The 60,948-nt window shown below is 43.7% G+C and overlaps 1 long non-coding RNA gene across 1 annotated transcript; it reads left to right on the top strand.

Moving 5' to 3' along the window:
- The first annotated feature begins 5,102 nt into the window (after positions 1-5,102).
- LOC134551424 (uncharacterized) lies at positions 5,103-14,081 on the top strand. Its single transcript, XR_010080569.1, has 3 exons — positions 5,103-8,820; positions 11,341-11,630; positions 12,349-14,081. It is a non-coding gene; the product is annotated as an uncharacterized LOC134551424 (long non-coding RNA).
- The last annotated feature ends 46,867 nt before the right edge of the window (positions 14,082-60,948 follow it).

The raw sequence follows: 60,948 nt of genomic DNA, 5'->3' as shown, positions 1-60,948 counted from the left end.
GCTAACACGAGTGAATGATGGCAACTTTTCCACCAGGTGGCAACAAGGAGAGTAATAGGAAAGCAGCTGAGGGGCACTGGAAAGATTAGAGAGGAGCTGGGTAGCAGCACTGTGGCTTCCCGAGGGACTCCAATACATTAAGAAAGCCCCCAGCTTGAATGTGGTCCCATCCATCAAAGCCCAGAAAAAGCTCATGACAGACACAACAGGGGGAAAAACTGAGAGGTCTTACCCTTGGTTGTTGAAACCTGATAAAGTAACTCTTATCTTCCCCATCCCACGAGCATCAGCAGCAATCTGAGGAACAGAAAGAAAAAAAAAAAAAAAAAAAAAAAAAAAAAAAAAAAAAAAAAAAAAAAAAGAGAGATTGGGGAATTGGGGAGCCTTTTCAAGCATAAGAAGTATCTTGGAATGAGAAAGGTGCAGAAGAAGCATTGGATACCCAGCTTAGCAACAGCATTTTTCAGCTTTAATCTTTCTTCCAAATGTTTTGCTTTTATTCCAACTAATTGAACAAATGTCTTAAAATTCACAACACAAACTGAATTTGATTAAATCTAGCTTGGTTCATATGATAAAGCACTGCAGTTAGAATGCAGCTAGAAAAATACATTATGCTACGACAAATAAGTACGGTTAACTTCAATAAGAGCTGAGGTAAATTGCTTTTTGCATGAGATGTGCAATTTTACCTCAGTAGAGCTTTAATCAAAGTAAAATATTATAGGACAAGGGAAAAAAAAAACAAACCTTACAATGTAATGCTTTGTCTACCAACCACTCAGTAACATTTTAGTTTAAGTTGCTAAATAAAGCCTAGGCTACACATTATCTGTCCCCAGATAATGGAATGTAAACAATTAAGGCAATATCTGAATCATGAAATAATTTATATAATTTATATTTATAACAGATCAAAAAAACCCACAGAGATGTGTATGCAAATTGTCCATCAGAAGCCTGTCTGCCACCAAAAATTTCACTGAAAGGGGAAGAATGAAAATAAATACAGTATTTAAATGGAGTTTGCAATTCACAATTATTATCACAAATATTGCGAGTATTTTTGCAGCCACATGAAAAAGAATGTAAATTAAGCATAGAAAATAAATTGGATAAAAAGTATTAACCTTGCATTTGTGGGAAGGAATGTTGCAGTTTTCTCCTCAGTCCTCCACAGCTGATGTTGTGTTATCCATAGTTATTATGTGGATATTTTGTGGATGTAATGTGTCTGTTTCAAATTCCCTCTTATAGCACATTGCTGCCTACCTGTCCCCTGGGGAGGAGCTGCCCTTTCTGAGGGGCTAACAGGGGTGTGCTGCTGCCATTCCCTGCTCTGCCTGGAGGGATGCCTGCTTGTGGCAGAGCAGGATCACCGGCCACCCCTTTCTACAGGGCCGTGGCTGGGGTTGTTCCTCCAGTTAGGACACAGCAGAAAGCTGGGCTAGCACAGTCCAGATGCTGGGAAAACCTTGATTTTTGATTCCACCTGGGACTACAGCCTCTGTGGCCACGATGGGAAGACACTGACAAGTGGCTTCCAACAGAAGCTCAAAAGGGTTTCACTCTCCCGTGTTTCTGCGTGCCACAGGAGTATCTTGCCTAGCATGCAGTGTACATGGGAGACACACTCCCGAAGGGGACGCCTGATTCTATTAAATGACACACCAGTCACAGCCTTCTCTGTTCACTGCAAGGCTCCTTTGGCTCTCACACCCTCTCTCTGCAGGTTTCCCCTCAGCTTGCCAGCTGGGCAGCAAGTGTTACTGTAGAGCAGGAGCAGCACTGGAGGGTAGGAGTCATCAAAGCTTGTGCTGGTGAATCATCAAGCTGCAGGCTTCTGAGACAAAAAAAACCCCCACCTACACATCTGTCTGCCATGGAGAAAATGTAGGGAAGTTTTCTGACAGTTCATGACGGGTATTGTGCTGCCCATAAGCTTCATGACTGCATGGAGAGAACTGAACTCACTGCAAACCTGAGCAGTGGCTGTGCAAGGATGGGAGGGGCCTGCTGCCTTTGTCAGGGTGGTCAGAGTAACCCCTTGGCCCCCATCCTGTAATCCAGCTGGGGAAGAGCATGGAAGTTGTGTTTAAGCCACCAGTTCTGAGAAGATCTGCATGGAGGATGATTTATCAGCCTGGAGAGCCACCAGGAATGCCTCAAGAGAAGTAGTAAGGCAGTTCTCACCACCCTGTCAGCTGAAGTATGAGTAGACTAAAGCAAATGTATAAAGCCTTGATTATAGTCAAATGTTTGGTAGGGGCAAGATAAGGGTTCATTAGATAGCAGGCAATCTGGGCAGTCTAGCACAAAGGACCGCATACAGTTGTTTCTCAGAGAGAAAGGATTTGTTGTCTCACCATTCAACATGCTTTTTCACTGAGTATCCCACCAAAATCATCTTCATTTGAATTTTATGTGGGAATCTTATTTTCTGGGAGGCAAGAAAAAGGAGAGACATGACACCCTCAAGTGTCTGCAAGTACAAAACTGTTGTGCAGAGGAGCTAATTCTGGGATGATGGAAAGGTGCTGTATGCCCTCAGGCATCCTTTGCACTCAGTGCAGAGCTCAAGGGAGACCTGTGCACGGCACCCTAACTTTGGGCACCACGCTTTGACCCTGAGGTGTAAGGCTGCTTTGGCTGTGGGACAGGGGAGCAGAGAAGAGAGACAGGCACGTCCTTCCAGGGGTGCCCCACAGCAGACAGGTCAGGGTCCTGTGTTGGGACACTTGGCCAGGCAGAAATTCCAGCTTGGGAATCAGGCATTCTCCTGGTCAAGTAGAAGACATGGAGGTGTGATCAAGCTGGTTCCTCTCAGTGCACACAGAGGTCCTCATGAGCTAATTTAAACCTGGGTTTGCACCCTTGCCAACAGACTACTGAATCTCCTCTATGACTGGCCCTGGAAAGAAAAGGGGAAGGGAAAAGTGACCAACCAGCCCCTTTGCAGAGGTCAGTGAACAGTTCCAGTTGCCTTTTACTGTCCTCCATAGCTGTGGGAACCCTAGAAGCCAAACCCTCCAGGGGTAGCCTGAGATGAGAGTGTAGCCCCTCTGAGAAGGTAGGGGAGCACCAAAGGAAAATACAGACAATTCCTGCTTTGGAAGAGGCTCTCTCCTTCCTTTGGGATGGTCCTAGTGCCTCTTGCTATCACCACATGCTTCCTAATTTCACAGGGAGCCCTGGATCAGTTCTCAGGAGGAAAAAGTAAAGGCTTGGCAAAGGCTGAGACACAACTAGTTTTTCCTGCCTTCCTTCCCTGTGTCCTCACTGCTGGCACATTGCAAAGCACAGCCCCTGCCTCCTTGTGCCAGAAGCCCAGTACAGAGGGGCTACAGCAGCTGCAGGAAAAGCAGGGTCTTCTGCTGCTCCCAGGACAAGCTGAGCACTTCTGACTGATCCATGGGCATGGTCTCCACTACCCTAACCTGGCCTTATCCTGAGGTAGAAATGCCAAGGGAAGTGTTTTCACACAAGGACTGGGACTCATGCTTTAACAACCCACCTTGCTTCTACTATTTTTGGAGACTATCGAAAGGAGTGAAGCATGTGCATCTGACTCCAGCTGGAATTCAGCAATTTTCACTTCTTCAGGAAATTTATCTTTGCAACTACAGGACAATTTTGGATCCACTACATCCAATGACCCATATTCTGCTCATGTCAAGACCAGGAGGACTTGAGGACAGACATGAATTCCCTTCTAAGTAGCATCTCCTCTTTCTCCTCAGCTGCCTTCCTTCAACAAAGGATCTACCACCTCGGTCTTATGGGTATCCACCAAACTTTTCTGCTCCATGTTTTCATCTGTGATTTATTCACATCCTTCCTGTTAGACCCAGAGAGAATGTTTTGCTCTTTCCAGCCCCTCGGTTTTGTTAGTGCACAGATGTGTTTGCTGCGCAGAGGCCTGCACGTGACGGGATTTATCCGGGAGCATTTCACCCGGCCAGATCAGAATCTACCTCCTCTCCACTGCACACATATCACTGCCTCAAAATGCAGCACTTCATGTAATTTTGATTCTGACAGTAAAGGCTGCACTGAAATCTCATCTGGGCTTGTTAGTGATATATTGACTTAAAATACCCTGCTTTAGAGAAGGCTAGGAAAGCAAAGCAAGAAAAACTCAGATCTCCCACTGAAAGCCAGTCCTTTCAAGGGAGAATGAGCAGTTTGTGGAATAGAAGCATTTTCAGTCGAAGGGAAACAGATACTGTGTATTTCAACAAAGCCAAAATATTTCTGGGTTATGTAGCCTTAATAGTTCATGTTTTAGTAAGTGTAGCTAGTGCCACAGTCTGAAGCCACATTGGTATAAACCCCTCACTCACCTCATGCTGTCTATTACCAGGTCCTTGCTGCAGCCTCCAAACAGTTTAAGCTATGCTGACTGTAAAACAACTTAGAAAATTTCCCCAGTGCAGGCAGGCTTGAAGAAGAAACCAGTTTGTTGCAATTCATGTAAGTGAAAAATACATGACATTAAGTTGCTTCCCAGAGGCATTGCTAAATGAATAATGGATAAACAATGTCAGTGACCTCCCTGTCACTGAGGCACAAAACCGAGGCACGAAAAAAAGAGCAGCAGTGGCTGAAGGTTTCATTCAGCCTGGTGGGAAACTTCCCAATAGACAGAGTCGCAGACAGAAAGAGGTATCTGCCACTGCTTTATATGGAGATTACTTTCCCCATGACCACTCACTTTGCTATAAATTTCTTCTGCTCTGTGGATTTACCACTAAAAATATGTAATAGGGAAGGAATATAAACTCTCTCTTTGTGGTATCACTGGCTGGCATATTGCAGCTCAGCAGTCATGGACAGCATCCAGCATTAACACTCAAAGGGATCTGCCATATTTATGACTTCTCCAGCCTCACAAAAGCAAGAAAGGCTGGCAGAGAGTGATTGAAGCACAGCTGAATTAAATGTATAGAATAAAGAGGGCAAAAATAAAATATTTTTAGAGTCTGAATTCCAAGAGAAAGGAGATCTATGCAATGCAACTTGTCTGGGCAAGGATGTGTGTGGCGGATTGCTCTTTCCACAAACCCCACACCATAGTTGGATTCTGCTCAGCTGCTGCCAACGACTTTTAAGAGGAGAATGTCAGCAGTCTTGGAGGCAATTCAGTTTGTCCATCGTGGATGGAAACAGATGCTTATGCCTAATAAGCTTATGCTTAGTAGCCGTATGGAAAGGCTAATAAACTCACCATCATTTGGCATCAGACTACAAAAAGAGAGTAAAGGGTTTTGAAACTGCACACACCTATTCTGTAGCCCACAAAACTTCCCCTCCATGGCTTAAACTGGCTGAAAAATACCTCAGTATGTGTTTCAAATGCATTTTCCAGCTTCTCCAGGAAAAAAAAAAATTAATGTGCAGGTTGCCTGGGAAGAGGTGGCTACAGGAGCAGAGTCTTATTCTTCTGCCACCTTCTGTTTTCTCTAAAACCATCTGCAGATGCAGATGCTCCTCTGTGGGGCAAGGCTGCCATCACCCATCCCGGGCTTTGCTGAGGGCATAGTATGTGCTGCTTCTTGTGAATTACACCAGTGCACTCGCAATGTGGAGAGGGTCCTTGAATTTATAGTATCTGTTCAGGCTTCTGGATAAGCAGAGAAGGTGAAGATCATCATATCTACCAGCTGGGAAAAGAGCATTGGGAAGGTTTCCCAAGCTGTGTTCTGCCACACAATGAATGATTTTTTTTAATTTCAGAAACATAACTAGCAAAATTTGGTTTGAGGAAGAGAGAGAAGTTCAGTCAGACATTGTTTTGCAAGATCAACAATTTCATATATATCCAAATGGAACTGCTTCCATTAAGAAGATCCCCAAATATACTGATTTCCACAGTAGGCAAGGAAATCCTAATAGTGAATGCAATGACATCAAAGACAGCCTATTACTTGTGTTTATAATTAATGTGATCTTGGTGAAGCAGTGATGAGTGGATATTTACTGCCTCTTATTCCAAACAACAGTGGTACCTAGGTTTTTGATCCCACATCCATAACACATTGGAAGGGAGGGAAAATTGCAAAATAGTGGCTAGTATAAAATGCCTCCATCCAAACAAGGCTGTGAACATACGGTCTGATGTTCAGAGGTGAAAAAGCACCAACAGTTTCCATTTCATCACTTTTAAAATCAGATCACTTGCTCAGATACTGCTGTGATTGATAATTCTAGTGTTTGCTTCACAAATGTTCAGGCTCTCACCTCTGTGAAGAATATCCAGGACTAGGAAAGAAGGTTCGGCCTACACTGCATCTGAATGAAGTGGAGCTCACACTGTGGCACTGATTATTTCAGGTCTGTGGAATTGAAGAGAGCTCTCTCTCGCCACACGCGGTATCAGCTTTCACTCAAAACCCTCCCAAATGGTAAAAACTTTTGACTTGATTGCAGCCGCTAGAACAGGATTAAATGGATAACCGGGGTATGAACTGAGATCCCTTTGACTCTGAAGAGACCCTCGAGCAATGATTCAAAACTACATGAACTTTCAACTTCAGTTCACTCAGGGCCATGGGGTCTTCAGTTGTAAGCTGTGTTTTTCCAAGCTTTTTTTTCTTTCTTTCCTTCTTTTTCTTTTGCTACAAGGTTCATTATTTTGCAGAGGATGGGTCTTTCTGCCCTGCAGGGATCTATCTATCACTGCTGACTCTCTGCATCTTCTCCACATGGAAGAAGTAATTGGATTGTATTTTCTGCACACGACCAAGACAGCAGGGAAACCCAGAGCTGTAAGCCAGAGAACCAAGCTGCATAGAGGGCAAGGAAGTACCTGATGCTCAAGAAATCTGAATGCCTGGGTCTAACTACAAAATCTTTCCTTTCTTTGCATGAAGGAGCTGAGCCATGCTGAACTATATTCACCAGACTGCTCAGGAAAGTGAACTCTTCAAGGACCAGTGAAAAACGTAAACACCCAAATAATCCTTCAAAAATGCAGCCCAGGGTCATTAAATCCTGTGACTATACAAAACAATAAGTATGCTGTGGGATGCTAACCATACAGGAGATTTCTTAAAGTTACAGTGCAATTACTGCAAAATCCAGTGGCTTTTTTACACTGCCAGGGCCTCCATGTGCTACCACATGGCTGATGTATATGGTTATTCAGGAGCAACAGCAACACCTCAGCGAAGACAAAAAGGCAAAAAAAAGCGCCCTTATTTAATTATTTTTCCAGCTAGCATTTTATTTGTTATTATAATGCTCCAAAATGCTATTTTGTACTCTTAAACACTGTGCTGTTTTTTTTCTAACACCACCAAAATCCTGACATTATTATATTTGTGGAAAGCGATGGGATTGCCAAGGCTTTATGCTGTTAGTCTTTAAGAGTTTAGTAGATGTATTACTTTCCTTCAAATGAATGCCTGCTTGTCATTGTCAGTCGTCTGCTGTTTGTCCCTCCCCCCACCTCCTTAGATCCAAGCCTAAAAAAAGAATCTCTTTGGAGCTTGATGTGTTGCTTGTAGCAATGTTAGAGAAACTGTACTATTCTGGGAACACTCAGGCTCCTCCAAACAGCTCTTCCAGCAGTAACACCATGGTTTTCATCTCTGCCTTAGTCTCCTATTAAGCCCCACCAGCCAAATTCCAGGTGCCACAGGGAAGGAACTGCACTACACCAGAATGTCACCCCCAAACTTGACTCATCATCATCATCATCATCATCATCAGGTTTCCCATGCAGGCTGATTTGTGCATTTCTCTTCAAGAAATATTTTATCAACCTTGACTGGAATAAAAGCACTGACACGGAGAGAAGACAGTCTGCTATTATTTTCCACTTATAAAGAACACAAATCTGCATGATGAGCCAAATGCTCCTATTGCAAAGATTATTTGTCACATGAAATAGATAAAACAGCAGAAAGAACCCATTCCTGGAATTTATGAGGAAAAAATTTTTCTTTAGAGCAGAAAAACACCACCATTGTCCCACTCAGCATATTAACACTCACAGTAGTGATGGCAGTTGAAAAAATGTGGGGGAGGATATGATTAAATAAGTATTTCTTAAATAGTTTTGGAGTGTGCAAGCTGATATTTTGGAACAATAACAGAGAACGTACAATGTTCTGAGCTGTCAGAGTTTCTGAGGGGGCAGATTCAAAGGTCTTGCGTCACTGAATGCCTCGCAATCTCCAGATTAATGGAAGGGGAGCAATGGGACAGGGTGTTGTACTTGCAAGCTGGATGAGTTATGATTTGTTTTCTTTTTTTGTTTTTTGAAGAACATAAATAATTTAAATGCTGCTGTCATGCAAAACTAAAATTACACAGTACCATACACAGATTTCTTACGAATAATATGAGCTGGTGCATGTATACATGCAGGTATTTGTGTTGTAATTTAAAACATAATATCACCTCAAGCTAAATAAGTTTAGAAAACTTCTCTGAGAGAAATTCTTTACCTCAGGAAGAGGATCTATGTTCATGAAAATCAATGTGGCAGACAGAAATAGCATTTAAACCTTTACTAGCAAGATATGACACATCAAAGGAGTTAAATTGATCTTCCAGCCTTCTGTCCCAAATATTGCTGCAGCAAGATGAGCCTCCTTTTCTTTGTGCTGACAGCTACACAATGTTCCTGTTCCTCTCAGCGTAGATTGCATGCTGTCTTTGCCACCACCCTCTCTCCATCGCCAGACATCTGAGCCACAGTTGAAGATTTGGGTAAAAGGAGCAGTTTTGCATGGACAGTGAAGCTGTGAAACCAGTGAAACCCAAGAAATGTGGACCCTAAGCTTGTGAGCAGCCACAGACACTGGGATTTCGGTAAGCAGCATGACTGAGGCTAAACTTGGTATCATAACAAAGCGTGGGTCTAAAGAAAAGCTGCCTTAAACTCCCTGGAGATTTGCTGCTTCTACATGAGGACTTGTCAGAGAGTAGCTCTCCTACAGGAACAGCCATACCAAATATAGCATGCTGGAGTAAATGCAAGAGGCAAAACTGAAAGAACACCAAAACTGTTTTGCTTTCTTTTTTTTTTTTTTTCCCATGGATGCTGTATCTTAAGGCACTTGTGTACACTTTGCCCCTCTAGCTCTGTAATTCCCTCAGTTACTGATACAACACAGCCATTTTCAGAAGCTCCAGGTTTTTCTAAAGGCCACGTTTTGGGTTGAGAGACTCTGTCGTGTGCCAGCCCCAGAGAAGCAGGTGAGAAGGTTGCTCTCTCAGATGACTGTCAGCCACCAGGAGACCTGACTGTGTCACCTGTTCTGCTGGTCTGCTGCTGGTCAGTTGCTTAGTTAGCTTTGATTTAGCTGTGTATTCACACAGGCACCGAGGTGCAGCTGGGACAGGAAGCAGCCAGACACAATAACGCAGACATTTGCCCACTCCACCACAATGGTGTCTTTTTATAGAATGGTAGAATGGCTTGGGTTGGGAGGGACCTTAAACATTATCTGATTCCAACACTCAGGGACATCATCTGGTTCCGTGGGTGGGACACCTTCCACTACACCATTTTCTGGCAGTTTCCCTGCTGCCCCTTCCCTCCTGCCCTGTTCAGGGTGGCGTGTGTTCCTCGTGCAGCTGCTGTGACCTGCAGGGAATTTGCAAGCATGTCAAGCTGCAGGACCTGTAAAGACAGCAAACTAGTGACCTTACCTGGAGCCTCAGAACTGAAGGCAAAGCTCTCCTGGTTCACAGAATCCTGGATTTTCACCTCTGGGTTTCAAAGCACAGCAGGCAGTAGCACTTACGGGAAGTTTCATTCTTTGGGCCTTTTTATTCCACACAGTCTTCCTCTTCTGCATCTCCTTTTTCAATTTTTTTTTTTCTTTTTTTTTTTTTTTTTTTTTCCAGTTTGGAGTTGCTCAAACTTCAACACACAAAGCAGAGCATAGTGAACCCCTTGTATGTCAGTACAAAACCCTTGGTGGAAATGGTTTTGATTGAAGCCCGGCCAGGTCTCACCTGCCCCAGTCCAACACTCTTTCAGCTCCCCTGAGGTTTCCCTTGCTGGAAAACTCTGCAAGCAGCCAAGTCTGCTGCAGCTCCATGGCAAGCCAGAAAAAAACATAGCCACCCTCCTGAATTCCCCTCTGGGCTGTGAGAGGGATAAGATGTCCCAGCACTTTTGTGTTCATGCAGAGTACATTTCCACACTGCAAAGTGTGGGTCTTGCTTGCTATGGGGAGGGACAGCAACTGAGCGATACCTTCCCTAATGATTCGTGCTATAACACACCCCTGTGGGTGCCAGAGGGAGGTGAGCCTAAATAAAAACAAGGCTTTGGACTGCTACAAAATAGGACATGTCCTAGGAGAGTGTGCATGCCTCTGAATGACAGCTGAGCCATCTGTGGCCACCAGCGCAGCGGAGATCACCTGACACTTCAAACATTGTCAGCAATCTCATCTATAAGCCCACACCTTTTCATTTTAAAATTAAAGTAATTTTCTGAGTAATAGGAGTACACTCATGCTTGGAAACAGTAGAACACATAGAATCTTTTCTATTTCAGTGCTAGAAAAAAGAAGGGGACAAAGCACCAGGAATAATTGTTTCTTAGCTGAACTCTTGTACACTGAGTTTTGGTCCAGAGTGGGAGTTTTTGTGTGAGCCAGTGGTAAATTTCTGAACAAAGAACCTTATGCTACAGAGACAAATCTTGTAAGAAGCTTTTAACTCTAGATGTGCTGGAGGTCATTTTGAAAACTTCTGGTATCTTTTCTTCTCACAGCAGTGCTTGCAAATGGATTGAAATCTTCCTCGGGGATTTCTGTAACAAACTGGGTAAAAACTTAAGTGCTTTGTAATCTCTATGGGAAGAGATAGTATCAGGTAGAGTAGATAATTTGAATTACTTAGAGCAATGATGCTTTTGAAAGCCTTGCTTCACTCTTGTGAAAACTAGTTGGTAGCAAAATTACATTCCAAAAGCTTCTCAGCATACTCCCCTAATGAACTTCTGATTTACGTGCAGTTTGTAGATATGAGTTCTTTCTCCTAATGTCATTTTCTTCCTTTTATTCAAGGCAGATTTCTGTTTTCGGGGGAAATATCATGTAGTGTGCATAGCCGCTGTGGAGGAATTATTGCAAATACCTCATTTGTAATCCTTTTGTTCTTCCACTCTGAAACCCCACGTCTCACTTCTCCATGGAGGAGAGGATATTGTGTTTGACTTATTGCAAAGCCTAAAGCATTATTAGGATTAACTGCAGCTAATCACTAAAAATATGCCTTCTCACTTTGGAAGTGTTGTGACTCTTCAACCTGGGAAAAGTGTTTCCTACTTCAAAATCTATTTTACTTCTAATTTTCGTTTCCCTCCCAAAGGCTGGGCCTGGGCCTCACCAGCATGCCTAATGATGTCATCAGGACGAAGGACGTGGGGAGAATGAGCTGTCCCACACCCAGAAGTGAAACCATGCCAGTACAAAGATCAAAACCAAAAGTGACTGCACCTCAGACAAAGAAGGAGAGGGGAAGTTGTTGAGGTCTCCACACAGATGTCTGATTACAGTTCCACCAAGGTGTATTTGGAACTGTGTCACAGCTCTGCTTCTTCTCCCCAGTGCCTGTGGAGGCAGCTTCCAGCATGACACATCCCATCTTTGACTCATCAGGTGAGGCTGGGATATCAGTATGAAAATTGGGCAAATATTGATTTCTTTTGCTATACACTAACTTTGTTGTACCTATGATACAATATATTTATGTAATGTTTTCAGCTTACACATGAGTATGGGCTGGAATTGGTAGTTTTTTGAAGGATAATGCTGAAGAAAGGGATGTCAGATACTGTGCTGGGGTTTAGAAAACTGACTGCTAATCTAGTGTTTTCCAATACACCACCCTGATTTGCAGCACAGAATAAAAGTTGTCTCAAAAAGTAAGTGAAATAAACTTGTGCTTCAAGGCATAAACAAGCTTCTTGAAAGGTTGGGATAGAAACAATATCCCCTTCTGACACATTACTTTATAACTTCAGAATGTGAAACTGCTTGCATCATTCTCTGAAGGGTCTAGTCCTGGCACTTTTAGATACTAGGTAAATAATTTTCAAAATTTATAGATTCTCCAACTTCTTTAAATGGAAATGTAGGTTTTTAAGGATATTTTACACAAGTAAATTGCTATGTAGAGACTGAGAACTTCATTTCCTCAATCACATTTCATGATTGCATTAGAGGGAGTTCACAGATGCCCAGGGACTGATGAACCTCAGGAGGAAAATCACAAGACAGCTCAGACCAGGAATTGGATTCTGTCTGACAGTTTTCTAACACCTGATGTGTCTAAATCAATGCTTGATTTTTTTTTTTATTTTTTTGTTAATTGCAGAAGACATGCTTCAATTCAGCTAGAAAACAAGAACTTAAGGAAAGCTTGAAAATCTGTGGCAAGCCTATAAGGACTGATGTATGACATGACTGTAAAGTTTAATTCTAGACTGAAAATCAATGATTAGACAAAGATTCATATTTCTGGGAAAACAAAGACATAAATCTACAGCCATTTTGATGAACGATGTGCAGATTTCTCCTGGGGAACACGCAAAGAAGGCCCACACCTACGGAAAGGCTGTCCCAAGATTATGTCACCTACATGTATCATGAAGGAATTTTCTTCTTGGCTGCTCAGAGGAGGATTTTTAACATTTGCCTCCCATTTACTCCACAACATTTCATTGCTGAGTAACTTGTACTACTTCACACCATTTTAATTTGATGGCATGTACGAGTAATGCAGAGACCTTTCTTTCCTCAGGGAAATTAAGAAAATAATTCATTCTTTCACCCAGTAACTCAACTGAATTCAATTTGGGTTCATTCTTTCAGGAAAGGTGTTTACCTAGTTTTGTCAAATTAAAATATGGGAGGAAAAATGTCAATAATACTGACCATTTTGTCATCACAATTGTTAGTTCTTTCATGCCATGCTTCCTCCAAGAGAATTTTATTTTGCAGAGGGAAAAACTAACTTAAAGTCTTAGAAGGCTTAAGTCGCATCTGTAATTTCTGCATATTACTAAATACTACCATACACTATGTACATGGAACAAAACTTCAGCAAACCAGTTTTCACACTGATTTGGGGTAAGATTTTAATTCTAATTTTTTTTCTTACATTTACTTCAATGTATATTTGCCAGATGAATTGTATGCACAGAAAAAGGTGTAATAAAAGGGCAGGAGTATCAGCTGCATTATGTGGCCCAAAGAGACAGAGCAAAAACATTATTTGGAAATTTGTGTGTCACAGGGCCCTGCGGGCAGCTGCTGATCTTATTCCTGTCCCTTCCATGGGGTTGTTAACACAAGGACACATGAGGGAATGGCTGAGGACTGGGGAGGCCGTGACCAAAGTGAATATTGATTCTCTTTTTCCTTGGTGTGGCTGCTTGTGTAGAGCACATCGATCAGTAGTGCAGCCTGAGAGAAGGCTGAATGAATTAATGGAAGAGAGAACCCTCTCAGAGCTACTGAGTACACAGAAAATCAGCCTGGCTTGGGGTGTGCCTGGGCTGCAAGTACTTTGCAGGGGAGAGGAGAGGCTGCTTACGATTCTCCGGTCTCACGCTCCTCGTTCCAACATCAGCTTTTGGGCGTTAGCATTAGCTGGTTTATTTCATTATGCTTTTATTTACTGTTGGCAGGAGAGGAGGACTGGAAGCTGCCCAGAGTGCTGGCTGCAGCCACTGAGAGACCTCTCTTTCCCCAGGGCTGGCTGCAGCACAGAATTGATGGGTGCTGAGTAAGTGTGTTTCATATCCAGGGCAAATTTTCCAGAGTGCCTAAATGGCTTGAAACTGCAGGTTCTGTTGGCCATGATCAAGTAACTTGCTTGGGAAACTGCTTCCAGTTAGCTTTGTCTCTTTTTGTCTCTCTCCCTGCATTTGTGCATTTTCAATTATGCAGAAATATATCATTTAGCTCCACCTCCCTTTATGTAAGCAGGCAAGGAACAGCGAGCTTCAAAACTGCAGAATACCTTGAAATCTTTTAACTTCAACCATTCCGTCTCTGATGGAAAAACATGTATTACCTTTTTAATTCTCAGTCACTCTAACTGGTACTGGTAACTTTGTACCCACAAGCACAGAGCATTAGATGGATAGACTGCAGCAAAACGAGTTACATGTTGTATTTTAGAAACAAGTACCTTTAAAAAATTTACCTGTCTGCCAAGACTTGGAAAAACGAGAAAGCAAGTTCAGCTCAGTACACAGAGCAGTTCCTCACTGCCTGACACTCCTCATGGCTGCTGGGAATGCCTGGCATGTCAGGTAACACATGCTGAGCATGAGCCAAAAAGCCCTTGGTTGCTTGTAAAAATGAAACATGCTCCTTGTTGGAAAACAGCTCCTTTCAGAGGCATTGCAGCTGTGGATGATGCTGCAGCCACACTTCTCAGCCATCAGGCAGAGTGCCTACCAGGGACCAGCTTTCAGCAGTGTCAGTAGGTAAATGTGTAACAGGGATAGGTCCAGTTGTCTTGTGCCAGAGCATCCTACCTTTCTTTATCCCTTCATTGCACAGACAACACACACTAACAGCAAACATTTACATGAAACAAGCAATGATTAATTATAATTTTCTAATTTTTCACAGTCCGCTAAGTCAGTCATCCCGCACTGTTTTGACCTCCAGTTCTCTCCTGACTCATCTGCAGCTTTGCTGTTTCATGTAGGGACATTTTCAGTTTTGGCTTTGCCCTGCCAGTAGCATCTGGTGCTGTTCTCTCCCGGTGTGACTGCAACTGGCTGCCCCTTCCTGAGGAAAAGAGACAATTTTTTGAGGCTGTGGTGATCTGGAGTGGCAGGTGCTATACAGTCTCAGACAGGAGGTCTTGACTAGCAGAGCCTCCTGTCTGTTCAAGAGCTTACAAGCTGAATGCCTTTATAACCTCCTCCTGGGCTTGAGGGTGGCATCAGGTGCTGGGGCTCTTTCACACTACAGGGTTTGTGACATCTGGCCGATGCCATGGGTTATAACAATAAATGACACCACATACAACAAACATCTCCAGGGGTTTCTCCAACTTCAGTCTCTAATCTCTCAGGCTTCCTGTGCCCCGTATCTGTCTACAATGCTTTAGAAATGACAACCCTAGTGATTTTGACATTGAGGATTCATGTGAAGCTGGTGCAGAGGCTGGTAAGAGGCTGCCCTGACCCTCTGGGCCCGGGACCGTCACATTCTCTCTGCGTTTTAACTGAAAGCAGAGAGGGTTCGGGAGGGTCAAACAGACATCCCTATGATCCCGCTTTCTCTGTGTCATGGGACTTTGTGCACAACTGGCAATTACAGATGCAGCCCTGAAACTCACACCAAGCTTCTGACCCGTTGTCACACACTATTTTATGCAGCATGTCATGTCCAACATGACTGTAATATCTTCTGTCTTACTCACATCCAGCTCTGTCTCCTGCTTTTTTTTATCTTCTCTCCCGGGAATTTCTTTTAGGCAGACTTTTCTTCCATTATTCATACTCAAATCACTTTTCACCACTGTTTTGTTCCACATCAAAGCCTGTAACCTCACCCCCCTTGCACTCAGGCCTCCCAAAAGCCTAGAAAGCTGCTCTGAGGAAGCTGGTCTCTGTGGAGCTAGGGCAGTGAGCTGGGGAGGCTGTACACATTTCTGTTATTGAAAGCAAACAGACCTATCCACACTGTTTGATTTTTTTTTTTTTCCCTGCCAGGGATTTGGCTGGGCTATCTCCCTGCCAGTTCACTGTTTTCCCTGTCTGACAGTGTTTGCTGTGGGCAGTCATGCTTGGCCAGAGGATATGCTCCATGGCTCTGCTCAGGCACGCCTGTCCCCCACATGTTCAGTGTATGCTGTGTAAAGAACATCAGATCTTTGCTGGAGCTACTGGGTGGCTGCTTAAGAGAAATGCTGGGAGTCAGCACAGGCACATGCCGCAGTGCCCACTGTGAAGGTTTTGCAAACAGCCCTACTGTGTGGTACTTTGTGCAGCATGCCTGGCTTGCTGTATTCCAGAGATGTTGCTGGGCACCACCCTCTCCTCACCTGAGAGCTTTGGAGGCCCAGTGACATGTGTTATGCTTGTCTGAGTGCTCAGCAGTGACCTCTTTATGATGCTGGCTGATCTCTCCAGGGCTGGATCTGCTTCTTGCAATAATTTCACTTGCACACTGGAATCCCACAAGCAGCTCTTGTTTTTAATTAGGGACTCCATAATGTCTCCAAAGATACGTGTAGTGTCAAAATCTTACATCTGAAACATAAGGCTCAATTGCCTCATATTTTTATTTTCAGGTTTGAGCATAATTACTGAGTCCCTCTACAATCTTATTCTGTCCAGGTCAAGTCTTCAAATAACTTTCTTGATGGTTCGATTGTTCCAAGTATTATTTTGAAAATAATTAGTGACTCTCAAGTCACTTCTTGTCCTTTTTGCTCAGTGAGACAGTGAGAAGTTTTACTTCCACATTTTCTCACTCTCTTTCATGGCCAACTCCATGTATCAATTCCCATCTCACATGAACACTTCAAACCAGCTTTTTGAGCTCTCAGTGACCCAAATCACCTCTGGCAGTCTGCCTGCTTCATTCCCAGGCTGGCTTTCTGTGTGTACTGCACTGGCTGATGACATAAACTCTGTGCCACCTCTCAGAAAGGGACAGTTTATCTCCAGCTGCACTTCATCCCTTTGGAGTAGCACTGCTACTACTGTTTAATACTGTTAATAAGAGAGAAGTTCTTTTAGAGCCTGTAGCAAACATTCCTCAGGTAGCTGCAGCAAATGAGGAAATATTTAAAGGTGAGCTATGTCCTAGTATCATCTGTTGGAAAGGATTTTATGTTACATATATTTCATATTATTGCTCTGAAAGACTAAACGCAGGAGCATATTACCAATTGAAGTGCTTGTGGAAATTAAATCCATGTTTAAATGAATTTCAAACTTTTAATGCAAAATTGAGCACTTAAAAATTTTGCATCAAATCTTACTTAATTAAAATTAATAAGGTTTCAGAGAGTTTTAGTTGGGATAGATGAGGAAAGAATTTGGCCTTAAATGTGTAATTAAAATACAATTACATTGGAAGGAAGTAATTACTGAGGTTGTACCTCAAAAGCATACCTAATGGGCTATCAGGAGAAAAGGTTTATGTGTTTGGTTCACCAGCTATATAAGATATAAAAGGATGTAGTCACTGAAAGAAAGAGATGTTAGCAAGATCATTTAGGTAGATAGTAGCAGCTCTTTTATGGTCAAATCACTCTGGCTACATTTAGGAAGCGGACTGCTTCATTTTAGTTTGGGGTTTGCAAGCACCTCCACAAGTTTTCCTTCTGACACGTTGAATTGTTTCCCAGCCCTCTCACGGGGCTGTGAGAGAAGAAAGCATTTTTCAACCAGTGTCAAACATCCCTGGATGAGGGAAAAGTTAGCACTGAAAGACCTCAGTTGTCTGATTTTAGGAACTATTTGACAAAGGAATACTCAAAGTGAAGGGCCTAATCTGACCCTGGTTAAAACCACGGAGGGAACGCTCCTCTTGGTCACTGCACCAGTCTGCATGAAGCCCTGAGTGTAGAAACACAACTGCAGTGTCATTTTTGCGTAAACTTAAACTTGTTGGGGTTTTTTTTTACATTACTTCCCTGGCACACCTATGAAAAATGGTTTAATAAATATGACATTCCACAACATGCACAAAACAGACAGGTTTGGGAGTTAAAGTTGAACAGTGAGCATTAAAACTGAAGCCACTTTGTGCTCTGTGGAGACAGAACAATCCATCATGCATTTGACTTTTTTGTTTTGTTTTGTGTTGTTTTGTTTTCTTTGGTTGGTGGGTTTTTTTGGTTTTGTTTTTTTTTTTTTTTGGGTAATGTGATAGGTTTTGGTTGTGAAGTCAGTGTGAGGTTTCTGTTGACTGTACTGGAGTTTGGATTAGGTTTATGGAAATAAATGGATTATATTTTATAATAAACTGTATAGGTAGTCAAAGATGTAGGGTTCACAGTCCCATTTGGATCAGCTCCTTTTCAAAGGTTCAGAGTCACGGACTGCATCGAATGGCCTGGAGCATCCGGGTGTAACACTGAGTTTAAATCACCTCAGGATGATTTGATTGTAAGTTTTTGATTTAACCTTGTTTCTTCACATAACTTTCTAAGGTTTCTAACTGTGATTTTTGCAAGTACAGTGTGTTCTGGAAAAAAGGTGTGCGAGAGGAAATGTGCATGTCTCGGCTGTGCAGTGTCCCCTTTGATACGATATCAAACACAGTGTAAGTAGCCTGATGTTTTAATCAACAGATACATATTCTTGGCAAGGAAGGGAATTTAGCACTCAGTGAAATGTACTCTGCTGAACTGTTGACATTCATAGTCAAACTTTTATTGGTAAAGAGAAACACATGCTTTGTATTGAAGATTTAGCTCAGTAAAATAAGATTCGGTGACAGTAATTTCTCTCTACCCTTACATTCACTGCAGCAATGCTTGTTACATGGGTAAGTAACATGGAGAGCTTGACTTAGCCTTTTTCACACGAAAATCAGACATCTTCAGCAATACCCAACCAGGATATTTTTTCAAACCTTTATTTTTCAAGTCTTTTTGTTTTTTTTTTTTTCTTCATTTTTAATGCAATACTGAAGATGTGGGATGGTCAGTGTTGTGGTACTTCACCATCTAAAATACTTTCCATGCTAGAGCTCCTGAGGAAGCCTGAGAAAGGGTGTTTCATGTACAACATTATCAGCACTTGTCAACAGGACAGGACTGAGTGAAGCTAGCCTTCTGTGCCTGCAATAGCACAAATGCTTCCTTCCCTTAAATAGTTTCTTTCTTTTCCCCCAAGGTCTTGTAGCAACTCACACCTGAAAAAACAGCCTTTATATCTTCCTTAAGCTAATTAAATACAGATTCAAGCAGAGGAGCAATATTGCTAAGTGTCCTTTTGTTAACTTGTTGGTCTCTGAAGATTCTCACATTTCAGTCATGACCTACCTAAGTGGCAGCAGAGTTCTCAGCCATGGAAACCACATCTGGAAAAATTGCACCTCTCAAAATCACAAAACTCCTAAGGATTTACATGGGGTGACATTAACTACCAGGATCAAATAAATGTAGCAATAACACACTCCCAATCACAAAGGTCACTGAAAACCCACACAAGCTTGGCTTATGCTGAATTTTGTCTTTTTGTACCCCTATGAAACATTTTTTTAATGCTTCCAGAGTGTGTGGAGAAATTTATCAGAGAAACTAATGGCCTGAAGTACACAGCTGAGACAGGCAAAGATTATTGCTTATGTCCACACAGCATCGATATCAGCATATTTTGAGTGTGACTTACCTCCAGCAATCTTCCGCTCACCCCCAGAGAGAGGCTCTGGTGGAGCAGGTGCTGTCAAATGGAGAGCATCGTGATGGTTGAGCCCTGCTGGATGTTCAGAGGCTGGGTGGAGGCCATTCAAGCCTCCTCACCTGTACCTCATACCAAGTTTGGGACAATGTGGTGTAGCTGATACAGTGGTGTTCGGCCAAATGTTGGGCTCGATGATCTTGGAGGTCATTTCCAACCCTAATGATTCAATGATTCTATGAACATAGATGTTCCCTGACAGACATCTGTGCTTTTCAGTGTACAGAATTGTCCAGGTGCTAGGGATTTATATTTTGTATCCTTTGCAAAGATTAACAGACATCTTCAGTCTAGGCTTTTGATTTGTAAGCCATGTAACTAGACTGTATGAGGGGTTTATGTCCGAAAATATCAGGATTTGGCAACAGTTTTGCACAGGGATGTGGGATAATGCTTACTCCCTTTTTTCTTTTTTCTTTAACTCATTAAAGGGGAAACACAAATCTGTGCATTTTAAAGCAGCTCTCTGGAATTTCATGGCATTATAATTGCAATCTATCAGACTGAAAACTAAATCTAAAATTAGACATAAAAATCACAATATTACCAGTCCTGGATTTAAGGCTTACATTGCTGTGAATTTCTACGAAAATATCTAAGAATCAATTTAAATGCTAATGGACTTGTTTGCCATGAAAACTAGGCAGTAGTCATACTCAATAGCTGCTTCAGAGCCATAGTATGGGTCTTTCCTTCACTGGACTTCACTTGTGGCATTAAATTTGGAGTTGTTGCTGTGTATCATAGACCTGTGCAAAGGGGGGTGGGGAGGGGGTGGTTTCCTGAAACCCTGCAGAAAGCAACTTCTCAAAACCAGAAATTGCTCATGTGGACTTTGAAAATCTGATTGTAGAGCCAGACATGGACTTGTGCAATTCTGAGGAAGAGTTAAAGGCAGAAGTACTTGTCTCTTCCTGCCCTGTACCTGGTGGCTTGCTGTGGTTCCCAGCTGTGCCTGTGGGATGTCCTCTGTAGTTCAGACATTTCAAAACCAGCTTTCTCTGCCAGCTTTGTGCAGTTCCTTTGGGCTGCAAATTTTTGGGGACCACAGGCACTTCCCACAGGCACAACTTCTGGGTTGTGGTGTGGTTACAGCCCATTAGAGGCTCTTTCAATTTAAATCAGCTGCATCATAGCTTCTGAAAAGCACACTCTGTGACCTCTATCACACCACCTAGGGCTGGGTCCAAGACCATGTGATAGAGGGGACAGTGAGGTGGCTCCTTTGCCTAGCACACAACCAGGGACCTTGTTAAACTTTTGATGTGAGGGCCTCGGAGCAGCACTCTCCCACACATTTTCTGAAGCAGTCCTGGGCAGTGCTGTGCAGGCAAACGGCCCTGGGTCAGGCCATCCACACAGACCTGGAGCATCTCTGTTCACAACCACTACCCACTCATTCCTGAGCTGATAAAATTAAGTTTGTTGTGAGGCCGTCCTGTGTCCAGGCTCTCCAACGTCAGGAGATGACTTGGTGTAGGTTCCTGGCCCTCTGCTCTCTGGCTTTCATCTCTGTTCAGTTTTCAGGCATATCCGTTGGATGTGTTCATCTGAGAGAACGGGGATGTGGCTGTGGACACGCTGTCATTTATACATAAGCACCAGATGGTGGTGACCCCTTGCCCCATCTTGGCCTGTGCTGACCAGCACTCACCCAGCAGTTCCTGGACATGATGTAAGAGTCAAGCCCCAGACCATTCCAAATACACAGTGTTGGGAAAAAGTTGTTGAATCACGTGGGCAAGAAAGAACTGTTCTGTGCCAGGGAACAAATCCAGACATATTTAATTCATTGTTATATTTGCAGCATTTGGAGCCACTTTCATTTGATCAAATTATTTGGAAACAGCCTAGCAAATCCCAAGGTCATTTGGAAGAACTGTCAGGGAAAAAAAAGAGGGAGTGAAAAAGCAAATAAACACATTTCCCAGTAGCAGTTTTTGCTAAATAGTTAGGCTGGGGAAAAAAAAAAAAAAAAAAGAAAAAAGAAAAAAGAAAAAGAAAAAAGAAAAAAGAAAAAAAAAAAGAAAAAAAGAAAAAAAAAAAGAAAAAAAAAAAGAGAAATCTTCCCTCCTGGTACTTGTGGATTGAGTCAAAACAGGGCACCCATAGGCATCCACATGCATGTTCATGATCCACAAAATGTGTATGCAAGGAAATGAAAGACCTGGGAGTGACAAGCTGAAAGAGAGTGAGAAAGTTTTTCCAGTGGAGCTGTTGACAGAGGAAGGCTGCTCCTGGTGTGTCCCCACAAAACAGAGTGCACTCACCGGGACTGCTGAAACACCTTTGGACATTCTGTCAGAAGAGGAAACATGATTTTGCAATGCAGCCCAGCCTGAAAGAGGATGGAGGGGCAGGACAAGGAGTCAAGCCCTCGTTACCTGGTGATAATATAGCCTGTGGAACAGAGAAGGGCATTTCTGGAGAACCAGACTTTTAAAGCCCAGCAACTGCACAGTGCATGGTGCCATTTTATTTGTTCTGTATTTCTGCTGAGGTTGTACCCAAGAGAGCTGTGGCGTGAGTGTGGCTTCCCTGTGCTAGGGGTCAGACACCCCAAAGGAGCAGAGAAACGTGGCCCCTGCCCTCAGACACTCACACCAGAGTGCAGAGACACCTTCACTCCCTTCCTGAAGGCAGAGGGAGGGATGGGGCACACGGGCATTCCCTCCTTCAATGTCTCAGTGAGCTCAACAGCCTTGGTGTGGGGACATTTGCCTGCGCCACTTCTGAACAAGTGGAGACTCATTTTCATCCTGCTGATTGTTCATCACATTGATTGTTCGTGGGTTTGGAATTTAAATATTAAAGGACAGCTTCAGAATTAGGCAGGCAGAAACCTTAGCCCTTTTTCATTAAGAAAACATCTGGAGGCTTTCTTGCCCTCCTGAATAAGGTTTGAAAAGACAAGTTATCGTCATAAAATCCTACAAACGCCCACAGGACAATTTGACTTTGAAGTATCAATGTGACAGGGCAAAAGCAGAACAATTTGATACTAATGATTTCAGTCACCATCCTAATGCTTCATGTTTTAAAGATCATTTTGCAATAAAGACATCATGATTTTACAGTCACATTAGAATAATAAACCGTAGCACTTACTGAGTACTTTTCCTCTAAGACATGAAATAAATTGGAAAAATAAGTGTTTTTCTCATTTTACAGTTGGAGAAACTGAGGCCCAAGGACATGACCTTCTCATAGCACGGTCTGGGAGAACCTCACCTGCCTCCTTGTTCCAGGGCTGTCCTTGGGGTCATACTGTTCCTCACCTGCTAGTCCAGACAAGATGACTGATGACAACTCTCTGCAGCAGAGAGCAGATGCAGATTGATGTTCTCTCTCTCCCTCCTTTGTAACTTCAGGCACCTCACCAAGACATCTCAGATAGAAGTATTGAAACTGTCATTAGGAAAAATAATAAAAGAAGAAAGAGGAAGTGTCAGGATCTATTCACAATAGACAAGCTGAACACAATTCACCAAATCTCAGGAGGGAGGTGGGGTGGCCACTGAGTCACCTTTTCCCATCATTTTTGCTGGCACGTTCTCGATCCTTTCATCTGCATGAGAGAGGAAGTACTGTTGTCCCCAGCCTGGGTGGCCGTGTCTCACCTGGTCTCACAACAGGCTCCCTCACTGTCTTTGGAGTCACCAAGAGCTGGGGAACCCACGGACGTGTGGCTGGTGCTGAGCATCGCTCTGAGTGCAGCGAGCACAAGGGCGGGAGGCAGATGATATGGCAGATTTCTAATTAAGATTCACCAGTCTCCAACCTGGCTCAATTCATTATTCATCTGGAAATTTTCCTCCCTAACTTCCTTCTTTTCTTTTGCTGTCACCTACTAAGCAAAGCTATTCTTTTCCCTCCCAGAAGCTCCATCCATATCTCTGCCCTCAGATTGTGACAGAAGAGAAAGAAATGGTTGCAAACCAGGTCCCAGAGCAGTCATCAATATTTACAGGAGTCTGACAATGACTTATCTTAGACCATTTACATTTAAACTACAGAAATGCAAATGAGGTGTTGTTTGCATTGTGAGCAGCAAGGATGGGATATTCTTACACTAGCAGAGATCTGCTGCTCTTCCAGAAATATTTCTTTTTGTTGCTGCCCTGGCAGCTCACTGTAACATACAGTAAGGTATTCGGTTAGGAAAGGCAATACAAAAGACAGAGTGGGTTTCCTGGCTCAGAAACAGGTGTACATTGCTTAAAATTTTGTCAGAGGAAAGAAGGGAGGAAAAAGTCTTCACAGCAGTTGTGCACCATCAGAGCCTCTGCTGTGCTCTTTCATGGCAGTTGCCCAGTGAGCCATGTGAGTGATGACCTGATATAAAAGATTGATCCAGATAAAATATTTAGCGGTTGACATGATTAAATATGCAGGGTTTGAAATGAACATTTCACTCTCCACCGTTCCTCTCCAAAACATGATCCCATATATTCCACACTGTGGGTAAGCTGGCATGGGGAAAAGAGGGAAAAAAAGAAAAACCTCTTAACTGGATGCTCTCACTTTGAGCCTTCAGAGGAAGGAGAGTTTGTGCGGATGGGGATGTAATCCTCACGATGAGGTTTCAGTGCGGGGTGCCCACAGGGATGAGGAGTGCTGCCTGCCTCCCTGCTGCCCCAGGGAAGGGCCCGCAGGTGCTCTCACTGTGGTGGTCGTGCTCACTCACTGCAGCATCCTGGCCCTGGGACACCTGCTGAAAGCCATCCAGAGCATCAGATGGCACATCAGAGAGCAGAAAGCAATTTCAGCCACGGGATCGCTTCTGGTAGCAGCACTCATTGCCAGTTCAAGGTTGTCAGCTTCCCAAGCTGACTTTTATTCTCAGCTTGGGTGGTTGTTGTTTTTTTTTTTTTTTTCCTTAACACAGCAATCTTTATGCTAGGCATCACTTGCAGAATTGGCTGGAAAGATATAGATTATCATTCCATCAAGTTCCCTAGATCTGAATGTTCATGTTTATTTGTCTTTGCATGACTGAGGAATGCACTGAGGGCTGCTCTGGGAGTAGAGACTACCTTCAGGAATAAGAAAAAGTCCCACGAGTGTAAGAGATAATTTCACCACATCTTGGATGTGTGAGATGTGGGAGGACAACCCCCCCCCTGCTTTTTTTGCTGCTTGCTTATGTTGCCGTGTGAGTTATTTCCAAATGATGAAAGTGTTTGCCAGGAGTAGACAGGTTGTTATGAATGGCATAGCTTTTGAATTCTGCTTATAATTATCCTTCTTTCCTGTACATGTTTTCCTTCCTTTTATTTATTTATTTTTTTAGTTTTTATTTTAGGGCCCGTATCTAGTACGTTTCTTGCCTTACGCGAAAGACTTAATAGTCCATTGCTTGATTTCCATGCTAATTAAGCACGTGGCTTCTCTAAATAACTACCACATCCTCACTCACTTAATATGTACTTTTATACCCTTAGCAATGATCTGATAACATTGTCAGAGCAAAATACAGAACAAGAAACTGCAGGGATTAGATATCAAGGAGGACACTATGGGGACTGTGTTAATTGAGGCAATCAGCAAGATTAAGATAAGTCTTGCTGCTTCCTCATATTGGTCTTAATGACACAACACAGACCCCAAAGCACTTTACCTGCTGTACAGTGTGGTTAAGTCGCTTTCTTCCCTAGGGTGTGTAATCTAATCTGCTAGATAAAACACTTAGCAGACTCAAACCAGCTGGTGTTAAAAGCTGCATTTCTAAGATATGGCAACCTGTGTAAGGCTGTGAAGACTACTAAAAATAGGAAGGCCAATAAAAGTTGTCATTGGTGTATATGTACATGCACACAGAGATGTGTGTGTGTATGTGTTGGTGGTGTGTGTGAGTGCACAGGCTGGACTGACCAGGGTTGATGCTGTCCCAGCTTCAACACCAAGGCTTGCCTAAGTGATCCCCAGGGGATCTCTAAACGACATTTCCCTGAATTTTTGACAGAATCCATAGGTGTGGATGTGACACAATTTAACATTAAAATTTTAAAAACTACTCTTCCTGCTTCAAAAATATTGGCATTTTTCCTTTCCCCCCGGCCCCCAGGCTTCTTTCTACAATTAAAATGAAAATACCTGTGCAACAAATTATTTTGCATAAATAGGCTTTGAATAATGGAACTGTTTACAAGTAAAAAGAGGCACTACCCAAACCTTTTCCAAATCAATTCTTGACAGAGTTTTTCAAACAGAGATAAACATTGCTCATGTAATGACTTGCCACATGACCTTGCACTTGAAGTGCCAAGCAAAGTGAAAAATAGCACATTCAAACAAGAAAAAGTGCTGATTTTGATTCCCAAAATAATGTTTTTGTAGATGGAACTATTTCTGCTATGGACTAGCATGAACATACAGAGAGAAAGTTAAGATTTTCCTCCAAAGCAATATATGACATTTCCCTCTCAGCTAGATAACTGAGAGGCTATTTGGGCTCACTAGAAACACTTCTGCACATCTGGGAGCAATACAGCTCAAAAGCAATTTGGGAGGAAGGATAAGTCTTGCTGTCAAGGTGAAGGATTAAAAAGGGGAGTTCAGTTCAACCCTGTCCTGACCTCTGAGCCAGCCTCTTTCTCCCTCCAAGCTTCCCATTCCCATGAGTCTCTGTGGGTTTGGGGTTTCCATTTGATCAGAGACCCTTTCCATCTCCTGAGTCATCAGAATCCTTGTTTTCCGTGCATTTATAGACAGCTAAGAGGAGTCTGGGAAACAAGCAGGAGAAAATGAAAGTAGTTCCCTTAGGGAAGAAATCCAATGTAAGTGGCCTGCTGAAACCGCCTGGGAGGCTCTGTATGATGGCAGTGTTAAAGTGCTGGGTAAAACCTGCCTGGGCAGGGCACAGGCTGTAGGGGCAAGGTGGCACATTCCCCACTATTGCTGGTTTGGGGTGGTGGGCACGGCACATCAGGGACAGCAAACCTGCTCTGCCTCTGTGTCAGGGAATGGCTTCATAAACCGTGCACACCTATGAAACCAAAATGGTGCTCTTCAGAGAGAAGAGACCCTTTGCAGCCCCAGTCCTGTTGAAGATTGCTGTCCTCCTTCAGCAGGGAAAAATTCCTGCTGAAACAGAAAGAACAGGCTGCCTAGGGGCAGCTGCCACCACTGCCCTGATGAGCTCTGTAACTCTGTCCTGGTTCGGCAAGACAGGTATCTGTCAGGGAAATTTGGAGCTCTCCTTGGAATGGAGAGTATAAACTCCCTCCCTCCAACTTACTATAATTTTGAATTTAGGGGCTTTCAAGCTAAAATATGAGGATAGGAATAATAGTTCTTTACTAAGAATATTAAAAATACAAATGCATTTGTACAAAAAAAACCCCAAAAAAACAAACAAACAAAAAAACCCAAGCAAACTAACAAGAGTCCTAGAAAACCCTGCCAGAGTCAGAGATACGACCTGACATCCTGTTCTCAGGGTGTTGGAAGAAGTCCAAATAAGTCTTCCTGGAGTAACAGATGTTATTCTGTGGAGAAGAGATGATGCTGTAGAAAAAGGGTTTAGTGCTGGCAAGATAGGTCTGGTCTTCCTCTGGGAATCCAGTGGCAAACAGGCTGCTTGGTGTTCCTACATCTCTGTTTTTATCTTGGTAGGAACAGTTGGCTCCTCCCCACAGTTTGGTGCATCTCACAATGGGATAGTGTAATGTGTCATGTCATTGGTGAGCCTTAATGGCCCATTAACAGGAGATATCCCCCAGAGGATGGACAGTGGTGAAAGAGATAAGAAACACTGCCCCACCTGGTTTTAACAGCTGGCCTATTATTAGAAGGCATCCACCCTCCTCCCCCCTGGAGTTACAAGATATAAAGAAAAAAAAAAAAATTCCCCAACTGCTTTCTACAGATGATATGGAATACACATTTTTTGGTTACATAACCCAAGACAAACTCCAAGTGCCAAATACACTCAATAGTTAAAGACACTAGTTTCCCAGACTGGAAAAGTTACAGGTGAAACTGAGTGTAAAAAATTGTTATGGAGAAGCACATATTAAATGGCCAAAAAGCCATTACTTTACAGTAAAGGAGCTGAATAATACTGGTGAAAAGCACATTCTCTTTCAGTGGAAGAATGAAGGCAGGAATAATGAATTAAAAAGCAATATACAACATATGGCAAAAAGGGGGAGGTAATAAAAATCCATATAAATAAGAGTTTATGAGGTGTAGAAAATTGATAAAGGAAACTAAAGGCACCAGAAAAAACTTCATGGCTGGTCAGACTTTGTTTAAGATGAAGGATTTTCTTGAAAACATATAAATATTAGCAGAAAAATTATCAATGCCATAGACTCATTACGAGTTGAAGACAGCTCAGTCATTAATAACAATGAAGAAAACCCCCAAACTGTTCAACAATTATTCCTGGTCTCTATTTGGCATAATGCATTTTCTGACACATTACTAATTAAGAAAGATATTGAACAATTTTCACTAGGTTTAACCCATTTTTTAAGTTGGAAGGTCCACAAAACTGGCCTATGAGTCAATGCAGGATATTTTCAGCTTGTGTATGTAAATTCTTAATATTAATATTAATATTAATATTTATATTTTTAGTAATGGGGACATTCTCATAGTTCAATGTCAGTACTGTGTAAAAATTCAGAGATAAATGAAACCTTGCAGGTAAATACAGACCAGTTTACTTGATATCAATATCAGGCAGAGTATTGGAAAAATTAATGGAAATTTTAATTAATAAGGAGTGATAAGAGAGACGTATAATTAACATGGCTGTACTGAGAAGGAGTTTGTGATTTCAGATTGACCACCTGAGGCTGAAGCGTGGTTACTAGAGGGTAACCAGGCAGGACCTGCCTGTTCAGCGCACAAGGCTCGAGCATGCAGGAGACCCACCACCAGCAGAACAAAACCAATGCGCTGCTTCCCTTCATCCAAGACAGATTCTGTGATTCCCTTCTCCAGCTGCCCCCAACCCTGCAAGGGGTGAGTAACCCCCCCCCAGCCAGAATTACACAGTGATGTTGTGGTGGTTGCGGGGGGAGGTGAATTTTTCCAGGGGGATGTGGGCAAGCTAATCAGTGATCAGCTTTTCTGCTGGCACTTGGATTGGCCACTCGGAGGTTTGGAGGTTTGGACACGCCTCTGAGGACACAAGGGGTTAAAAGCAGGACTCCAGGGGGGTTCGGCCTCTTTTAAGTTCCGGTTTCAGCGGAGAAACATCTCCTCTCCCCTGCTCAGCTTTGGGCTGAGTGGGGGAGGGGAGCCACGTGGCCGGGCTCAGGAAAACCAGGTGGCGGAACTGGAGTAAGCTGGGGCCCCCAGGGGGGAGAAGAGAGTAGACAGGACTGGAACTGAGCTGCCCCATCCAGGATAGAGGGGTAGAAAACTGTGGAAGTGCCTTCTGTGTGTGCTCACCCCCTCTTCCCCCCAAACTCTGGGAGAAGGTGCCCAGCCACGTGGGAGTTGCTGAGCCTGGGAGTGCCTGAGCCTGCACCTTTCTGGGAGATAGAAACTGTTAACCCTTGCTTGGCAGAAATAAACTTTTCTTAGACATTGATTCTCATGACTGGTAGTTTCAGAAGAGAGAGGGAAACAGCCTGAGACCGAGATGATAAAAGAAGATGAAAAAACCCAGATGGGCAGAGATTGAAGAGGAGTGGCTTTTGAGCTGGACTTTTCTTGCATAATGTCAGCCATGGACTGAACTTAAGTCTCCTTTGAACATAAACTGCATTTTGGGTGGATACAGCTGCCCCTGCTTTTGCTACAGTGACTGGCACTTGAAGAGTGGAGCGAGCAGAGAAGAGAGGGGGAGGGTGAGGTGGTGCCCTCTGCCCTCAGGGCAGACCTGCTCTTGGAACCCCGGCCCCTGGGTAAAAAGGGGAGAGCTCGGCATGCAGCATCCTTAAAAAGCCCTGTATGCAGCTTTGGCCCATGGACAGTGGTGAGAGCACTGGACATAGGAAAAAGAGAGTGTCACCCTGGCAGACTTCTCCAGGCGGTGCCAGGGGTGACATGGAAACACATAAGGGGTGGACCTGTGTTTTCTGAAGAACAGTCTGTGGTGCGAGAGAGACTCCTCTCTCCCTTGCTGAATTGAAGATTGGGGGTTTTTTTTTGAGTAGTGATTGTTTAATTTAAAACCCAAAGGTTTGGTCTATGGAGAGTAATGTGTGGGGGGTGGAAACTGGGGGAAGAGAAGAAATGTTCTGAGAAGTTTTTATTTCTGTCTCTGTGTGTGTTTAAGAGTTTTCTGTCTCTGTTCTTATGTAATGTAATAAAGTTTTGTTTTTGTTGTTTTCAAGATTTAAGCCTGCTCTGCTCTGTTCCTGATCACATCCCACAGTAGTTGTTAGAGAAAAAACATATATTCATGGGTGCATTAACATCTGGCCAGTGCCAACCCATGACAGATGTGCGGCACTAAGGAGCCAGGGACAGAATCTAAAACGACTTCCAGATTGGAAGGTGGAGGAGCCTGTTGGCTCCTGGTGGCAGGGGTAGCCCAGGTGGCCAGTGCATGCAGGAGGGCTGGGGCTGTAACGAAATGCAGGACACTGAGATAGGGACAGGAGTAAAGACAGCAGAAAGGCAGTGGAGCTGGGGGGAGGAATGAAGAAAGTGAAGGAAGGGTGAATTTGTCAACAAGAGAGCATTTTCTGAAAGAGCTGGGTCCTGGGCAAGAGATGAGACAGGCTCCTGTGGACAGAACCATGGGGTCTTGTGCCATGGTCCACTTCCCTGTCACATGTCCCATGTGTGGTACTCATAAGAAAGGCAAGCTTTCAACATTGACCAGTGAATCTCAAATGGCTTCTCTGTTTTAATTTGTTGTTCTCTAACAGAGAAATGTCACACAGGTGAATAAATAAGGTGGTTGTGCAGAAAGTTGTGAAGCCAAAGATGAAACGGGGGCAGGAAGCAGGCCAGTGTAGGTGCTTCAGGAAAGGAGGGGAGCAGCTGGGCTGTAGGATGTTCAGTTGGCAAAAAAATAAAAAAAAAGGAAAAGAAGGAAAGGGGCATGTGATATATACTTTAGAGGCTTCATCAAATGCCCTTAACCAGCTTTCATGAAATGATGAGTGTGTGGCTGAACTACCCTTTCAAAGGAGTGCTCCAGCAGATTGCAGGAGAATAAAATGAAGGGTCATTTTTCTCTTGGAGCTCTTGAATTCTTTTCTTTTACTGAATCAGTGAATAGCAGATTTCTCTTATCAAAGGTCCAGGTTCCTTTGGAGCTGTTTGATGGTGAGCCATATTCTGCCTTGACTTCCATCCCAGGCAACCCACCAAGTTCAATGGCTTCTTGTGGAGAGTAGAGAAGGACAGACTTTAGCTTGATGTTCCTAACAGTGTTGTGTCTGCTAATGAAGCATGACTTGATCTGGTACATGTTCAGACACTGCTGCCAGAGCCTGCAGTGGAATAGACTGTCTTTAATGTGAAGATGCAAGTGATTTGTCAGTACATCATGTATACAGGAAAGTAGAACAAGTTTTCTCTTCTGTGTGGTTTTGTTCCCATTGAGGAGTCACTCGGACAAAACATGCAACAAATAATTTGGGTATTTTAGGCAGTAAAAATGTCTCTTTTTCCCCCGCTCCTGCCCCACCCAAGAGTAAAGGAACTGATTACCTTGTTAGATAACAGTGGCAAGTTTTAGGACTCCTATAAGATAAAGGATATGAATGTTGCTTTTATAAGGAAGAATTGCAGAACTGGAAATGATCCATATTTGGGACATGAATGCAAGCTGTTATGCAGATCAAAGTATCTATTTGAAGCTGAATTACTCAACAGCATCTATCTATGCCTCTTCAACACCTGCAGATTAGCAATGTAATCATGTGGAGGTTGCTATAGCTACATCTCTAGAGCAGGTGGAGTTCTTCATCTCTTGGAGCATTATGTTCATTCTTTGCAAATAAACCTTGTAAGAGTATATTTAAAATGCCACCCTAGTGGTATCAGCTCCTGTCTCTTGCTGACAGTGTCATGTCTGATCTGTCCTTAGCCTGTTAGTCCCAATTTTTTTCTCTAGAAACAATGCCACTTCCATCTGAGCATCAAGCCTACCCAATAAATACACTTGAACAAGCACCAGGGCCTTGACAACCCAGACCTAGTCAGGTCATAAGTCAAGTGCTTGAGTTCAAGCTTAGGAGGACTGCTCAAGTACAACTAGCAAATGGGTAGGCTTGCCTTGGGGCTGATGGCATGCAAGACTGTAAGCTGGAGCTAAATACAGCAGCTAGCAAAACTACCAGCCTTCAGCAACACTTTCCAGGGCCTGACAAATGCTCAAACAGCAGGAGTGCTGGTTGTGAGCTTTTCAGCTGGTTGTTTGCCTAAGTCTCTTTCAGAAGAAGGGCTCTAATCACTCTGTTTTGGTTTTTGTTTGTTTGTTGTTTTTGGGGTTTTTGTGCATGGAATACTTCAACCTTCTTGTCTGGGTTCCTCTACTGTTTACTATAGCAAAGGGCTGTCCAGATGACCTTCCCTTCTAGCTGTCTTTCTGCAGTGACTGGCATATGCTGTCACCCTTAACCCTCTGCCAGTCAAGACCACAACATGCTAACCTGCGTGAAAACTCAATAGCAATCCCTGTGCACAATGCTGATAGTCTAAAAGAAGAGCCCTGAAAAGTAGAAAAAAAAAGTGACAAGAAGCTAAGAAGAGAAAGTACCAAAGAGTAGATAAAAAAATCATGGTCCTTTGACTTGTCTAATTTTGTCATTCTCCTTGTTTGTCTTTTGCTCTAGCTCTGCATCAAATGCAAGCTTTCATTCCCTAGTGAAGGTAGGGAAGGAGAGATTTCTTACTAAAAACTGACAACAGCAACAACAACAACAGAGCATGTTCTCCCTCTGTGGCAAATTTTAATTACTAGACTGGGAAGCTGAGTATCAGAAAGTGCTCCAAACATAACATTATTTCAATAGCTTTTCAATAGAAAACTCCAGTTCTCCCCAGAAAGCTGATGCTGTTGAAAGGGTATTTAGCAAAATAGTAGAAATTTTTGCCAATGCACAACTTCATTCTCAGCACTGGTCTGTTTCCACTTACTTCTTATCCCTCCAGTTGTCCCTTAAGTCATGTCTTTGATACACTGGCTTTTAAATTTTTTACAAATTACTGAAATATGGATGCTCCTCAGAGCCTACTAACTTTTGTCTGCCCGAAAAGCAGTGCTGTAAAATTTATTTCTATAAATGCAGGCAGATAAGAATATACCATGTTGTTTTGAGAGAAATCCATCTTCAGGTCAATTGGTGCATTACATGCCGTAGAATCATAGAATGGCAGAGTCGTTTAGATCAGAAAAGACCATTTTTTCTGTCTCTATCTTCAGGCTGTTTCTTTTCTGCCACTTTCTTCTGCATGTTCTCCAGACTGCAGGTACTGATGACAATAACAAAGAGGCCGCTCATTAGGAGAGAGGCTGTTTAGTGACAGCCTTTCCATTTACTTCAGGAATGGCTGTTGAGAAAGGTGACCCAGACAGAGAAAACCACATCAGCCTTGCCTTTCTTTACTTCTGATGTTGTTGTGGTCATAACCAGCAATTAAAACATTGCCAAACACAGCAGTGTGCGTTCTGGCTTTGAAAAGAGCATGGCTTTAAAACATAGAGGTGGAGTCAGAGACAGCACCTGTGCTGTGAGAAATGGCTCCTCCTATCTAGGTGCTGAATTACCATCAGGACTGAGCCAGTACAGAGCAGGACTTAAGCTCTGGTAAATGTAAGGCTTGGGAGAGGTGTGCCCAATGGACAACTATGAAAGTGGATTAGTTTGTTTTTTACAGCTCCAAGTCCAGGATTAGGGTTATTTTATTTTTCTCTTTGAGCTGTTTTTTCCCCTAAGGTCTATTAAAATGTGTAAACTGTTAATTTTGTACTACAGCAAATTAAGAGTAACATTTGTTCATGATTTAGCTGCCAGGAACTTGATTTTGTTTTTTGTGGCCTGCCAGAAAAACAAAAGGCACACACAATTGCACGACCAAGGTTTTCAGCAGCAATTGGCAATGTGGGCAAGAGTGTTTCCCCACCCTGAGACTCCTGCAGTGTACTTCCTTCACAGAAATTTGGCCTTCCTTAAGATATCCCCAATCAAGCAAACAAAAGGCATTCCCCATATCATTAGTCAATTTTAACACAAGCCACCTGAATCATCAAAAATGGAGAACATGGTCCCAATAATTGCCACTGTGCCTGAAATGCCATGGGCACTTGCAGAACTTTTTCTGAAGCAGAAAAAATCCCGCTGGGAAGTCTCCTGGATGACTTTGTTACAAAGAAAATAAAAGAAAGTCAGTCCGTTTGAAGTGGTAGCAATCAGTACTAGAGCTGAGGCAGAATCTTTTTTGGGTTTTTTTTTCTGAAAGAAATGCAAAGGGAAGAGCAAGGCCCACGGAACATGGCATCTGTTTCTTTGGAGGGGGAGCAGAGTGGCAGGAGGAAGCTAAGCTCCATCCCCCAGCACAGCACTGTGCTCACAGCCCCCTGGCTGGGCTTGGCCAGGGACAGCCCTGTGCTGAGCTGTGCCCTGGGGTGCCTCAGTGGCAGTGTGGTCCCACACCAGCCCAGTGGCTGTGGGTGGGAGCCCCAGGCACACTGCCCAGCCCCTCACTGCCGGTGCAATTCAGAGGCCAAAGAGCTGCAGTGGGTCACCCACAATCTGCAGCACAGCTTCCTTTCCACTCCCATTGCTATGGAAATAGTTTCTGGAGGCTACCCTAATTTTCTTTTCATCAATCAATTAGGGGCAGGCTTTGCACTGGGCTGTTTGCTTTCCCAGCACTGCTCTATTTGATATTATTTTCTCCATGACAAATTAACCACAGCTGGACCTGTCTGAAATTGCTAAGAATTCTCTTATATAAAGTGAAGGAAAAAAAGGGAGAAAAAGACAGAATAAGCATGAGAAGCAGGGATAAATTTCATAGGGGAAGGAGTGGGAATAGCAGGGAGCTGACAGCTGCCAAGGGAAGAGGATGTGCTCTGATTGCCTGTCTGGTCAGGTCCCACCATCTCCCAGGGTCAGGCAGGCTAACAGTGTGATGCAGAATCCATAGCTCCTGGGTGTATTACTGGTGACAATTCCTGTTATGCTGAGCTATGTAACCAGCCAGGAGCTTTCTGGAAAAGTCCAGTTGTGAGGTGGTCCCTTATCCCTTTACCAGAGATACATGCAAGCCAAGACTCCCACGTTCTACGTGAGGACATGTCCTCTCAGGGAATAAGAAAAGGACGGGGGGTGGTGGATGCAGTTCCTTTTTTTTGCTACTATAAAAGTCTGGTACAAGGAGCTTTGAAATTCTCACATCATGTGCTCCCTTAGTTCAAACAAACTTGTTTCACATTTTCCCTCTCCTGTCCCCCATCTTCTATGCTTCCTTGCCACAACAATCTCCCACAACACATTAACAGATTAAAAATAACCTTCTGCCACCCTTCATCTACTTTGGTCAATTTAAAACTAGACAAACTACCCCAGGCACTGTGGAGTAGAGGAAGCAATGTGTGCACATGTGCGTGCATATGGGCTCTGACCTAAAGGGAACAACTTCAATAGCAAGAGGCAAGAGGTTATTTTTATTTTCAAGATGTCTGATTTTGCACCCTCCCTTTTCTGCTGGTTCTTTTTTCTACTTCTGCTAAGACAATCAGCCAAAGGTCTAGAAAAGAAGTAATTATAGTTATTGTGTGACAGGAACAATGATTCATGTACAACTGGATGCAAAAAGACCCCATCAACACATTCCTCTTTGCTGGAGCGAGCAGGTCCTAATGACTAGAGCTGAGTGAGCAGAGGAGAGATGCACTGAAAGGCAGAGCTGTGTTTTGAGTTTGCCCTGGGTGCAGATATTTCTCAAAGAGTTGTGTGAAAATGGCTATTAGCTGCCATCCTGCACACCCCGCCTCCGTATGAAGTATTTTGAGAGGACCTTGGTTCAGAAGTGTCAGCAGGGGAGTGAGCACAGCACCACGTGCAGAAGCAGTTACAGTCTTAAAGCAAGTGCAACTTGTGCAATGCCTGCATGTGCTTGCAAGGAAAGATGTAAGGAATCCAGGAATACAGGGGTTTGGAACTGCATCTTAACATTATGGGTGTTCTTGCGAAATTATAGTAACTGCAATGCCTTAATGAGCAAGATGAGGTTGGACAGGAGCAAAAAACCTGTGGGTTATGGTGGATAGAGATGCTGTGATCTGTGTCCTCTGTCCATCCAGCAGCTGAATGGCTCAGGATACCTGAGGTCTGGCTGTGCTGAGGGCAGAGTGGGAAACTGGACAAGAACAAACCCAGCACCCTGTTGATACACACACCCACCTCTAGGAAGGGATCCTGGACCATGCAGGTGGGCAACTGCCATCCCAGCTGATGGGCACCACTGGTGTTCTCCTGTGACAGAGCTCAGTATTCTCTTCCACATGTGGTCTCTTCAACACCTCCATAAACTTGGACACGGGACTTGGAGGTGTAGCAAGTATCTTTGCTGATGAAAGTAAATTGGGAGAAGTTATTGAGTACTTCAGAGGCAGAGAGACCCTGCAGAGAGACCTTGACAAATCAGAGAACTGAGTAATCACCAACGATATGAAATTTAACAAAGGTAAGTGCTGGATTCTGCACCTGGGATGGAGCAACCCTGGATGTACGGACACACCAGGAAGGAGATGCTGCGAAGCAGAGCCATGGAAAGGGACCTGGGGGTCCTGGTCGATGTCAGGTTGATCATGAGCCAGCAGTGCCCTGGCAGCCAGGAGGGCCAAGCCTGTCCTGGGGGCATCAGGGACAGCATGGCCAGTGGGGACAGGGAGGGGATTGTCCTGCTCTGCTCTGAGCTGAGCTCTGAGGTCACTTGGCCTGGAGAAGGCTGAGGACAGACCTCATTACAGCTACAACTTCCTCATGAGGGGAAGAGGAAGGGCAGGCACTGATCTCTGCTCTGTAGTGATCAGTGACAGGACCTGAGGGAATGGCCTGAAGCTGTGTCAGGGGAGGTTTAGGTTGGATATTAGGAAAACATTTTTCATTCAGAGGTCGTTTGGCACTGGAACGGCCCAGGGAAGTGGTCACAGCACCAAGACTGACAGAGTTCAAGAAGTGTTTGGACAATGTTCTCAGGCACAGACTCTTGGGGTGTCCTGTGCAAGGTCAGGAGTTAGAGTTCAATGATCCTTGTCCAATTAAGGGTCCTTTCCATTTAGTGATATTCTATAATTCACACAAAATGTTTTGTGTAGTAACTTAAGATACACAAATCCTTTAGCAAGGATTTGGAAGATATTTTTCTAAAATTTTTAATAATTTGCTTCAAAGACCATTTGTGGTGGTTATTAAGTGGTGTTAACCAGGTTCAATCAATCTATAAATTGGGCTGGATGGCAAAATACAGAAGTTTCTGGGTAACCAGGGCTGACACAAAATCTTTTTCCCCATTGTGCTCCCTTGAGAACATGCAAAAATCAATAGCTCAGAAAGCCCTTCAATGTCTCTGTCCCCACATGAACTCTATTTTTTCCCAGCTGCTACTCATTTACCTACCATGGCAAACAGATGCTTCCTGAGGTTTGCTGCCAATATTGTGTCATCAAAGGTGAACTGGTGTCAAGACACAGCAGAGTGTGTGCTGAAAGACTGAGCTTGCTCAGAAGCCATGGTTTGCTTCCCCCAGTCTTCACACACATCTGTGCTTATTCATGCATACAAACATAGCTAAAAGAGCACCTGTTATTGGGAGAACCATCTCTGCAAACTGGTGCATCTTGTCTGCTTCCCTCAGTCCACAACTACAGCCTCCCTCCCTCTGTGAGTTGCATCAAATTTCAGGGTAGGCCAAAAAATGCTATTAATTTGGACCTATCCAAGAACTGAACTTTATCACAGAAACATCTCAGTCCAACCTGTAAAGTGAGGAGGCTTTGGAGGGTTTCTTATTCCTCTGACTTTGCACAGAGCTGTTCATTGCGTGTGGAAAAATACAATATCTTGTTACACAAGTCCTAGGGCACTCATCTCTCTCGTGCTGCTGCATGGCTGCATCTCTGGCATAAATCAAGGACTCTAAGGTCCTGGTGACCTAATGTCTGTCTTGTTTGCTGGATAAAGATTTCAATGATATATTTAGGATTGTTATTATTTTTGTTCCCTTCATCTGAATTTGAAAACATTTCCTGGCAATAAAAACTTTGAGACTGATGGATTTGGTTGCTTTTGTAGGGGTGAGTAAGGACATTTCAGCTCTAACAACTGTTCTTCAGATCTAGTTAGCTAGCTGGGAATAGTCTTTCAGATTTAAGTACTCTTCAGGATGGAATTAAAATCGTACTTTTCAAATTTAGTGCTCATTAGGACTTGTAAATTCTCCACTGGTACACTAGCTGGGGGAAGATGCTCATTAATATCTCTTTGCTTACTAACAATAATTCTTAAGGTCTATTCCACAAAGACTTTGTGCTTAGCAGTAATTTCCTCAGAGCACTAAGGATTATTAGGGTTACAAGAGAAAACAGTTACAGCCTTGCCTTTTTTTTTAATTTGCTTGGCCAAATCACTCAGCAAAAAACAAAAAAAAAAATCCAAAACAACCCAGCATCAAGACAGTAGCAGTCATCTCCCATTCCCCCACTCTGCAGCCCTGAACCAGTAACTCCCATCTTTCCTGTGCATAGGGAAGAATTATTCCATGCTATTATAAATTCTTTCAAAATTAGGCCTTTCCCTTTGTACATGAAAATTTTGACTAAATATTTCTCAGCTTTCAGTGTTACTGAGCAACAGCTGGAGTTTCCAGCAACACTGCTTTGGACTACCCTGCTTGTGGGGGGAAGAAGTGGGCAAGGAGCTTCCTACCTGGATACCTTGGACAGGAGGTGATGGCTCTGGGTGGGACAGTGCAGGTGACATGCCCAGCATCCCACAGCTTTCCTTCAGCTTGACTAGAGTCAGAGGAAACCTCGTGTCTGTGCCCACACAGACAGTCACACTGCAGTCTTGGGGATCACTTCTCCTGCATACACCGGAGGTTTCCTCCTGCACTCCCATCCTCTCCAGCAAGCAGCCTTGATTCGGACACTTTTCCACTGGTTGGATACCAGCTGATTGGTACAGGACTCCTGGGGTACTGGAGAGTCGGATGATGAAAAGCCTAACCCTTCGCTGCTCACAGTCTCATGCTGCTTCCTCCTTGCCATAATGCTCCCACACTGACATCCATTTACTTATCTAACCACGGGATAACTTTTTGTCTGTTGTTTTCCTAAGCTGCTGTGGGATTTGTTTCCAGTAGGCGTATTTCTTGATTAATGATCTTTCTGTTAACACTTGCTCATATTGCATATGGGATCTTCTTGGGTTATCTAAATGCACAAAATACTTAAAACAATATTTTTTTTCTCAGCTCATCTCTGTTTATAATAACATAATTTATTTCTCTTTCCTCCAAAGAAAAAAAAGAGCATTTTTTAGCTTGCCTGAACTCATGCTGAATGTTATTTGTGATTCATGTTATCACCTTGTACAATGTCCTTAGAAAACAGAGCATGGACAGGCTCTGTCAGGAAGGGTTTTGTAATGTATTTGTCATTTCTCTTCTGTATAGATTAAGGGCTAAATATTTTGGTGGTAGATGAATTTGTAGACCCCATCTCTTTGAAATCACAGCAGCTATTAAAAAGAGAGAAGCTGCTTTTCTTTCAACCAATGATAGTAGCACTTTCCTGGATACAAATCAAAAAATATTTACATCAGTTTAAATGAGCAGTGTGTAACTATAAATAAAGAACACAGGTAATGAAGTGTTATCATTGAAGTTGAAATTAAAATTGAATCCTGCCAAAACCTAAACACGGATCATAACAGAAAAATCCAATACTGTTTGGTGTTTTCCTTGTTCAGAGCTGCTGTAATTATAGACTAGGTAAAGGAAAAAAGATTATACAGCCGACATAATCTGTACTGATTTCAGTAACATTTCTGATGCAATGCCATGAAAAGGATGATTACCTGTTCATGGCACCTGAACGCGCATCTAAAGCACTAGGCAGCACTTGCCTCTTAACCTGAGTGGTGCCACAGCCTGTGTGACCATGGCTGTGTGACCACAGCCTGTGTGACCATGGCCTTGTTTCCAAGGGGGATGCACTGGTGTCTGCTGGGTGACTCCTGCTAGGGTTGTCCCTCATCCTGGCTCCCTGCAGCTTGATGCCCCTGACCAGGAGAGCCCCTGATGTAAGATAAATTAAGAAACCTCAGGGCAAAGGGATGTGTTCACTATCCCTAATTCCAAGACATTCATCTCAGAGTAAGTTACTTTATTGACAGGGCTTGGTTTGAGTGCCGTGCCCCCCACTGTCAGAGCAGGAAAAGATCTGCATCCGCTGGAAACCCAGAACACTGTGGAAAAGTGCAGGTGGGCTCAGAGAGGCCCTCAGAGATGTTTACACCAAAATGGAAAGCATCCCCTTTCAGTTACCAAGGGTGAAGTCTCTTCTCGCCTTTCTGGAAAGCAAGGCTCCAGGCAACTTCTTGTATTTCAATAGCTGAAAATAAAGCCTTAAAAAAGAACATGTCAGGGAATTAAATGAGAACCACAAATTTAGCAGGGCTAGTGACTGCCCAGGAGAATGCTGAGGTGAAGTGTATAGAAAAGAGGGGTTTTGAGACAGAGTTAAGTGAATTACTGGTCCCATCCATAACATCTGTTATAGTCTTGGCTGCTGGGTGTTTACTTTCAAAGAAATCAGCTTCCACTGCTGTCTGCTGTGGAGTCCTAAATCAGGTGTGCAGGCACAATTACTGAAAATGAATCTGTCAGAGCAAATCTCAGGTAATCAAGGAATCCTGATTGGGCTTCCCTGCCATACCCTTCTTTGCTTTAGGGATAACCTAAACCAATGTTCCTCAAACCTGATGGGAATAAGCAACACAGGTACAAGGTAGACTTACTAAGAAGGCTGAAACTTTAAAACATTGGCCACAAGCTGATAGTGGCATCCTTGAGTCAGCCATTCATGGGGCATGTCAAAAGGTGCTGTGTTTCTATCACCATTTAAAGAACTGGGGTTTTTTCAGTGCCAAACAGCAGACATAACCTGATGCCATTTTCAGAAGTACCAGCAGCCTCTCGTGGACAACCCATGCCCAGAACTTCTTACACCTTCATGCAATAGCAGGTACTTGTTCTAGCATGGGTTCAATGCACAGTGCATGAGAGCTAATTTGTAAAGTGCATATGCCTGAGGAATGGGCATGAGACTGTCATTTCTCCTCTGTGCTCCATCCAATGACTTGGGTCTCTGAGAAGAAAAATGTCTTTTTTCATTAACTAGACCTCTGTTTGTCTGTGCCTTTCTTATTATAGATGGGATTCCCTCCAGATGGGATTGACCTTTCTCCTTGATCTATACAAGTTTATGTAGGAAATTGCTCATGAATACATAAAAGGCTATGGACAATATCAAGAAATGAGTGTGTAAACATTTCTGGTTTTCAGATTTTTTTTCTTTTTGTTATGGTGATCTTGTTTGTTTGTTTGTTTGAGTAAAACTTTGCTCAATGGACTGCTGTTGACTGAAGCGTGCAGCATGTTCTTGCTTCAGTCCCTGCTCTGCACAGCAAAGACACATGGAAGCCCATTGAGCCATGGCTCCTGATTAACTGCAGGCAAATGTTTCAGAGCTCTCCTGAAAGGGGATAAACTCTTATTCAGAGCCACTTGTTTTGTACTATCCCTTCTGTGAAGCAAGCAGAAAAAAAAGCAGGTATTGCCTTCTCACAGCCTCTGTCAGAATCACTCAGAACAGCTTTGCTCCCAATGGATGCGCAACTCAGATGAAAATGTTAACATGAAAGTTTAGGTCTGGCAAATATTTTCAACATTTTTTAATGAAAATATATGGGGTTTTTTTGTTTTGTTTTTTGCCTGTTTTTTTTCTCATCTTCTATTTTTTATTCAAGCTTGGGCAAGGGGAAAAATTTTAAATCCAATGGCTATACTTAATGAGAAAAGAGTATATCTTTCTTTATTTTTTTAAATCCTATTTCAGCTTCCAATTATTTTTCCAAATATTTTTATTCCCCTTTGTGCTCAGGTCATTTGATTTATATTAGGTAATGCTCTGTTTAACCTCACTAGCACTGAAAACAATAAAATATGAAATGGATAGGTGAAAAGGGATAGCAAATCCCAATTGCAGCATTACCTGGCATGTTCTGAGTCATGGGAAGATGTTAACAAAATAAAATTTACTTAATACTGATGAATGTGACAGTATTGCACCTGGAGAGAAATAACAATAATCAACACAAATATTTAGGAAACATTGTTATAGGAAAATACCTTGGGGTTATAGTAGGTAATGAAAAGAGTTCCCATTGTGAGGGAAGCAATCACTGTCCTGGGGGGTATAAAGAGAGATCTGCCATGAGACAACAAGGGAGTGATGGGTGCAGCATCATGCAGCTTGGGTAAGGCTGGAGCACAGCACGTATTTTTAAGCCTCGCTTTCTAGAAAGGACAGTGAAAAGTGGCAGAGGACCTGAGGATGGGCAGCAGGAATGGTGAAGGGAACCACAGGTGGGGGAGGGGGGTGGCAGAAAGCAATTCACAGGGCAGGAGGGAGTCCCAGCTAGCTCTGAGATGAACTCTTGTATTTGTGTGCTGTCAGGATGGACCTTCCCTGCAGCAGAGATGGAAGAAGGGTATTGGATTAAAAGTGGAACAATCCCATTTAGATACAAGAGAAATGACTTTATAATAAGGGCTATTACACACGTAATAGAATAAGCTGACTGATGAGCAGCTGAACATGACTCACGATTGGTAGAAGGTTTCCAAGGCGAGGTTGGCAAATGTAGCAGTGGGATTACTGCAGAAGAGGCCTCTCAGCATCATCTGAGCACGGCTGATCTAAAAGCTCCTCTGCTGTCATTTTCATTTGCGGCTCTGGGATCTCATAGGCTGCAAAAAAATGACTCCACACACAGCAGAAGAGCTTTATTAATTAAATCCATCTGCCAAATGTGATAAGCCTAGACTGTGATTGGGACAAAAGGTCCAGCCCTGCAAGCCTCACCATTGCTGTCCCATCTGCTTTACAAGCATTTGCAAGTGCAGGTCCAGCAGCCGGAGGTGCTGCGTTCGGAGTCATCCGCAGAGGTGGCTTCTACCTCACGCATTTCCAAAGCAGGCTGGCACAGCTCCTGCCTATTTTAAAAGGTTTGCTGCTGGAATTTGCGCTGCTTGTACCAGTTAAATACTAAATTATCATAAATGTAATTTACATGTTTCCCAAATAAGGGAATGCGAGCGGAGAAGAGCTTTTCTGAATGTTCATATTTCCAAATTAAAGGAATGTAAATGAGCCTGCTGTTCAATTCAGTGTGTAATGCGTTATTTCACGGTTGTCTCCTTGATATTACAGTTCCCCTTTACATTAGGCAATGTCATATCCCACCCAAATCACCATGAGATAAAGATGTTCCCCTTTAATGTAATAAAGGACAATGACAATATTCCAACAGAGAAAAGAGCATGCATTCTGATTTGTATAAATGCACCATCTCCCACTGGAAATACTCCACCTCGTCCCCTCCACCACAACGTGCAGTGTTCTGTAGCACCTTTCAACAAAAAGCCCTTTGTGGCGAGGCTCCCCCTGGCTCCTCATCCTTCCCTCAGCACCCCACACCTTTCTGAGGAAGCAGCTGCTTCAGAGCTTCAGAGGGACTGCTCTGGCCCCCAGCAGCACAGGTGTGATGTGGTGCTCAGGAGCCCCGACTGCTTCATGCCAGAGGATTTCTGTCTGCTTGTTTTCCTCCTGCTCTTATAGCCAAGCAGAGGGAAATTATAGGATGGCTCAACACTCATTCATTCATTAGGTGCTGGTGACAGCTGTTCCCTCCCTCTCCTGATATCTTTAAAGGAAGAGCTGGCACTCTGTGTAGCGTGGTTAAAGGGACAGTGGGAGGAGATTGATTTGTTAGACTTTAAAGGAATGATTTGTTAGACTTTAAGTCAATCATAGCTTAGTCTGGACAACCATAAAACATCTTTACGTCTACCAATAGGTGAAATTTATAGTGCTGCCTACTGGAAAGTGAAATGCTCTCACAGGGTGAAGGGAAATCCTGAGAGTTTCTTATCCAAGGGGGAACATGGTGCTCCTTGCTCTTCTCTCCCCAGATTTACTTCCAGAAACCAGCCAAGTGCATCTGTTTTGGTGACAGCCTTTTGGTGGTTTAGGGAAGCACACATTCCTTCCCAAGTCACAGTGGTTTAGGGATAGGGAGACCTTACCCCTTGCTCTCCAGGCAGGCCTTTTTCTGTCCCTGCCATAATCTCAAGTTTTTCCTGTGTGGCTGAGGCCAGCCCAGGCAGCTGCTCTGGCCAATTCCTCAGCTCTCTGAGGTGCTGGATTTCTTGGGGTGCACACAGCCCCAGGGCATTGCAGCTGCCCCCCTGCCTGCCACCAGTATGCCATGGTCACCTCTCTGCTTGGGCCTGAGTAAAAGTGGGAGAGGAGCCTCAGGTGCCCTTCATGTTACAGCTGCTGACGTCCTTCTGCTGTTTGCACTGCGCCTCAGACGGAGATTTCTCCCACTGGATCCACCTCCTCTCTCAGCTGGGCAAGGATGCACATGTCCTTCTGAAAGGGTGACCCAGAGCCCTGGCTCCTTGTGCCTTCTGGAGTGCTGCCAGAGGACATGTTTTGGGAAGAAGGGTGACTTCCTCACCAAAGAGTACAAACAGCATCCAAGGCATTAAAGCTTAGGACGTCCTACATTATTTCCTTCACCTCCTGACAGCATAGGTAAGCTGTAAAAGCCATTTTCTTGGAAGAAGATAGGTGGCCCACTAGAGTCTTCCAGCTGGATGACCGCCTCTTGCTGTCCCCAGGAGCTTTTAAACTGAGCTGGTGTAGGAGTGGCTCAGCATGTGGGAGCTGACCACCTCCCAGGTCTCAGCCTGGGAAGCAGCTCAGGACAAAGTGATCCCATTACACCAAATCCCTTTCACTTTCTAATATTTGCTTTGCCTACACAAGTATTACTTTATCTAAACACAACTCCTGCATGTGATTTGGCCACAGCCACCAGAGACACAAAACTGCTCCACACAATGCTAACCAAATCGGGTTACCCTGATGTAATTGCAGCCCCCTGACACTTAAATTCATGTAGTCTTTCAGATTCACAGCACTGGATCTGAAAACACTCACTGCTGTTAATACTGCAATTGTTCTCCACAGCCAAGTCTAAGGCAAAGTGCTGAATGTGCAAAACACTGGAAGCTTATGTCTTACACCCAGCTCTGCCACAGGTTTCATGCTTATGATATCTTGTCTTTCCTCTTTCAGAAGATAATGCTACGATGCTGACTTGGGGGTCTGCAGGTTGGTACAATATTTTTTTCTGGCTGTAAATCTGTGATATGACAAAGCAAGACTTTCCTGGGAATATATCTGTTGTAACAACTTCTGCGTGGCAGGCAAGTTTCTCTGGTCCAGGGGGAGATGTCCCATTTCGTCAGAGAGAGTGCTTGACCTCAGCTGGGGAGGAGTAAATGAAAAACAACATCTTTGTGCTCCCTGTAGGGCAGCAGGGAGCTGGTACAAGTTGTAATTCACAAAGGAGAAATAGGTGAAGAGCCTCTGCCCTTCACCATGTCACTGGAACAGATGAAGGGGCAGCATATCCCCTTACAGAAGATGGCAGACCCAAACCAAACCTGCATGAAACAAGTGGGGGATTCAGAAGTTTGACTGTTCCCATCTTCCAGCCACCTGCTCAGTCACAAACACATGGAGCCTGGCTCATCCCTGTCAGTGTGAACATCTCCCACCACAGGAGCAAAATGACTGCAGGCAACACAGTAGTTAGGGCACATTTAAATGCAAGGCCTACTCTGGGCTTGAAGGCAAATCCCCCTCAGCTTGGATGTGCTTAACATATGGTGTGCTAACGGTCTCCTGGTTTTTATTAGCATTTTTAAAAGGCTGGATTTGCTTCTACTTCAGAACGGAAAAACCCTGGATTTTTTTTAATGAACTATATCTGGTTAGCCCTTATTCTATCAGCATGAAATGCCTTGAGAGTTATCGATTAAGAGCACTATATAAGAGGTATTATTTCTCAAATGTCCTGGAAGACTGAAGATTTACTCCATGTGCTCTAAAGTTGTCATTAGTTTGCAAATTCAAAACACCAAATATTTCAGACAGAACAAAGGCAGTCCTCTTCAGCAAGTACTAATTTCACAGGAAGTTTTAACTTCCAAGACTTATCCATATTTTAGCATAAGTCTCATTTGCAGTTATTTCATGCAGTTTTCTGCTTGAAAAAACAGTCTTAGCTTTAGGAGATAGTATATCTTGTCAGCCTTCATAATGCAAAAACTGTTAAAGCTATTACTTGGCTTAAATGCCTTGGAAGAGAATTTCTCCCCAAAGAAGTTTTGCAAAAACTTAAAAGAAAAATGGGAACTGAAGTTCAGAACGGAAATAATTTTGCAGCCTGAATTGCAGTGGAGGTGAACGGTATGGGCTAGAACATAAAATCCTTATTTCTGCTATTGCAATGCTGGAAGGCAGACGTTATTCACCAGAAAAGATGAAGATCATAAGCTCCAGCCAGTCAAAAATAAAAGGACTGGTTTCTCAAGGTGGTTTTCTTTCATAAACAGCACTGTAATGGCCAAGTTATTCTGTAGTGCTGGCTGACTGAGGCTCTCAATTGTTGCATTCCCCACGGCAGCACAAATACCACTGGACAATCAGGTTAAAGTGAGGAATTTTTAGTCTAACCCATGAGCCAGCATCCAGCAGCAGCACGTCCCAACAGCAGCAGAGCCACCTTGAAAGTTGTCCTCCTACTCCTGTGAAGTGGCTGCAGGCCAAAAGGGATTAAATCTGCAGCCCCTCATTTTTTTAACAAAATGGAAATAAAGGTATCAAAACAGAAGTGTGTCCCAGGATCGATGCCTCCTGCTTTGAAAATAAACATCCCGGCTTCCCTTCTATATTTACTGCATTTACCATTTATGCAGCAGCAGGAGACCATTATTGTGTGACAATGTTCTGCTCTGCTGACATTACCTCTTAATTATATCTTCATTAAAACCAAATTAGAAAGCGGTCAGGAAAGTTAAGCCAACTGAATTGCCCATTTGGCTGAACACCCTGACACTTTTTTTAGAAAAGTGATGCTGGCTTATGCAGCAAAGTGTTTAATGATCTGCCTCACTGCTGGGAAGTGTTGATTTTCACTTTAAATGGTGAACTTGCTACTCCGTCACACTGCATTCGTTCTGAATGGACGCTGCTTAGCTAAATGCTGGCATGGCAGCACAGCTGGTTCAGCCCTTACCTGCAAGGTGATGAAGCTAGATGGGGCTTGCTGCTGCTGGCTCTTGACATCGTTTCTTCATTAAAGCTGCAGGCAGAAAAAATCCGTGCCCTGATGAGTACAGAAAGAACCAGGGAACTGCATTCCCCAACAGCAGAGTTGATTCCTCTCCTCCACCCCCCTCCCCTGCGCTATGAGGAGGACAGTGAGGGTGCTGGGACAGACACTGGCTCAGCCAGCCAGCTGCAGGACACCTGCCCTGCTCCTGCAGCGCAGGGCGAGGCTGCCTGCCTGGCCAGCTCCCTGCAGCGCTGCCCCCTGCAGCACTGCTCCCTGCAGCACTGCTCCTGCAGCGCTGCTCCCTGCAGCGCTGCCCCTGCAGCACACCCGCAGCAGGAGGTGCCACACGCTGCCAGGAGCGGGCAGTGACCCTTGGCATGGACGAGGCTGGGCTGCCCCACACACCTTGCCTGCATGCTGGCACAAACCAAGGGCAGCACGGCTCCTGTGACAAGCTTTCAGCCAGCTCTCTGTCCTCCCTCCGTGCAGACACCCTCTCTGTGCTTCAGCTACTCTGGGAGTCGAGTGGGAGAGACTCATGCTTCGTGTCTGTGTCTGGATATGTCTGTGTCTGGCCATATTTGTGCCACAAACATCAGAGCAGAGCTCAGACATCCAACCCTTCAGTTTTACAGTTCCCAAGTTTTTCTCATATCCCGAGGCTGCAGCACCTCCTAACAAAAGTTTCTCTATAGCCTACAACAGTCAGGTTCTTTGGGAATGAGTTGCAGCATCCAGACCTATGAGCTCAGGCTTTACCTGTCAAATATATCCACAACCATCTGACAAATATCATCAGCCTGATGAACTGGGCAGACAGAGACAACCTCCATCAACCTACTGACACAGAAAAGGTGCCACAATTGCCAGTGCTCAGCAGACACTCCCAAACATCCAGTGTTTCTGTCATCACATCCCTGATTTCTAGGGAAGAATCAATTAATATCTAGGTATAATACAGGGAAAAATACTTAGAGGGGAATGGGATTTTTGAGGAGCTTTTCTACATAAAGCTGTGTAGGAAAGAAAAAAATTGGTTTGAGCAGATAATAGAAATCAGACTCCTTATGGCACAGGTCTTCAAGCAGAGAGGGTTTGCAGAATCTCGAGTGGAGAAAGCCAGAGGTGAAGTTTATCTGGAAACCTGGACAGCTCAGTATCCTTCATGCTTACCAGCTTTGACAGACAGAAGCACATGGGGACATGGGAATACTGGAATCATTGAGCCCTTGGTACAGTGATCTGATATGCCCATGCAACTGCAGTTTAAATAAAGCAAAAGATATATTTTTGGTCTGAAAATTGAGACCCAAAAAAGGAAGGATGTGTTAAATATGTCTGGCTTCTTCTCGTTCAGAGTTTAGAGGAAGGAAATTTTTAATGGTATTACATGGATGCTACAGGGCAGAGCAGGCAGAATAAAGAAACCTTGCCCTTTCAGAAACAAGTTACCAGCTCTGTATTATGCCTTTGAAAAGCAATTTAATATGAAATTTCCAAAGAGAATCAATGCTGGCAGAAATGTTGGGAGTCAGTGAGTATGCCACATATTTATGATGTCTGACATAAAAGAGAAACCCCTGCAGTCTGGAGCCCTCAGTCCAATCCCTTATTCCTCCACCTCTCAGATGTATAGATGCAAGGAAATGACTCCACCTGTCTCTAAGTGTAATAGGAGAGTCATCCTTAAAGGATGATGATCTGCCCACGATGCAGTGGATGGATTGTGCTGCATCTGGGGTGGGGAAAATAATCGGAAGAAAAATGAGCACAGAAAGGAGGATACAAACCTTTTCATCAAGGAGTTATAATGAATCTCTTTGGCTTGGGTACTCTAACAGAGAGGAGAAACTGTGTTCAGCCAGGCTGTTGTTTCCCTAAGGGAATATACCTTATATTAAGTAGCTGTATTTTATAGATAATTTGTGATGCTTCATTTTCAGTTCAAAACAAATGCGAATTAGAAGGAAAAAAGGCAGAGAGACAGAGAGCAAGAACATGTAGCAGAAATGAAGCTGATGCAACCATTTCCAGTCCTGAAACAGAGCAAGAAAAGGATGCAGCTGGTTTAGGGATCACTGTGATCAGCATGATTGACTGCTTACAGATGACTAATTTTCAGTTCTAGGGAGGTAAATTGAGGCTTACATAGTTCAGTTTTGTGCTAGAACTGCAGGTAATGTAAGACAAATGAGCTGTGAACTCCTAATACCAATGAAATTGTGTATTATAAGAGAGCACAGAATGTAGACTTGGGGTGATGTTACAGAAATACAGATTTGGAATCAGATGAAGTTTTAAACAAGCCTTGAGGTGAGTTTTCCCTAATTTTAGTTTGTAGTCAGATCCATTCAGGCCCATCCATATTTTAATCAAAAGTGATCATAACACTTTCACGTGTAAATGGAAAATGGATCTTGATAGATGGTCATCTCATTTTGTTAACAGTTGAATAACCAACAAGAAGAACTAACTTAAAACAGCAAGAAGTGGAGTTCTGAGAAAGAGGCATGAAGAGCAAGATAAAATATTAATAAATTAAACGAACTAAAGCTGTGATGGACATCTTAATTATAGCACAAAGAGGAACAATGAAGCAGGGGACACAAGTATCGGATGTAGATAAATAGCACAGAGGAGGAAGTGAGCATGGGAAGAGCTGAAGTTATTGTAGGAGAAGAGAGGTAAGACAGCACACAAAGACAAGGTGCCTGGACAGAATATACTTCTCTTGTTCAAGAAGAATGAGGATGCAGAGAGCAGAGAGACCTAGGGCTGGGTACAAGCTCGGGGAGTGTGATCCCAGGAGCACTCAGAATGAGGCAGGTTGGAGGTAGGACCATGAAGTGGCAGAAGCTTGCAGAGTCCTCTGACTAAAATAAAACATTACTGCTGTTTTGCTCCCATTCCACACTGACATTACAACCCCCTGACTAGGAGGGGTTACCAGGTACATCCTAGTGAAAGGAAGATATTCAGTTCTGTGCTGGATAGAAGCACTTCACAGGAAAATACACCAATGTATGTTTTTTACACTCTCCCTGAAAAAAAAACAAAAACAAAAAACAACATGAGTGCCAAACCCAACTTTGCTAAAATGCAACAGTAGCTTGTCCTAGAGAAACCTGAGCCTCCCAGCTGCTGGGCACTAACAGCCCCAGTAAAGCTGCATCTGTATTGGTCATCCAGGTGGTCCTTGCCGCTGGTTGTGCCAAGGAAAATCAGCAGTGAGTGCTGTTATTCACAGTCCTTGTTTCTCTAGGCAAAGTCTAATCTTAACCAAAGGCACTTCTTGTCAGAGGTGAGATTACAAGAAAAGGGGACCCCCACTCCAACCCCTCCCAGGTCCTCTCTGGCACAAATCCTTGGCAGTGTGCTCTTGGCTGGGCTTTGCCCAGAGGTAAGCTGCAGAGGCACAAAAACCCCAGTGGTTTTGACCTCTAAACTCCCTTCCAAAGAGGGAAGGCACTGTGTGCTGCAACAATCACTGGGCGTTAGACCCCCACAAGGGAGCGAGAGACAGCCTGGAAAGGAGCACTGAAATAGTCAGGGCAGAGCAGGACTGGTGCACAGAGGTCAGGAGTGGGGGACAAGACTGGAACAGAATCATACAGACTAGCGTGCCTTTGTCATACAGCTGTTGTCTTTATCATGGCATGCTGAGGGAGAATGGGCAAGAAATTATAGAGGAAAACAAGTTGAATGAGTGGCATGAATGAGTCTGTGCTGAACTTCCAGTTTTATGAGGAGCCCGTCAGGAGCAGAGACAAAATCCATAGAAAAGAAGGGATGCAGAGAAACAGAGAAGCAGTAAAAACAACACATAACAGTTACAGGTGAGACAACCTGAAACAATGAAGTGAAAAAGAAAAATGGAACAAGGTGATGTTTAATGACTCTGCTTTCCAAGCTGAAAGGGCAATGGAGTCTATATGCAGCTGGTGAGAAAAACTTGAATTTTTAGCACATCTTTATCATGGGATTGCTCAACAAAGTGTGGGTTTTTTCCTCTACTGTCTATCTTCAAATGTTAAGCATGTCATTAAGGCATAGCCCCCCAGGAAAAATAATTAGGTTGCATATGTCTTAATTTTAGCTGTTGTTAGCACTGAAGTTGCTAAAGTCAAAGGAGCTTTTCCTGCAAAACATCCAATTCTTCAAGAAAAGCAGCTTCCTTCCTATACTGGTTCTCTTGTGTTTTCATTTGAGGTGTTTGAAATAACACCATTTTAAATCAAAACCATTAGTACATTAGGACCTTCACAGTGACAAATTTCTACATTATCTTCTTTCTTGAGGAAGGCATTGCAGCCATGAGTTTTTCATGTCAAACCTAATACAGTCACCCATGAATTACATTACACTGTTGACAAAACAAAGTAGAGTAAAGGAAAAGTATTTTTAGCTTTTTAAAAAACAAGGTTATCTTGAAAAGCACGGTGAAGCTGAGTGGTGGAGTGATGGGACACCATCATGAGCAATTCTCCACACAGTGGGTGACTCAGATAAACACAGTTACCATTTATTTTACTTATCTACACTGAGCATTTCACCTTTAAAAACTCCATGGGGAGAGCAGAGAATTCCTCACCCTGGGTGGATGGCACACATCACAGCCACATCAGTGTGCCCGTAGCATCTCTGCTGCTTTCAAGGCTCAGCAGGGTGGCCTGCAGACTTTGGGCAGCTGAGTACTGGGACAGAAAAGAGATTTTCCTTGGTATTGGACTTGTTTCCACTGTGTGAAGAAGTCCAGTTGCACTGGGAATGGAGACCCAGGATTAAGGGCAGGTCCACAAAGAAACTCTCAATGCCTTGCTCCACGTCAATTGTGTCTAACTCATGTGGACAGAGTGAAGTCAACAGCACAGCAGACCCTATGGAGACATTTTATATGTAAGGGACAAGCAGTCCTTAGTCCTTGGCTTATGATTAGAAGGGCAACTGAAGAAACAATCCCACAACCTGTCTGTGAATGGGAACTGCACAATTTTTTGTTTCTTGGACATACATTATACATACAAAGACAATTTACCTAAAATTTGGGTAAGGTTAGGACTTTTTGCTCATTATCCAACACAGATAGATTCATGAGCTAAAATAATAAGATATAATTTGCCTATATGTCTCTTTTAGGCCTTCTTTTTCCTCTTTCCATATCATCCTGTATTTCCAAACCACAGCCCCTCCTATGACATTCCCATCCAATACTTCCCATTTTTCAAGTCCACTGCACCCTGACCTCATGCCGTAGTCCTTCACCACATCATGAGAATGCAAGTCCAACTGGGTTCCTCTAGGTTCATTGATAAAAGAACCTCTGCATTCTCTGGAGAAAGGACACAAAACCCCAAATAGTGGCTGCCAATTTCCTCCTTTGATGTTGCTTCACAGGACTTAAAGGAATTCAGCAGGACCAAGGCATTCAGATAGAGGCTGTGTTTTTCTTCTGTGATAGGCAGAGACTTTTGGCTGTTAACAAATATGTTTGAAAATTAATCCAATGCTTTACATTTGAGTAAATATGATGTATTTTTAGCCTTGCTGGAACCAAACATCACTGCTTGCAGACGGAAGGAGCTATCATATTCCTGCAAGCATTTTTACTCCTACAGAATTAATTACAGAATCAAATCAAATTTGACTCTCCTCTGGCACCTGATTTGCAGCTGTAAGCCAGCAACTGGACATGATAACCCAAGTGAAGGTGCAAAAGCCCAAGTGCAGCCTGAGCCGATAAACAGAAACCTATGTTTTTGAGACTGTGTATCGCAGACAGCAGCACTGTGCTCCCTTTGGCAAAGAAAATCATCCTGAGGAAGAATTTATCTAGTGACTGACAGGAAGCAGTGGGCTATGAGCCTAGAAGATAATATTTTGGCTGGCTCATTTCTTCTCCTCAGAAACTCTCTCCTGTAGAGCTCTGTGTGGCACAGCACTTACCGCGGTAACCAGTAATGAGGCTGCATTTTGATCCTGTTTATACTTTGTAGAGGCTTTCCCTGTATATAAATTTACTTTTATAGACTACAGAAGATGAGTACTCTCTGATCATTCAGCTAAAAGGGGTTTGCTTTTAACAGAGAGTCTTCCTGTGCTGCTTACGTCATATGTGGTCAGGACCCAAATTTTATATCTGGTTGCCTCAGAACATTTGTTTCAAACATCCCCTCACCACTGCATTTGTTACACTTCCAGCATTTTAGGTTCACCCTGAAAATAGGGGTGAACATTTTCCCATTTGAAATGCTCATTTTGAAATGTTTTTATCAGAGATGAGATTTTACGATGATGTTTGTGCCATGATGAGCCAGGAGAAAGGAACCAGATGTGGAAGTGAACTCAGCCCAGGACTCCTGGCAGTGCAAAGCCTGCACTCTCATTGTGCTGACCTTGCCCTTAATGAGAAATAAGGCTGGGCATTGCTCTACTGATGCAAGGCAGTACTGTCAGAGGTACATGACCTTCTCTTTGCTGATGAATGGCTGTTGACCAAAAAAAAAGCAATTTTGCACAATAAAACCCACTTTCCAAATAAAACAGAAAGGTGGAAGTAAGTACATATTCCTTGGCTGACCCATTATCTAGACCTAGGCTGATGAGAAAGCCATTGCCAGCAGAACCAAACCGAGATCTGGGGATGTGTTTCCAAACAAGGGTTACGTACCTGTCCAACCATGGTTTCCTTTCCCTCCTGGAGGTGAGGCATGGGCAGGTTGCTGCACTCTGTCCCATGACCAAAAAGGAATTAGGTTGATGGTGCCTAGAGGAATTGTCTCTTTACTTTCAGTCAAAGCTCTGAATTATTAGTGCTGTGGTAATACAATTCATTAACGTTATCTGAACAGATTTTCATAAATCTTGTAACTCATTCAACAAATACGTGAACTCAACTGTGTTATTCCTTAGTCAAAACACATAACAGCTGACTAATATGCAGGCAAGTTACACTGCTGGTTGTTGTACTTTAAATTCAAAGGATACATGGGTAAAGAAGTCATCTAAGGACCAAAGTAATGAGAATAAATTATGCCCATCAGCTGTTGTGAATTTATGAGGATGTGGGAGTGGATTAAGAAAGGGATTTACCCCCTTCAGAACACCTTTCAATAGCAAAAAGTAAAGCCTCTGTGAGAGGGCACCATAGCAGCATCCAAATTGCCTGATCTGAAGGCAGTGCTTCCTGTTAGCTGTCACTGTTTCCTCCAGCTTTTCCTAGGCTGCAAGCCAGCCCCACGCACACCCTGACAGCCAGCCCCGAGCTCAGCTGTCTCTGTGTGTGCAGGGACATTTATCACGTGGAGTCTTCAATTTGCTCCCACTAAACTGCCATTTTGGGACAGGGAGTAAAAGAGGAGGAACATTTAACAACATTTAGGTTCCCAGTATGGGGGACTGCTCTTTTCCCTGCTGGGTCATGATGTATTGCCGCTTCTTTGTGGTCATTCCAGCTGCTCCTCAGGAAGAGCTGTCCCAATGTAAAAGGACTGGTAGGCTGTGGCAGGTAGCTCCTTGGGGTCTGGGTTGGGTTCAGCAGTAAGGGATTTACACAGAACCTCAGCCCACAGGATTCACAACAGGGAACACCTAAGAGCAGTCAGAATATCTTTGCCTGTCCCTTCAACCCCTTCCTCCGCACCCCTCCCCAGCTGGTGGAAAGCTCCACGCTGGGGTGGTGGATCACGAAAAACAGAAGCATTGGATGGGCAATGCCACACTGAGATATTTGTCATGCCTGATCTCGTCACCAGCCTCTCCTCAGAGATCAGAGCATCAGAGCATTATCTCAGGGAGGAACTCTTTTGTGGCAGCATGCAAGAGAGAGCTCACTCTGTTCCCCTGATAAAAGGAAAAAACCTGTCCTTCTCAGTTCTTCCACCCAGAACAGAGTCAAGTCAAGGAGAGATGAGACACCACTGCCTCCATGTACACACAGGAACTGTGGAACAGCACATTCAGTGGTTTTCCAAATCCCACTCCAAGATGCTGTGAACGAGCCAAGGGAGCAGTGCCCAGGTAGACGAGCATACCGTGGGGTGCCCAGGGCACAGACAGCTGATTTCCTGGGGAAGGTCACTAAACTGGCTAGAATGGAGTGACAAGAAGAAAGATATTTTAGCAGCTGGGAGAGGGTGGGTAGGAAGACACACCACATACAGCAATGCCTCAATGACAAGATGGCTCTTGGTTGGCATCAAAATGAGCAATATGCTCCAAGACAGGCTCTCCTATACCTTTCTACAGCCAAGAAACTGCCTCATAAAATTATTATTGTACACCTGCACAGAAATGATTTGGGATATTATTAAAAGGCTGACTTAATCATCAGGATTTAGGGCATAGCTAGGACTTCTCCAAGGTGATAAGTCAGAGTGTACCAGCTAGAAGGAATCAAGTGCAGCACCAGCTTGATTTAAAATCATCCTAAGTGAATCAGCAAGCAGATGTGCCTTTAGCTGATAACAGTGAGGAAATGAAGTCTCTAAGATCTCAGTCTGAGAGGAGGGGTGTAGGAAAAATAGGTTTAACTAGCAGCATCACCTTGTGGCAAACCTCTAGGGCAAAAACTGCTCTTTCATAAGTACATTCAGTTGCCAGGAATTGAAAGTAAAATCTGGGGCAAGCCCTTGTGGGACCTGAGGAGAGGCCGAGAGAGGAGGGTCTGTTCAGCTTGGAGAAGAGATGGCCAGGGAGATCTTGTCATTGTGTACAAGTACCTGATTGGAGGCAGTAAAGAAGATAGAGACAAGCTCTTAGTGGTGCCTAGTGAAAAAAAAATCAATTTAAACATAAGAAAGTTTTTACTGTTTTTACTGCTGAGCTGGTCAAACGTTGGGACAAGTTGTCCAAAGACATTGTGAAGTCTGTGTTCTTGGAGGTATTCAAAATCTGACTGGACACAGTCTTGAGCAGCCTGCTAGCAGTCCTGATCCTGGCAACCTGTCTAGCAGATGCTGCAGGGAGCATGGGACGTTGGACTAGATGATCTCCAGGGGCTTCTTCCAACCTCAGCCTCAGCCATGCTGCTCCTGTTTCCTCAGGGCCTTGACAGTGGGAAAACTTAAGCCTTCCAAAGGAGAGAAGCTTAAGGGTAAAAAAAGATGCTTGTTTGCTACAGCATGCTTCCAAGAGGCACTCCCAGCTGAGTTATTACACTGGTGACCTAATTAAACCATATCCTCTCCATCTTGTTGTTTTCCTCTGTGGTTATCAAAGACAATGTTCTCATCTGAGTAGCACCATTCTAATTCTAAATCTGCTCCTACATCCCTTGCAGGGCTACACACAATATTCCCTGCTGCCAGAGGCGGCTACATGAAAACGGGACTTTAATTAGCAGAGAACATTTCCTAGTCTCCTCACCTCCCTAGGGCCTGTCCCGTATCTCTGAGGGCATCTGTCTATCCATTATTTACCACCATGAAGGCTCAGGGACCTCCAGCAAGGATCATGTTTTCAGTGAAGCAGGGTGTTCCCAAAAACTTTGATGGTGTATTATATGGCTCCAGAGAAAGGATCCCACTTCAGGTGAGAGCTTTATGTTAGGACCTGCCTTTCAGAACAGGGATGCCAGCAGTGCAAAATCTAAATGCATGCCTGGAGGAGCCCCATTCCTATGGGGCTGAATCCTCACTCACTGAATGTCTGTGTGACTGCACTGAAGGCAATAGACCTGTGATGATACACAGGGATGTACTTGTTCGCCTGTATAATTTATGTTTCATTATTAGTGACTGTACTTGCTTTTACAGATTTCAGTTCTACCAAAAAGTCAAAAGATAAGGGGCAGCCCCTCTGTAAAACATGGCTTTGGACATCACCAGCTGCCAAACAAGTAATACAAAATGCACAACCTAAACTACAATTTCTCATCTGTGTAAAGGCAGTGAGGCTGTGTGTCAGGTCACAGCCTTGGCCCTGGAGAAGTCAGGCAGAACTTCCCTGCAGAGTTTCATGGAGGATGTTTTTTATTTTTTCTCGAATTATTCTAGGTAGATGTGATGAGGTTTCCTGCTGCACAACATTTCCTCTGAATGCATGTTAGCAGTATCCTCCTCTTCTGCTGAGCAGGGTACTTAAGTAGCATTTGCCAGCCAACGTGAAAACTCCAGGAGCCTTTTGCTTTGCAGGCATTGTTTCTTTAGTTCATTATCTATTTATAGTTCTTGCCTTTGATCGATGTTTGCATTTAACCTTGTATTTCTTAATTTGTAGGTCAGTCTGCATTTACCATGCTTAATTTATTAGGGCAGATTCTTCTTCTCAGTCAGCTCGTTGGGGGAGGAAAGTGTGTTTAGGAGCTGTAAATCATTCCAAACAGATCTCATCTAGTAACCTTAGTAACCGAGTTTTCTACTGGAGCAAGTAATATTTTTATGGTGATATTTTTTCACTGTGAATAATAGAAAAGTAATGATAAAACAACACATTTGAGGATGAACTTGCCAATAAAAATTGCTATAAAAGTAGCAGTATTGTTTCAGAGCAAAATTACAGCCAATCCCTTCCCAGAACTTCTGTAAATTGTCTCAGAGCAAAGCTTTTCTCCTGTGTACACTATAGGCTAATTCCTCTATTACTGGATCTTGTAATGCAGGCTCTTAGCATATTTTATAGAACCTCAAGTCACAAGCTTCGTTAAACAGTAATGCATGCTGCTTTGATCGAAAGGATCATGTGGACTGTCACTTTCATCAAATATCACTTTCTGTGATAAAGAAAAGGCAAATGCTTCAAAAGACACCAGAAAGCTTCATATCAAGGTAATCCTGGAAGTCTGGATAAGCACTAGTTCTCTGCATGGCATTCCATCTAAAAGTGCCATTAGAAGAATCCTCAGCTGGGCAGGGGGCACCCAGACTGCTGACTTACAAGGCGTGATTTCTTTCTCAGTCAGTTGTTTCAGATGTCTAGAGCTGAGGTTTTGCAAATACTTCTTCCTTAAGCTTAACACTTGCTCTGCATCCAACTGTGATCATAGAAGCATAGGATGGTTTAGACTGGAAGGAACCTGAAAGATCATCTAATTCTGAACCCCTGCCATGAGCAGGAACACCTTCTAGTAGCCCAGGTTGCTCAAAGCCCCATCCAACCTGGCTGTGAACACTTCCAGAGATGGGGCATCCGCAGTGTCTCTGGGCAACCTCTTCCAGTGCCTCACGACCCTCAAAATAAAGATTTTTTTCCTAATATCTAATCTAAACCTACTCTCTTTTGGTCTGAGTTCTTTCACCTTTGTCCTGTCACTAGGTGCTCTTACAAATAGTCTCTCTCTATCTTTCTTGGAGGCTCCCTTCAAGTACTGGAAGGCCAGAATTAGGTCACCCTGAAGCCTTCTCTTTTCCTGGCTGAACAATTCTCTCAGTCTTTCCTCATAGGAGAGGTGCTCCGTCCCTCTAATAATTTTGGTGTCGCTCCTCTGCACCTGCTCCAACAGGTCCATGTCCTTCCTGTGCTGGGACCCCAGAGCTGATGCAGCCCTGCAGGGGGCTCTCAGCAGAGCAGAGCAGAGGAGCAGAATCCCCTCCCTCACCCTGCTGGCCACGCTGCTTTGGATGCAGCCCAGGATACGTTTGGCTTTCTGGGCTGGGAGTGCCATGGCTGGCTCATGGAAACTGGAAATTTAGCTGTGAAGCACAAAACAGCTGATCTGAGAGGTGGTTTCAGAACATGTTTAACTCGTGTCGCATCCTCAGACATCACTCTGTCATGAGAGGAAGACAGGGACTTCTCTTACAACAGCAGGTGGCCAAATTCCATATTCCCCTCAGCACTGCCCTGGGAAGCAGGAGACCTCAGCTGAGAGGGAGGCAGGCCCACATGTAACACATCTCACCTCTAGTCTACACCTCCTAATTAGTGTGGATTTGGTTCTTTCAAGGCAGAGGAGGGAATTAAATCTTACCTTCTTGTCTCTTGGGGAAACAACTCTAACCTTTGCCTACAGGACCTCTGCTCACTGTTAAGAGAAACACAGAGAAGAAGCCTCTGGCCCCAGACTGACTGCCAGTCCTGAGGGATGAAAGTACCCTCCTGCTGCCCCACAAACACATCCCTAGGCCAGGTTAGTCCTTGGTTAGCATTGGCCACATGCTGTCTTGGAAGCCCCTGTGGAAGCAGGGGACTTCCCTGGCCCACAGGTGTCCCGTGCAGGGCTCCAGGGTCTGGATTGCTCGTTTCATCATCATGTGCTGCAGCCTCTGACTTTCAGACATACTGGTACCTTTTCAGGTCTATCCTGATGGGGCTTCTCCCAGCATACTGTGAGGCTTTGAATACAAATCACAGCCATGGTGGGTCCTCAGAGACACAAGTACTTTTCTAAGTCAGCACTCAGTTACGTTTTGTCACAGGCCTTGTCATACCGCTGTGTCTGAGCCGAAACCATTTGCTATTCAGTACAAGAACTGAACAATTATATGGGCCAAGAAGAGCAAAGTGCCATGGAAACTGAAGTGGGACATTATGCGTTCACAAGGGCAGGAGTCCTTTGCTCTCTCTGTGCAGAAAGTGCCATCATCTCTTGAATAAATACAGTCAGGCAGTCAGGACTTCATCTTCTGCTTTATCAGAAAAACAGACTCTCCAGCTTTTCAGCCTCCTGGAACTGTTCTCATCCTGGAAGGCTGAAAGGCCATCAGAACAGCACAGGAAGAGGCTCTAATCTTTTGATAGCCTGAGTATTCCATGCAGACTTCAGGACTATCCCCTGTGTGAAGACTGAGTCATCTGTGACTCACATACCAAGAGAGTCCCCTATGCCTTTTCTGAGGCACCTGCTTTTCCTTTTGACCCCCCTTTCTGTACCACTCACAGCAGCTGACCTGCTTCAGAAAGATATTCAACCCCACTTGCCTTCTCTGACAGGAGATAGTGTGTGACTCTGTGTGAGCTACATCACCAGGTCTTTTTCAGCTGGAGAGGTTCAGTGGCTTGGCTGGAGGAAGGAGCAAAGTTGCCTCGTACTCCCATCACTATCTGGTTTGTACATCTGTCATCATCAGCATGAGAGTGTAATAATGCCCCAGGCACCGTTTCCAGCAAAGGACATCATCAACCCCTGCCAGGACTTTTTTAAAGCCACTGCAGATTTACAGAATGGACTTTTAATCATTTTTTATTGCTAATTTCACTTTCTATCACTCTGCTCATCTACTCAGATCATCTATTTGGCCTTCTCTGGGCATGAATGAGCATTCTATTTGAAACCTGAGGCAGAAGCAGGCTCTGTGTCCTGTCACTGCAAAGAGCAGGCAAGACTGAGGAAGGAACTCGTCACAAGAGGCAAGGCAAGAAGGAAGCGAGAGGAGTAAGAGTAGCCTTAGAGCTAACACAGTTGTTCTAGTTTCAATACTTGGTGGCAGAAATACTCAGAAGCATTTCTTAGATGCTGTATAATGTCAGAGAGAAACAGCAAGAGCTGAGGACATTAAGCATCCAGAAATATTTGATCTTTTGAGATTCAAAGTCAACTCTCTATATATATCTTTCTTTGCACACTCCAAGAACCTTTCTCAGGGACCCAAAGGAGAAATGAGGGTGATCAGGGTAGCTTTTAAATTTTGGCCATTGGTCTTGAAACTTTCCTAAGAGATTTTCTTGTTCTAACTACTTTTTTCTTCCTTTAAATATGGGACTGAGTTGTATTTCACCATATAAATGTCAGAAAAGCCTTACATCAGACCACTTGAAGTATAGCTCTCCCCTGATATCAAAATCATGAATTAAAGTTTGCTTCCAGCGAGCTCACAGAGTCTTGGTCCCTACCTGCTTTATATGTTAGACTTCCAAATAATTTCACAAGCTGTTCCAGATAATCACACAGTAAGTAGGTGAGGCAAATAGATTTATGACTTCTGGGTTTTTTTCCCAGCCAAGTTTTTCATCTCAGAAGTTACAGCACAAAATCACTTGGTTGTTTCTGTTACTGATGGCTTCTAGACTCGTGCTGGTACAACAACAAATAACTGAAGAAGGACAAGGCAGCACTGATATGACCACAGTGCCACAGAAGCCCACATACCCTCACATGACATGGATTTGTGAATGGGACATTGGGAACATTCATGTTTTTATTGTTGTTTTCAAAGCTCACAAAGTCAGGCTGGAGTATTTGCG

This window comes from Prinia subflava, chromosome 1 (genome assembly GCF_021018805.1).
Source record: "Prinia subflava isolate CZ2003 ecotype Zambia chromosome 1, Cam_Psub_1.2, whole genome shotgun sequence".
NCBI lineage: Eukaryota > Metazoa > Chordata > Aves > Passeriformes > Cisticolidae > Prinia > Prinia subflava.
Note: the sequence above shows the minus strand (reverse complement) of the source record. Positions and strands in the feature narration are given on the sequence as shown.